Raw genomic sequence first — 71,926 nt, 5'->3', positions numbered from 1 at the left:
AATATCGACCCATTCATTCTCAACCTGCTTGTTCGTGAAATTATACAGGATTATAACTTTGCCGTCGCCGGACAATTGAAGCAAATCAAGATGAATTGCTGCTCGGCCCTCCCATCGGTTTACACCCCGGGAGGGCAAGGAGGGGCTGGCGGAGGAGGGGGAGGGAGGGCAGGACCCGGCGGGAATATCGATATACGAAGAAATTCCGCAGGCGCGTAAACCGGCGAGGTGCGCAGGGGACTCCAGGGAGGAAACTCACCGCGGTGGGGGGCGAGCTTGGCCCTTGCGCGGCCTTTGCGCGCTCCTTGCGCGCTTTTAGGAGGCCGGGAAGAGCCGCCGGGGGAGCCCTCGCCCACCCCCGGGCTCCCCCGGCGGGCGGGCGGACACCGCGGAGGGGGGGTCCCCGTCCCCCCCCCCCAGCAGTTAGACGGGGAGAGGGGCAGAGAAAAGGGGGGAGAGGTCAGCGCCCTGAGCTTTCCCACGGGGAAAACGCTTCCCCCACCCAAAAGAGGAGTCTCCCCCGTGTTCCCATTTGCGGAGTGAGCAGACCCCAGCCCCCATTTCCCCCCTCCCCTTAATTTTTAACCCCCCCCTTTTTTTTCCTCATCTAATTTTGAATTTCTTCTTTTTTTCTATTTTTTTTTAACCCGTTTTTCTCTTTTCTTTTCCTCTGTGTGTTTTTGCCAGGGGGTCGGCGGAGAGAGCGAGCCTCCATGCTTGGGGAGGGGGGGGGGGGGAGAAAAGGCGGCCGGCCCCCTCCCCCTCGGCGTGCCCGGCCTCGCCGCCGCCCCGACCCAACGCCTCTCCCCTCGCTTTTTTTCCGTACCGTCTCAACACCTCACCCGGGTGAGTGCCGGGGGCTTCCCCAAAATGTCCCCTTCCTCCTCCTCCTCCTTCTTCTCCTCTTCCTCGCTGGTCTGCGGGCGGAAGGTCTGGGGGCGACGCCGGCGAGGGTCTGGCAGCCCGGGACCCCCGCCTCGGGGGTCGGGGAAGCCGGAGAAAGGCGGGTGCTTTTCTGCCCAAACCCTCTCGGCGGGACGGGCTTGAAAATCAGCGAGCGGATCGCTGCGGGTATCGGCACGGTATTTTACACGCTCTTTTCGGCTCTCGTTTGTTCTCGGTGGCACTGGTTATTTATAGTCTTCTCGTGTATATATATATATGTATAAAAATGTCGGTGTATATACTTAGAATATGTGTGTGCGTGGAGGAAGAGTATATATTTAATATAGAGTATAGGCATATACGTTTAGAAGAAAAATATATCCCGTTTCCGGACCAAAAAAATACTGGATCAGAGTTTTCCACTCTACTGTGTAATGGCTCAAACGATGAAAAATCAACGTGACCGCTCAGAGAGGACATAAATCACTCCGAGTGTAATCTGAATTTCTCTTTCTCCCCCTAGCTGAAGCCTTGAGGGTCATCATTTTTCTGCGCCACTTGACCAAAGATATAATGTTTTGATTAGGTCGTAAATCAAAATCTTGGGTCGTGTTTTTTCTTTTTCTGCCCTTTTTTTTTTCCGGGGGTTTTCCTTCCCCTTATCGGCGGTGGCAGCGTGAACCTGGAACAATGGAGGCCGTAGAGAGGCGGGGGGGGGGGGGAAAGCCACAACGAAATAGGGAATTTGCAAAATACCTATTTGGAGAAGCGGGGGGGGAGAGGGGTTAAACAACGGGCTCGCACCCCCCCGGCCCCCTCCCGGCCCTCGGGAAGGCCGCTCCGGGCCGCCTGCTGCGCGGTCCCCCGCGCCGGGCGTGCGAGCGGGCAGCGCCGTCTGCCTCCCAAATCCACATCCCAATCCACATCCCAATCCACAGCCCCGCCGGCCCCGGGCCCGCGCAGACCCCGCCGCCCCCCCCCCCACCTCCCCCGGGCTGCGGCCGCGGGCGCGGAGCGGCGCCGGGAGCGCGCCCCTTCCAGCCGGGGGGTCCCTCCGTCAGCGGCCCGTGGAGCCCCGGGGCCGTGTCCCGGCTCGGCTCCGCTCTTTTGTTTTCGGACGGTGCCTTCCCGTACTTTGAACCCCGGCGGCGTGCGCAGGGCCCGGGCAGCCGGATCGGCGCGCCTGGCAAAGGTCAAAATTGAACGTAGGTACCGATATGTATCTCGTCTGGGTTGTTTTCTGTGCACTTCCCGCTGTCCTCTCCCTGCGTTGTTTGTATGTACGTGTGCGCTCGTCCGTGTGTGCCTTCCCGAAACGGCTAGATACAGATCCTTACATACCTGTACATTTGCTTATACCTATTAAATAAAAGAACTTTTTTTTTTTTTTTCCTTACGAGTTGCATTAGGATTTTTGGAGGGAAATAACTTCCTTGGGAAAACAGTTGACATCTGAGCCCGGGGAAGGTTGGTGTGTGGTGGGGTTTTTTTGTTTTGGTTTGGTTTGGGTTGTTTTGGTTTTTTCTTTCCAAAAAAAAAGCCGTTCTGCCGCGTTGCGGGGCGGGCGCGGCGGCGGCAGCCGGCGGGGCAGGTTTGCAGCCCGCTGTCCCCCGCGGGCACCGCCGGCCGGGCGGGCAGCGCTCCGCGGGCGCGGAGGGGGTTGCGGGGGGTGTGCGAGTGGGGCTGGGGGGGTCGCACGCCCCCGTTCAAGCCAAGGAGAGGGGGCAGGGGACCGGCTCACGGCACACCGGAGCTAATACCGAGGCGTTCTCAGGGCATGTAATTTACCTTGCTAAATGCCTGCTTTGGTACGCGTGTTATACATGTGTAGGTCTGAATATTATGCACCCGATAGACCGTAACAGTCAATAATCCAGGAACTCGGAAGGATTTACACCTTCGGAGCTCCATACGCTGCCGGACTAATTGATTGCTAAATCTGAACTTTTGTAAATGCGAACCCCTTTTGGAATTAATTCCTCCGGTCGCCTGCACCTTCTTCTCAGAGAAGAAAAGAGAGGAAATAAAAGAAACCCTCACTTGTAAATTTTTAGTGGCAAGGCCTTTTTTCTCTTTTTAACCAAAAAGGCGTTTGAGGCCGCTTTTCGCGGCCTCGGCCCCCGCTTGTGCCGGGCAGAGCCGAGCCGGTGCTCCGCGGCCCTGCGCAGGGGCGCAGGGAGCTCCGCGCTGCCCGCCCGCCGAGCCGGGGCTCTGCCGGCGCTTGGACGAATTTCCCCCAGGTGGACGCGTGGTTTCGGGGGCGACGGCAGCTTGTTTGCTGGCTTTTTTCCCGCCGGCTGCGACCACCCCCCGCCTGCCCCGAAGGGCGGAGGGCTCCGACGGGGACGCGGGGGGACGGAGGCGGGGGGGCAGCGCGGGTGGCTCCCGCCGCCGCGGAGCCAGGCGGGGGAAGGCAAATGCTGCCGCCGCCGAAGCGGGAACCGGGCCGGCCCTGCCTTCTCGGAGGGCGGGCTTGTGCCTGCCCGGGGGGGGGGCCACCGGCCCGACCCCGACCCCGCACGGCCGCCGCCAGCCCGTGCCCGGCACCTCCTGCGGCGCAGCCCGGCCACGGCAGCGTGCGAGCGGGGGCCTCACGGACGTCGGCCCCACGGGAGGAAGGTAGCGTCACCGAGGTAGGGACCCGTCGTGGCCCGCGGCACCGCCTCGGGAAGAGCCTGGGCCTGACCCCACGCGGGTACAGTTCTGCGCGGCTGCGGCTCCGTAAAGCGAAGCCCCGAGGAGGCACTGGCCTGGAGCCTGCCGCCGGGAGCGGAGGATGGACGCGACTGACCGTCAGCCCGAAACCGGGAGAAAAAAAGAGAAAAGAAAGAAAGAAAGAAAGAAAGAAAGAAAGAAAAGAAAGCAGCCACAAAGCCCCCAGCAGCCCACCCGGGAGCAGGAGCCCGCGGGTGCCTCGCTGCGGCAGTGAGGAAGAGCCGGGAGCCCGTCGGCCTCGGCCCCTGCCCGGGCAGCGGGGCGCGGCGCTGGAGAAGGAGCCGTGCGAGCCCTGAGTGTGTCTGTGTTTGTGTCTGTGTGTGCGAGTGTGAGTGTGGGAGAGACCCGTCTCCGGCCCAGCGGGGCTCCCCGAGCCGGGTGCAGCGGGGAAGCGTCTCAGATTTACGCCCGCATATCTATATTCACACATACCTATATATATATACACACACAAACACATACATATTACACACACGTACACAGAGTGCTTGTGCGGGCTGTGCTCCGTAGCCGCTACCCGCAGACGAGAGGGATGCTCCGGCGGCTGCAGCCCCACACGGCCACGCAGGGGCTGGCCACGCACAGCCCGCGTCGGCGAAACCCACGCCTGATCGGAGCGGGGGGGGGCGGGATCGCTTTCCACTCTCTCCTTCCCTTTGACCTTTTCATAAGGTTTTTCCCCCACCTCCTCCGCTGCCCCCCCCCCCCCCCCCCCGTGGGCTGTGGGGGCGCTGGGGGCTGCGGGGCCGGGCGCCGAGCGGGGCCGACGGCCGCAGCCCCTTCCCCGGCCGCGGGCTTGCGCCCACCGCCAAGCCCGGCCCGCGTTGAACATTAACCGGCTGGAGCGGCCCCGCGGTGTAACACGCTACGTATAAAAATGAATCATCTCCCAGGTTGTAGTAAAGCGTCCTGTAAAGTCCACCTATAAATCCTGGTATGCACTTAGCGCTCCCGGCTTCACGTCTTACCGTTGCCACGGAGTATTTGCCATCCCCTCCTCTCTCCCCTTTTCCCTCCCCCGAAATCCCGCCGGCCGTCTGCCGTCCTAACCCCCGTCCCACATGCCCCGGGGCGGGATGCGGCCTCTCCCCCCGGGGAGAGAGCGGGGCTCCCCGGGGGGACCCCCGAGGTGTCGGCGGCCGCAGCCGTCGGGGGCTCTGGGGCCGCCCCGCTCCCTCCAGACTGCGGGGAGGGAGAAAAACCAGCGGGACAGACACGGCCCTTAACCCTCCAGGGCGGCAGGACCCCCTCCCCCCGGGGCCAGCTAAGGTGGGGCGGCTCGCAGATGTCCCTGCTGCTCCCGCCCTCCGAGGGGGACTGCGCCTCTGTGGGTGCGATAAGAGGAGATATTCGTACATGGCAGCAAGGTCCTATAAAACTCAGCAAGGCTCCCCCCTGCAAATCGGTTACGTATTTTTCTCCGGATTAAAGGGAAAAAAGGAAGAACGTTTAAGCCGAAGGGAGCGCAGCGCTGCGCAGCCTCGGTGGGTAGGCACAGGCAAGGATCGATGAGCGCGCAGCAATCAATGCAGCCCACAGTTCAAATCCACCACCGAGATATATGCAATTGGAAAGAAACCTGAGGAACAAGCCCCTGGCCTGCTGGGTGTGTATGTGGAGAAATGGCAGTGCTGGGGAAAACACGAGGGTGGAGCCGGGCTCATCACTTGATGTGTATATTTAGTGTGGTGGTAGTTCCGCTGGCTCACGGGGGACTACTTCCATGCTTATAGTTATTCACGTGCTTGAGTGATTTGCTGGATTGTGGCCATATGTAAAGCAATAAATATAAGTGGCTACTTCTGTGCAAATAAGAGCTCCAGAGGTCTCACAAGTAATTTTCCAGCAGATCCAGACCTCGTACTGTTAAGGTAAAAGTGAAGAGAATTCTCTTCTCTCATTCAATTAAAAAAACCAAAACCACCACCAATTAAGGTCACTGGGACAATACAAGCATAAAGCAGCATAAAGCCTTTCCTTTATGAAAATCCTTGCCGGGCACTTTCAAGGCTGCATTATCTGCAGAGGAGCAGGAATCTACAAGCCCTGTACCGGTGCAGTTGTTTTCAGCCTTCCGAGCCGCAAATTCTTGCACCCGCTTTGGTGGATGCAGAGCTAAGGAATGAAGCAATTCCTTGCCAGGTTGGAGGACGGCGTGTCGGTGTGAGAGTGGGTCCCAGCCCGTTTGGTGCTCCTTTGAAGTCAGCAGAGCCTGAGCTGGCAGCGGTGAGTGCGAGGGGAGTTCCCAAGCAAGCAGAAACTCTCCCTATGAGGTTCGGGGTGGTTGAATTCCCATGATTTCTCCAGGGAAGGTCATGCGTGCTTCCCACTCCTCAGCTGGGATGGGAAGAGCAGTGGAGACGGAGGTGGCTCCTCTGCCCTTTCTCCTCTATCTGCGGAGCCAAAGTCTCTGGCAATTCTCATTTTTTTCGTGCAAAGTAAAACAGAGTTTGATTAAAATAATAATATCCAGCTTTTGGCAATGCTTCCTATAAATTCATGGCTTTAGCCTGGACTGTCTCATGGCCAGACTGTAAATTTTCGCGTCTAACTCCCTGTGACAAATCTCTAGCCCCAGTCATTGTTATTTCCTTCAGCTTTCACATCCTGCTGGCAAAAACCTCCAACTCTGGTATTCTTCCCCCAAAACAGAAATTCCTACCACAAGGGCCATTACCCTGAGAACATTTTTTAATAAACATGTTTGGAAAATGAAAACAAGACACATAAAATATATGAATATGAGTAACATCAAACGAAGTCTTGGAAACGGTTTCAAGTAGTATTACAAATAGGAAATAGCTTGCCAGAGATAAAAATACTCCATGTGTTTTGTTAACACCAACATGCAGTCGGGCTTTATTCTCATGGTTTATTTGGATGTTAAGGGACACCTTTGTCCTACTTGATGTACTTGTAACTGCTGGCTGAGCCAGGAGGTCAGAGACTTTAGCTTGTAATCAGTGGGTGACCGGCAACATCCCTGACAAATAATGTCGGTGTGACACGATCAGGGCGACAGCCATTCTCGCATGTCAACAGCTATGGCTCAGCGAGGCTGAGCAAAGGACGTGGGGAGGGACGTTTCATAGCACAGGCCATTTTTTTAAATCCTGGTCCACGCACCTGAGGTGCCGTTCAAAACTTCAGCCTCTGATACAGAGCAGGGAAAATGGCTCCCACTGACAGGGGTGGTTTGGGTTTTTTTTCCCCGCAATAAAAAGGGATATTAAGTACCCCGAGAAGCAGCCTCATTGCTGACTTAGTGACAGTTGTAGGCTCTCAGCATCTTATAGGGTGTTTCCTTCTAATTGTCTAGGGTGCAGGGATTGTTGCATTTTTCTGTCTTCTTAACAAAAAAGGCTTCTGAAACTGGAGCGCAGCTCTAACAATTCTCTCCGTGACAATGGAGTACTTAATTCTGGCGATGGCCAGGCACTGCCATTTGAGACCACTCAAATTCCCTCCGGTAGGGCTGGCAATTCTGGGGACATAAATAACACAGCTTGGGGACCCGTGAGCATTGTTTACATGGAAATATTATGGGCCTACACTGGTCAGTGTAATGTTTTCCTCGTGCTGGAAGGAGCAGAAGCTGTGATGCGCTCGTCAATCCAACGGGGCATGTATGCATATCCTTAAATCCCATCGGCTTCCAAGGTAAAAGTAGCACATGCTCATCTTGTCCTGGAAGACAGCAGGAACGGACCATGTGCCTGCAGGCCATGCTGAATCAGGACCAGGCTCCACGGCTGAAGAGAGGACTGGGAACAGCTTCCCTTCTTACGGCCTTAGACAGGCTCATTTCATCTTGCATGGCTGGGCAAGGAGAATAAGCAGGCAGGTTCTGCTGTGCCTGGAAAAAAAGAATTCCCAACCAGAAAATACTTAATCTCCTGCCACAGAAATTGATTAGCTGTTTGGGACCAAGGTATGTCTGTTGTTTAGGGAAATGGATGAATTAAAATTGGAGGAAATCCTCCAAAGGAACTCTGTGTAGGCTTTTCTTGGGGTAGGAAAGAGAACCTGCAGCCCAGGCTACGAAGACCATGCTGACCCTGTGTGGAGGCTGTGGGCATGAGCAGACACCAATGCAGCCTCGTGTTAGAAACGCCTTGTATTAGAGGTTATTATGTATTAGAGTGGTTCCCTTACTTTTCTCTTCTGGCTGGAGAAATGAAGCCAAAGGAGGAGTAAGAAGAAAAGATGAAGCAGCTCGAGAAGAAGAAAAGAGATCTTATTTCTAGCTCCTGTGATATGTCTTGTGCAGAGACTGTCACAAGAAGAAACCTTCGTCGAATACAATGCCACTGAAGCCAATATGCGGTCATATTAAGAAAAGTGTGTGTGCTCTCCAGATCAGCTCAGGGGTGATATGTTATGGGAGTGATAATTCTGAATCTCATTCTTTGGTGATACCCAAGCAATTATGTTTTACTGATTTATTTCAATAGCACACTTTCACTTACTTAAAATAAATCTAGTTGAAATAAGCTTGCAGAGGGAAAATGGGACAGCTAAATTGGTAATCTTAATGTTTCTATAAAGGTAATGACAATTCTTATCATTTATTCTTTGTTATTCTTCATGGCATCTGATTAATTTCACTGCAAAATTTAGTTTACACATATATGCAAGCAGAGCACGTGGAGCGTTGTGGGCAGAATGCCCACCCTGACTATTCCAGAGGATTATGAATGCCAGGCTGTTACGAAGAGAATAGCAGAGCCTAGCACAGGCCTTAAGAAGAAATCCACTGGTCCTGTCCTGCCACCATGTCCACTGGACAGAACAGTGGGGTGCTTCCCTTTGAGAAGGTACCTGCTCGAGGAGTTGTCCTCAGCACAATGAGGTCTCCCAGCGCGGCAAAGAAAAGCCTCGCTCAGTCCCGTAGGAGACGCCTGATTTGAGGCTGCAAACATGGACTGTAGCCAAATAAGTGAAAAGTATAAAATCACAAAAAGCGGTTATTGGTATCCTGGCAAGAAATTCAAGACTACATCTGACACTCATCTACACATGATGCTATAGTCCAACACTACTTAACTCTTAGGGCATGACATTAGATATGTAATCCTGGCTCTGTGGCCTCTGTGATTGAAACGCTGTTATGCAATCTAGCTTAGTAACTGGTGCTGGATGTGCTTACAGTACCCCAAGGGGCTCTCGATGTTTTAGACTGTAGCCAAAAGACTCCTGCGAGAATTGCTGTGGACTGGAGACACTGTAGTAACCCATCTTTCAGCTGCTTCCCGCTCTCCCATTTGCCTTGTGAAGTGTTTATGGATGGGACCTCTCTTTCCTCTGAAAGTGAAGTCTTCTCTCCCAACTCCCTCTGTGAGCAAACAGTAAAACTCCAGGGGAGCTGGGGGCTGAGTTGGGTTTGGGCCCTCAGCACCAAGAGGGTGAGACGGTTGCTGGATACTATGCATGTGAGTGCAGAGCAACCCGATGCCTTTAGCACAGAGGGTCAGGCAGACGCACCGTGTCTCCTGGACCATTCTACATGTACGGCCCTTGGCCATGGTGTTACTGGCCCATCCAGCAAAATGGCAGCTCCTAAAGCTGAGCTTAGCTAACTAGGTGTCAAATTGGCTGTGCATCTGCTGAACTCGGCAAAATGCAGGACGCCAGCGCTAGTTCACATTTCAGGCACATAGACAACATCAAGCCACTAAAACTGTGTTTAAACTGATGGATATGGGATGCTCCCAGACCTTCAGATCCAAGTGCATATCCTGGCCATCTAGTTTGGTATAATGCTTTAAGCCATCAAAACCATGTTGAATAGTTATATGTATTCAACCACAGGAAGAAAACCAGGCATGCAAGCAAGCTAAGAGGGAACCACAATGTGTTCTCATCAGGTCCTTGGTGTGTGCCAGAGGAGACAGGCACCTGGAAAGCCCTGTGTAGTTCATATGCCATGCAGGCTTGGTTCAGATGTACTTTGTCAGGTGCCACTTTCAGCTGCTCTTACCTGAACATGAGCAACAATTGTTTCCCGTGTGGTGTGAAGACAAAAGCGCATTGGTGGTTGTGAAATGGTCAGCTAACTTGGTGAGGAAGATTAGTTCAGTATATGGACAGCAAACTAAATCCCTAATTTCTACCTAGCAATGGGCACTTCCTGGGCATGCATGCATTCATTTTTGTTAATTTTTTTTTTCATGAATAAAATTAGGAGTTCCAACTCCAGGCCTTTTATTCAGGTGAAGAGCATAACCTTCATAAAAGTCTCTGGAGACAAAGTGGCTTGTTGACCTATAAACTGGAAATAGTCTACCTCCACTATGCGCCACAAAAGGTTTCGATCAAAAAGGCAAGCGTAGCTACAGGAGAAACTGGCTCAGAATGAAGCAGCTACCTCGCTGCAACATCATTAAAGAAAGACTTTAATGGGCTGGGACAGATTTATAATAATTAATACAACTTGCTCATTATCTGAGACAAGGCATCGACAGCATATAGCACGTCTCTGTGTGAAATTGTAGACTTATTTGCACAAGTGTGGGCTGATTACGTTACATGTAAGTAGCGGGGTGAAGCAGGACATTTGGTCCAAATACATGTAAATAGAGTATCTAATAGTTTAGAGAAAGTCATGTCATGGGTGATTTATACCTCCCTACTTTGTCAAATCATGCTGACCAGGTTAGACCTTTTCATTTCATTTCTCCAGGGAAAAGAGCACAGCATTTTAGGGACTCATCTCCAGAAAATGTGCTAGGGTGGTAGAGATGCCAACTCTTCATTTTCCCAGTGGGTGGTCTGCTGCGAAATCCCCAAAAGGCGAAGGATCTAGAGCTAGCCAGGGCCTCCCTTAAGCTGAAGCGTTTAAGAGATTTTTATGTGTAATTTAAGATGTTTGCTGAGAAATAGAGACTCTGATTTAACTATTTGCAGCTTATGATTTTTCCATTAGAAAATCTTAAGGAACCATCAGCACATTCCATATTTGACTGACCACAAAATCACAATTTTTTCCCTCAAATCTATTGCCCCACGGCAGTGTCCTTTGTTCTTCTCCTCTCTCATTTGGCTTGTGCTTATTTGGAAATTGTCAGAAAAGACACTCGACCACTGTTACTCATACTAAGCAATACGAGCCTCTAAAAAGATTGCCACTAGCTTCTTTGGGGTAATTTGCAAAGCAAGGGTTTCATCTGGAAGGCTGGGTGGACTGACATCCCTGCTTAATGTTTAATACAATTCCCCCAAGCACCCAAAGGTTTCGCTCAGCCCTTTCTGTGCAGACGCCCCTCTTTAACACCCTGGGAGCTCAAACTGAAGAGAAGGTGAGCGGCACGCAGCATTCTTGCACGTAAACCTCCCAGTCATCCCAAATGTGTTGGAGCTGCATTGCAATAGGCAAATGCAACTACATCTAATTGTCTCCCTTATTTAAGTGTTATATTTGTTGTAGGAAATACATAACTTTTGTTTGACAGTGCAACAGGGTGGTCCTCTTTAAGTAGCCAAAAGAACCTGGAGCCAGTTTCCCCTCCCTCCCCCCCCCCCCCCCAGTAAGCTCTTTTTAAGGAAGTAGATGTGTGAAGGAGCAGCAGACAAGATAGAGACCGGAGCCAGATGTTCCTCCGAGAGCTGCCTCCTGACTGGGATAGAATCCCAGCTGTTCGCTGACTCAGGGGGATTCCAGGCAGAAAGCTCTGGGATTTGCCGTGTGTGCGCGAGAGAAAGGCACAGCCTGCACTCCCCTACGCTGACTCTCCCTAGCTTGCAGTTGGAGGGGGAAGGCGTGTGCTTGGCTGGGAAAAGGATGCTGTGAGGACGGTGAGCGTGTGCCGAACAACCCTTTTGGGAGAAAACCTCAGCTCCCCAAATCGTGCTGATGAGGTAGGTAGGCGCATTTCTCCTGGGACCTGTATTAAGAAATCCTGCTCGGTGAAGTAAACCGCTGCCTTAAATAGTCTGGGCATTTGTCTAATTTATAGGAAGAAAGCCGAGGAAATGGCTTTGCTATGGATGCGCTGCAGGCTGACAGCTTGCGCCTGGCTTGTAAAATATATTAGATATTTCTGGGCGTATTTACAAACATCTCCTAGTTAGGATAATAAGCTGCTTGGCCAAAGTCAACATAAGCTGCAGCACACATTATATCCCCAACCAAAACCTACCTTCCATCCAAAAATCATGGTTCAGCCTCAGAAAACCTCTCCACTCCAACCTGTGTTTAACGCCATTGATTCTGGGGGAAGAGAGAGTTTCCCTGCACCATTGGTCCGTAGGTCACAGTCCCTACCCGAGGGTCTGGTGGGATACGGCTCCACAGGCTGTACAGATTGCTTGCTCAGAGATGTCTACAGGTAGCGTGCCATGAAGAAGGAAGAAAAGCCTGTCCTTAGGGTGGTTTTTATTTTATACTTCTTCCAACGTTCAGGAACAGGTGCCACACATGCAAATGCCCTGCTAAATGGGTATGTGAGGCTCTTGCGTATAAATTCTGGAGAGGTGCACCGTTACCCTGGACTCTGAAGGCGTGCGTGGCAAGCCTCTGTACCTGTTTTTATTCACGGTGCGTTTCGCTATGAGCCATGGCCAGTGACAATTATCCATGCTGGAAAAACTAGGGCAGGCTGTGGCTCTTCGCTGCTGAGCAGGCATGTCCTTCAGCTGCGTCTCAATTACCTCCTCAGGTGCAGGGGTCTTGGCAGGTTGCGAGCCACCTGTGTTAGCTGTCCCCTGCCACTTCAGGCCGGGTGGGCAGGTTAAAGGGCGAGAGCTTTGCACGCAGTAATGCCTGTGGCTTTGCTCTGGGTGGCTCAGCAGGGCTGTGTTGCCTGTGAGCCTGACCCTCCTTGGAGCTGGACACCGCTGCCGGTCCCGAACCCCTGGGACGACGCATACTGCCAAACCCGGGGCTGCGAGTACGGGTGGCTGAGGTCCGGTGCTGCGGGCAGAGGAAAACCTTGGCAGCTCCGCAGGCTCACTTTCGCTCACAGCCAGGATTAGGAGCACCTCTCGTCCTCCTTGATAAAGCCCAGCATGGGAGCGGATTTGACCTGCTCCTAAGCCAAGTGCAGCTTAGCAGCCACAGCCTGGCCAGCTCTGCTTCGCGCTGCTGCACCCCACATCCTCATGGTTTTGAGGCTTGCCTCCAAAAACCTGACCGTAAAGTGGCAGTGTTGGTGATGCTACGTCAACAGCTTCAGCTCCTGGATAGGAAGAGCAGCAGAAGTGAAGTACTGGTGAAGGGCGCATTACTGCTCTTCTGACTGCACTAAGATCCCCTCCGGAAAAATAGCTTATTAGTATTTTATACTAGTGCTTTTAACTGGTAGTGTTACTTGCTGGCTTTGCAATACAATAATCCCAAGGAAGACGGGTTCGCATTGAGCTAAGCACTGCTAGCTAGCACAAGGTGAGAAATTCCCTGCTCAGAAAGGCTGCCATTTAAATAGATAAGGCAAATTGTAGGAGGAGAAACAGAGCTAGAGAAAAGTGAAAAGACTTGCTCAAGGTCACATGGCAGATCAGTGACAGATCAACAAAACAGTCTGGTTGTCTGAACTGCCAGTCTACTGTCCTGCAAAATCTTTGGAAAAAAGCCTCTAATAGCTGCAGCTATCCTCATGCCCACAGTAAGCCTCTGCAAATAATATATCATAACTCAAATTCTGGCATCCCAGAAATAAGAATTCCATATTTTATGCACTTGGAGTATGATCCCCTAAGGTGGCTAATTCGAAAGTGAAACGGTTTGTTGGATCAGTCATTTATTTTTAAAAATTGATGTTTGGAAAGCATAGTTGAACTGAAGTCTTTTTTTTTTCTGTGGTGAGAGGAACATGCTGGTGACCATAATCTTGGCTAAAATATAGGATAAGGAACTCTTCGTCCTTCCCCCCCCATGTGCTATTTTGAGTTGGCATGTGTTTACAGAGATAACATTTGATGTCATAGTTGCCACATTTGACAGAGAAAAGCCTGAGAGAACCATTAACTATAGGACTAGTCAGCAATCTAAGGCATCTTTGTCCTTTGCTAAATGATTAGCTCAAAGCAATGCTTCTTCTGAAGTTTCCAGCCCAAGAAAATCCTACAAACAAACATTCTAATAGCTATTATAAAATAAAGAATCCTTTATATGTAACAGAATTTTACAACTGTGCAAAATCAACTCATCTTTATTGCCCACAAGAAAAAATATTTATTTGTATTCATTTCTAAATGCATTATAGCAACGTTAACTACAGATTTGAAGGCATGAGTGAATGAGAGAATAGAAACTAGAGACAAATAGGAGTCAGGATGCCAGATTGTTTTTTCTGCTCTACCACTTCGTTGCTTTGTAACCCTGGGTATGTCACTTAACCTCCCCACCTCAATGCATCTATATGCAAAAGGCAACAATGATTTCTAATTCACAGAAAGGTGCTTCTCCTTCTGCTGTTGACTCAGGTCCTTGATCCTCCCAGGGATCTGCTTGTGAAGATTTTGGGAGAAGTTTTTTTCTTAATGAATCCAGGTAATCCCCAATGAGCTGTGAATCCTGCGGGACCATACTATTCAGTAGGTTAGACATTGCTGTCAGAAAGAAGAATTGCGTGGAAACTACATTCTTAGGACGCTGCTGGTCACAGCTGCTTTGAAGACCCTTGTGGGGGAGGATGCTGCTGGTCCATGATGAACACCCAGGCCACACTTTATTCTCTTAGATGCCTCCAAGCAAGCAGCGATGCCACTGATATTTTTGCCTGCAGCTCAGTTGGTTTCTGGACTGTAAAACTCCCTTGCCATAGCTGCGAGAAGGGGAAGATGGGAATGGGATAGGGACAGCTTAATTTGTCTCTGTAGGGGAGGGGAAGACAGCACACAGGAGGTCCTTTGGGTAATGGGATCTGAGCAGTTGGGGGAAGATCCTACGCTGAAGCATATTTAACTTCACTGCTAATGGGTTAAGAAGAGCAAGATTATTTTTAACACACTACTTGTGAAACATTTTTCCTGTTCCTTGAAGAAGTACTTTGGCAAAAGGTGTGGCACAGATGCCTGTAATAGTAAATGCTGTTACTGGGAAACATGGCACTACATTGCATCCATAAAAATGTAAAGTTGCCTTTTGTAAAAGACTGTTTTAGGCACTTAAAATTTTTCCATACTTTCCTTCATCCTAAAAACATTCATGAAGGATGTCTATCTTTGGTTGATGATTTATTTCTCTTTTGGTTAAAGATTCAGCAGAAATGGCTCAGCCAGTATTTCCAGGGATAATGAAATTAATCTGTCATTTGGCTCATTTTCTAAAGGGAGAAAACCACCTCCATCCTGCTGCAAAGCACTGGTCTGTATGCGCTTAGGAGCAGGGATGTGAATTTGCTGACAGGGTTACTCTGATGTCAGGAACGTGCCCTTTGCTTTCCTAAATAGTATCAGCCAAATCTGTGAAATTCTAGTTTGGACATACTCTGGAGAGACTTGTTAAGAGTTGGGCAGCTAAATTCTCTGAAGCTTACACGTGCTGTAGCCCCCGCCAGCTCTCATCAGACTACGGCTGCTGTAGGAAACACGCATCAACGTGTTACAAAGCCAAACCACTGCAGTATGTCCCAGCCGGTTCCCTGCAATGATGGCGAGGTGGGGGCTGCTGCTTGCTTCACTTTCTGGAACCACCCAGTCATTTGTCAAACAGACCCGCAGGCTGCACTTTTGAACCCCAGCTATCCAGCCCAGGCTCCACCAGGCTGGGCAGGCTTGTCCTTGGCCAGCTTGAAAGATCTTAAGGAGAGTTTGTGGCCAAGTGGTGGCTGGAATCACCACTTTTTGTAAAGCAGAGCTTGCCAAAAGAATTAAGTCATCCAGGCCAGACTGAAATTTAGGGAGGGCTGAGCGCTTTCTCTGTAGAGATGATGGAGAGCTAAACCTTGCTTGAGACAGAAGGGCATGCCCAGCTGGAGACCACGAGAGACAGCACAGACAAGGGCACTGTGGCATTAGGAAGAACTGCAATGGGTTATATCCCCTCTGGAGTTTGTAAGTGTGAGCAGTGGGCAACCTGCGTGGATAAGGAAGGTGACAACAGTGGTTGTGGTTAGAGGAGTTCTTCATCGGCACCGTGAAAAGCACGCCAGGGAAAGCAGCTCAGCCTGAGTGGCTGGGCCCTGGGGCCTCCATCACCTCTGCCACGGCCGTGCAAAGCCGGGTGGCTGCCGCTTCCACCCAGGAAGGGCTCAGGGCTGAGGTGGCAGCAGCTGTGGCTGGCAAGGAAGCGGAGTTGTCACCGTCAGCAAGACTGGAGGTGACATGCCTCCATCCCCAGGATTTTGCACACGGGAACCCAGTTCTGGCCTGTCCCATTTTCTCTTCCCTCCATCTGGCAGAGTGGGCTGTCTCTGCCTTTGTCTTCTTATCCTGGGAGAGGAAAACGGTGTTGGCTACACAGCTGAGAAGCCTCAAGCTGAAACTCATGGGTGGGGACAGGGGGCCAAAGAGCAGTACTGGTGTGCAGCCTTCAGCTCCCAGGACAGTGCCTACGTGCTTGGGACTGGCAGCACTTTAGACTTCCACAGCATACGCACGTGTCCCGGCGATGTCCCCAGCCCACGTCGGGTCAGGACCTTGCTGTGCAGTATTCCTTACATCTGGCATGGAGCTGCAATAGGCCCCGGGACGGAGACCTGAGGGCACACAGTGGCTCTGCTGCAAGTCAATGTTGGCAGTTAGTAGCTTATACTTATCTATACATGAGCAGTTTTGTACCTATGCATGGAGATTATTACTTGTTGTTATGATGGCTAGAGAAGGGAGATGAGGGGAGCTGGAGTTTGAGGAGGTTTGTGATCAATGCCACCCAGATCCTCCTCTGACAGAGCAGGAGGCTGTCAGAAGTGTTGGCTCTAAGGGAACACCGAACAACACAGTTTTCTGCAAAATCCTTTCTTCAAACCCTATTTTGTCCAACGGAGATAATTGCTAGACATGCTGCAGGTAAATAATGCCAGTGGGATTTGTACCATGTAATGGTGAGTACCCAAAGAACAGAGTGTCACCTCTGAGGTATCCCAGTTTTGTGGAAATTTCTTGACTTTAGCCTCTCTGTGCTCATTTCACCATGTTAAAAACAAAGACAATACTTTTCCTTTTTGTCTTCCTCAGTAAAATTTTATTTGCCCTCTACCCTCAGGAAAATAGAGACAGGAACAAAAGAAAAAAAGGAAAAACAAAATAAGCAAACAGAATTAGATTTTTTTTCCTTAAAAACTTCGAACATTTAAAAAACCAAACATTTTTTCACAAAAAAGCTCACATCTGTTATTTATAAAATTCCATTTGTATGTGATTTTTTTTTTTTACTGCCTCCCATTCAGATACCAACAAAACAAATCAGACACAAGTATCACATCTTGTACCAGTAAGTGCTAGAGTCCCTGAAAGAATATAGAAGCAATTTTTTTTTTTCTAAAGATTTGGCAAGGGAGGTGTGTTTGGGGGAGGGATAGAAGGAAGAGAAGTAGCCTGAGAACAAAGAGAAGGGTGATTAATAGAGTACAACCCTCTTTATCTTCTTTGTCTCCAGATACGAAAAATATTCAGGTGAGTAAGGAAAATGGCAAGTAAGCGTTACATCCCTGACGAGTACCTCAGTCAAATGAAACAGACTTTCAGATAAATCCATTTTCTTCTTCAGATGGATATATTCAAAAAGGCACAAGCTTGTCAGCTTGGGCACTAGACTTATTTTTAAACATTTATCTAGTCAGCATGCCAAGCTCCTAGATATGCTCACAAGCAAAATTCTTAAGCCCAGTGCTTTCTAACTGCAGAATGGCACTGTTGTCTTTCTTGGGAAACACATTATTTTGGCCGGGTCTGCACACAGAAGTTGTCTGGCTTCGACCACTCGGGCATAGGAGCACCAGCACAACCTTTCCTCTCTCCCCCATGTCGTGACTGCCATTATACCAATATAAAGACCCCATACTGATATTATTATTCCTTGCCAGGAAAAGGAATGAATTGCAAGCACCTTCCTGCCACTGTAAGTGAATTGATACGAGGAGCTGTAGATGCAGTTTAAAGACCCCCCTGGTGCTTCCCCCCCAGGTCTCCCACACAACCGACACAGTTACACTTGTACAAAATCTAGCTATAGAACAGGCTTTCATGGACCAGGAGTCTTTACCCTTTTTTAATCCACTTAGATTAACAGCAGTGCACTGCTAATTCACATGGCAAAGGGCAAAGGGCTTTTTGCAAAGCACAACTTTTTCGTGTAGCAAAAATAGATGAACCCCCTTTCCTCCAAAGAATTGATTACTGGATGCCTTTGTGGGTTTTGTACAGCGCTCTGTTCGTGTGAATTAGGCATAGTTTGGTGAATGCGAAAGCTTAACCCCTCTTCCTCCAACCATATGTGGAAAAGGAAGGAATTTGTGTTTAAGTTAAGGATTGTAAAAAATACAGCAGCTGTATTTTTTTTTTTTTTTTTTTTACACATAACTGTTTTGGTTTTACATGTAATACCAAGCATTTTAAAATGACACAAATACAGAGCCGTCTGAAGTTTTGCTAAAATGTCTGTCATGCTAAGAATCTCAATCTCCATTAAACTGGCAACACATTTTAATGGGAAACAAATAAAATCATAAATTTATTATGCTAAGGGCTAACTTTGTCCTGTTAACGTCACTGCTAGTCCAAAGGAGCCTTGGTCCATAAAGCAGTTTCTTATGAGATGGACAACTAAATATTATGGATTTATTAAATATTAAAGGATTACGTGTGCTTTACATACATAACTTCTTTAGACTGGTTTTTAGGCCACTCAGGATTTTTACTAATAGAAAACAAGCGATTCAGAATCCAGGCTATTGCTGCTGCCTCAGTTGAGCTAAGCTGCTAAAGCAATTTTTAGATACAACATGGTCTTCTATGTACTACCTACCGTTTGGTTACATCAGTACTATTTGACCAAATGTGATAAAGATAGGAGCTGCAATAATTCTAAAAGAACAGAAATATATATACACACAGTGGCAGGTGTCACCAGAAATGATCATAAGCTGGAGGAGAGCCACATGAAGGCAATTTGTACCCATGTTTGTTTAATTTTTTAAAATCTCCTTTGGTATTCAGAATTTTCTTTCTGGAAATTTTCTCAAAGCAGTGGGAGATCCCTCAGCAATTAAATGAAGATGCAAATATTTTAAAATTTCTAACACTGGGTATACATATATGAACTCAGTCAGTGACACTATTCACATAGTTAAAGTTAGGCTTGTGCTTCAGTACTTTGCTGAAAGAACCAAAGAGATTTTTCCCTGCTCACTCAGCAAAGGAGTTACGTCGGTGTTAACAAAAAGACTTTCTGTATGAACTGGTTATTAGTCACATTCTGTCGGTCTGTCAGATTTAGCTTCCTCCTTGCCACCACATCTACTAAATCTCCATTCACCTGTAGAGTAAGGCAAGTAGAATAAACCAGGACCTGATTTTTTTGTATAAAGTACTGAGAAAAAATCTCAGTCTGGAACCAAAAATAAAAAACCTGACGGATTAGTAGAGATTAAAACTACAGAAAGTTATTTTCTCCCACTATTCAATCACATTTGAGGGTAGCCTTAAATCTGTACTCGCTTGCGCTTGCCATTCTTTTAAAATCTTCCAGTGACAATTGAGATTTGATTTTCTTGACAGTAAAATGTCAGCGGCAGTAAAAGAGAGGCTGTTCTTCCAGGCGGTGATAGAGATGAAGATTGCACCGCCCTTCTTTTCCTCTCCCCTTTCTCGGGCTCTGTTTCAGTTTCTTACCCTGTGATAAATGGCACTTAGATCCAGGCAGATCCTGCTGTATCGCAAGCACAGCTTCCTTAAGCATAACATCGTGCTCTCTGTACCAGCACGCGGCCAGAGCCTGGGGTAGTGCAGAGCGCATACTTCCATCCAGCTTCCTGAAATGCAGCGAGGATATGGGCATAAGCTGTCCTCTGTGTCCATCAGATCTGGAAAGTAAAAACTGATTTTTATTTGTATAAACCATAGAGCCAACATCATCACCAAACATAACTGTGATGCTGATAATTTCTGCTAATAATGATAACTTCGGTCTAATACATATTGTGCGGGGTAGTGATGTTATCTTGCTTACTAACATGTAGACCTTTTCAGCTCCTGTCCTGCAAATTGTATCACGCAGTTGGTGCTCCATAGAGCGAAGGCTTCTCTGTAGCTGACAAGATGGCAGGTTTAGGGCTTTTAAAGTCTGTATCCAAAACCCACTGGAGCAAAGAGACTCAGTCATTTTGCATCCATCGACTCTTTGCTGAGCACATGAAACAAAGAGCTATCTTCTGCACTCATGTAGGTGCACAAAGCTTTGTGAGGAGGGATTAATTCCTGGTGGCTGTGTCTCGCCTGTGGGACAAAGGTGCTCCATATTACCGCACCTTGTGGAGGTCACTCTGATTCCCTCCTAGCCCACAGACCCCCTTTCCTCCCTCCAGACCGGGCAGGGGGCAAAGCAGAGGGATTGCATTCCCACATTTCATCCCAACACAGAGTCAAGATGTAGCTGAGGCAGACGGCAGGACCCAGGAGCTAAGCGGTACTCAGGGTCAGACTGCATAAACACAGTCAGTATTAAATCTGTATTATTTGCTTTCGCTGCAGTGCCTTGGGTCTCTGAGAACCTTACTGTGCCAGGCACTGTGCAAGTCCAGAACAAACTTACCCCGATATAGACTTTGAATAAGGACAGCATTGAACCATGACAGATTTAGAACACAGCCTTTAAAGTTATCATTAAAAATATTTTAAAACCCTGTTTTTTTGGAGCAACACCACCCCCACCCCTTTAGAGGGGAGACCTTGTCAGGCACTAAATAAATGTTTACAGAAAGGTGTTTATGACTCAACATTAAATAATGATTTAAGATGGAAATGTTGACAGAGGCTGAGTGCTAGCAATACTTCTAAGAATCTCGATGCATCTGGGAATTTATTTCCTTTTACAGCCTATGATAAAAAAGAGAATACCTCTATCCATGTTTTAAAATAAAAGCAAGATTTCACATCAAGGGCCAACCAAAATGATCTGTAATCCCTGAAAACAGGAATCTCTACTGGAAACAGGGACAAAACCTCTACTGTAGATGTTTCAGCAGGAAAAACAACATAAAAAATCATCTCCATATGTCGCATAGATTCCTCTTTCTGTTTACAACTCATTGTTTCAGAAGTTAGGATTTTTAACTAGCGCTGTCTTTTCATTTCTCTATTCCCCTTGTTTGTCTTTTTATCTTAAAATGTGTATTTGCTTCAGAAAAGTCTTCTTAATTTTGACCCACTGGTGGCCTGGCTAAGCGCTGAGCTAATATTGACTAATATTTCAAAATAAATTGCTCCCTCTAGTGAGATCGCAGCAGTACTGATGTCTAGCAGATGTGACTGAAAACTGCTTGAATGTATTTTTCAGTACCACTCGATTAAGCAGTTGGCTCATTATGGATTTGATTCTGCGCTCCTTGCTCAGACAAAACTCCAGATGATCTCAAGAGGAGATTTGCTTGAGCAAGGAGTGCATGATAAGGCCTTCTGCATTTAAGATAATATTATTTACAAAGGCTTATGCCTCCTACACCATTAAAACCTTCCCTTAAACAACGCGCCAATTAACTAGCAGACCTTTGGAGAAGCACGCTAGCTTGCAGAATGCTAAAGCCTTTGCTATGAATAGGTTTCGTACAAACAATACTGTTATCACCGTCTCCTTCATTTCTTTCAGCTCCAAGTTGTTCAGGAAAAAAAAAATCTCATTAAAGGCAGACCTCACTCCAAACATGAGCTGGATGCTTCAGGATGCTCCCCTACATCCAGCAGCTTTTCAAGTAAAAAAAAAAAAAAAAAAAAAAAAAAAAAGGCCTATTTTGTGGTGTCTTCAAAAGGCTCCTGAGCAAAAAGACATTAAAAAGGAACAGCATTAGCATTCTTTTGAGCACCTTCCACCATGTCGGCATGATGTTTCATAAGGAAATGGGTACCTTTTCTCTTTTTGATTAACTGACCCACTCTGGGAACACCGGGGAATAACTCCCAGAGAGGCAAGGACCAGGGTGCTGGGATGCTTCTCTGCTCGTTCGCACGACCTGCTCATTAGCAGCATTATCCTGAAGCTGGCTCTGCAGTCACTGCGAGTGCTGCGGACGCCACCTCCCTCCCCGAGCATCTGCGCCGCGCGGCCCGCGGAGGCCATCGCCCGAGAAGGCCCCGGCCTGGCTGGCCTCCCCTCCCAGCACGGGCGGGCGGCAGCCCCCCGAACGAAACCGTGCCGGTGGAGAAGTGGGAAACCAGTAACCAGTGTCTTTTTATCAGCCATCCCGCTCTCTGCTGCCCGCTGGGCAGGGCAGGACGGGCAGGGGCTGGGGCCGGCGGAGGGCTTGGGCCCGTGCTGCCGGAGTGGCTGGCAGTGGAGCCGCTGCCTGTCCCCACCAGCGGGAGCGGGCGTGGGGGGCTCTGGGCAGAGGTTACCCGCCAGCGGGGCCGACCCGATGCTGACAGCAGCAGCGCCGCGAAGCGATGCTGGCTGCCGCAGGGTGATTTCATTAGCGGCGCAGCCTGATTTCATTAGCGGGATGATTGGATTAGCGTCCGATGAGTGGCTGTAACGAGAGCGGCCCCGGCCACCCGCCCCCGCCCCGCACGCCAGCGGTGTGGGGGACTCGACCTGCCGAAGGTTTGGGTGCTGCCCAACCTCACGCGGGGGGGGTGCTGCAGACCACACAGTATGGCGGCAGGGCCTTTCTTTCTCCCCGTGGTGGCCCTGCCTGCTACGTGGAGACACAAACACTTGCCAGGCTCATGATGGTGGCTTCGGGATGTGTTGTGCCGGGGAGGGCTATCCGTTTCCTCGGGCTGAGCTCATCCCCGAACACTGCCGCCATCTCCCACCGCGGTGAGAAGGCAGAGCGGGCTGTGGGTGATCCTGCTGGGGAGAGCCCGTGAGGGGACCGGAGGCAGTGACATCTTCGGAGGTTGTGGAGGGACCTCACTGCCCAACGGCCGGCGTGAGGTGAAGCCAGAGCCGCCCCGGGGTGCTCGCAGGGTTGCAGCTGCAGGAGGCCGCCATGCTGCAGGGGCCCAACTCAGCTGTCGTCCAGAGCCCAGCGGCAGGGCCGAGCCCGCACCCCTGCTCTCAGGGAGAGGCTTTTTACTTTACAAGAGAAAAACGGTGGCTCGACTGGTGTGAGATGAATGTCTGGAAGAGGCCTTGGCCCCCTCAGGCTGCGTAAGAGCAAGGCCACCCCTCTGGAGGAGGTAGGTGTGAGGGGAGGCAGGAGACATGCCTGAATACAGGCAGGTCCTGCTCCAAACCCTGGTTTCGGTCAGGGTGAACCCTCCCCACCGCTGGGCGCAAGGCTTTGTTCACCGTAGCCTGTGGAAAGTCAGCTGCTCAAGGGAGGCTCTTCCCTCCGGTGGCTTCTCCTCCCGGCCTGCCTGCCCGGCTGCCTGAGGGAGAGGGACTGCATGCTCCCTTTCCAGTGCTGAGGGGACAGGAGCCCAACGCCTGGCTGCTGTCCTGCCTGGGACACCATTTCCCAGCCTCGCTCTTGCTCTCCAGCCTCCCTTTTTAGTGCCATGAATGTGTCACTGAGTCACTGAGGCTGCAGACACAGTCATGACCGTGAGTCTGGGTCCATTTTCCATAAGCAAAGCTTGACTGGCCAGAGCAGTTCTCCAGAGGTCTGAGCACACCCGTGTCTGCAGGAGGAGCAGCTGCCACAGGCAGCAGTGGATGATTCGTTCTTCTCTAAATGAAGTAATGACTTAAAGGCAGGTGGTAAGATTTCTTAAACAAATATTTCCTGACTTCTTTTCAGTGAGGAATAAAAGAATATATGACTCCCAAAAGCAATGGATTAAAAAAACCAAACACAAGCCCATTTTGGAAATGTTGAGGGCTTTGTTGCGGGCTACTGGCAGGCCTGAGGGGGAGACCGCCTCTGCAGGGAAGCGGCTCTACAGCACCGGTCCTGCCGTTCCCTGCCACACCTCCGGCAGCGAGAGCTTGTTCCCCGACTGCAGCATGGGTCCTGCCATGGCCCCTCAGCATTTTGCTGAGCACAGCGAGTTCTCTGGCATGATCACGGGCAGACGCTTGTTTCCACAACCCCATGAAGCACAAGCGTGTGTGTGTTTGTAAAGAAAGTTGAGTTTGCAAGGAGAGGTAATATCTTTTTAATGCCTCAGTTGCTATAGGTGAAAAAAGCGAACAAATACCTGGCTCAGGATGGTGTAAGGGAGTTTACAGGCATTTATGATTGCTGCAAATTACACATGCCAGTTTTTGCTAGGAAGCTTTTTTTTTAAGTTGCAGACAACTGCTTGAGTAAAATAGCCATCATGCCAGAGTCCAGTGCCCCTGCTGCTTACAGGCGCGTATGCAAACTCATCGCGGCTGTCTCGAGTTCTGAGTGTTTGGCTTCTTGGTCCTTCGTAGCAGTGTCCACTGCTTTTTGAAACATAACTTGCATTTTCAGCAATTTCTGATTACTCAAATGGTTAAATGCAATCTTCAAAAGTAACATAGAAGCTTATTTTATGGATTTTTTTTTTTCCAGCCTACAAATTTTAACCTTAGTGATTGCCATTTATTCTAGGTTAAGTTGTCTTATGCGATGTTACTTAGAAGCACCTGTGTGCTTAATGACTGGTTTTAAGGCAACTTTTGTTTTTTTTAAAGATGTATTACAAATAGTCAAAGAAGTGTTTCCGTAAGCATGCACGCTGTGTTAAAGCCGATATAATTAAATGTAATGGCTACCAACTGTCACTAGAGGCTGCTCTTAATACACTGTGGAGAAATAAAAACGGGGGAAAAACTTCACTGCACGTCTTCCATCTCCCATAAAGGAGATTTTTTTCCCTTTCTTTTACGAGATGAAAAAAAGTTCATCGCCATGATGTATCTGCATGGTTATCCTATTTATTTCCATTGCTAAGCCATTCGTTTAACCATAAAATCGTTCTAGCTATTACAGCTATTACCTGTGAGATTAGGCAACACATGGACAAACCACATTTCCCAGACCACCAATATTTATTTTTTTCTAGTGCACACAGAAAATAGATCAAAATTTTTGAGTTGCACTTTAAGAAGTATTTGAACAATAGCTCCTAATTATAGTAGGAAATTTATGTTTTACTTTAACATATGTTTTTGGAGTAATACATTTCCCATAGTAAAAACTTAATGATACTTCACTAATAAGTTTTCTGATGCTTGCTGTTTTCTGTCCTTAATTTTCCCTATATGATTTGTCTTTGACAGGTTGCATTCATCTCCTATGTAAGGAGTCCTAGCTAAAATAATAAAAATCCCTTAAATATTTTGCAAGGAACTCTTAAACATTTTGTGCAGATCTGTTAACATCTAAACCAGGTGCGTTTAAATAAACAAAACATAGGCCGTTTGTGTACTAGGACATGCACGTCAACCTGCTTTGGCACCTTAACTGCCTCCCTGTTGCCCTGTTCTGCACATTGTTCATTTGCACAGCCCAGATGGTACACCAAAAATATCTTTTTCCTGGGTAAACCCACTCATCCATTAGATCAGAATGAGCAGGTTTTTTTGGCCAAATGAGATGTTCTCTGTTCTTTCAAAATGCAAAGATGACCAAATATTTCTTGCCCCGCTCTTTTCTCTTCTAGCCGTGCATCTGCAGACATGAGTAGGGGACACGGGGAGCGGTCTGGCTGGGGTGCAGAGCAGAGCAGAAGGCGCCTTATCAGCGTGTTAGCATAGCATCATGCTTGCATGAATAACGACCTTCGTCTTAGCCCTGAATTTTCTGACTGGGCCACTCTAGTGCCAACTAAGATACGCGGTTTGGCATTGTACCTGATTGTCCCCTCCTGCAATCCCATCTTAGCCATAGCTGACCTTCCCCTCAGTTGTGTTGTTTCAATGCTAATTACGCGTTGTTGGCTCTGCTGGCTGTTCCGTTTTTGTAATACATGGTGACTGACTCAATGTTCATTAAAACCAGTCCCTGCTTGCATCAGCCTTTCTCAAATTGCACAAGTGTGTGCTTCTGTTCTGTGGCTAGGGCGATACCTGAGGGTGTAGTTTGCTCTGGTTCACCTCCTAGTTTGCGCTGGTTCACTCTCATGCCTGGAGCTTGTCTTTCCTCTGTTGCAGTCTGGCCAGGGAGCTCAGCAGCCCTTACGTGAAGCCAACAGTCGTGTTATTTCAGGGCATTCTCTGGGGGAGCACATTTTTGTTTGTTTGTTTTTCTCCTGAACTAGGGGGGAGGTGAGTGAGTCTGTGCAGCTTGAATGAAGCTTTGTTTTCTGCTGAGGAAATGAAAAGCTGAAATCTTGTCTCGCCTGATACAGAAATGTTCCCTTTCACAGGACGGAGACTTTTGGTTTGGAATTCTTGGGGTGGTAAAAGAAGGGCTGCATTTACAAGAGCACTGGAAGAGAGAAACACCCCTTACATGCAGTGGTTGGAGACCTTGTGCAGGATGTGGAAGACTTGGTGAATTATTGTTTCTGCTGGACAGAATTTTAAACCATGTCTGCCCTTTCAGGCTATTGCTCGAACCACTGTACTATGGAACGATGGTCCTCTACATTTCTAATTACTTAGGGCCTATTAATGCAGAACTGAGCTTATTAGCAGCCTCTGCTGAAGAAATCCGTCTTTACTTAAAGTGATAATAAAATATAAGGGTCTGTCTATCCTGTGTTCTCAGGTGCTCATGCGAAGCACCAGACTAGAAAGTTACTAATTTGCTTTTGATCCTGGCTATTATTTAAGTATCACGGGAGAATTTGGAAGACCAGGCCCAGTATAGTCAAGTGGAAGAGTTCACGTGCATTTCTGTGGAGGAGGCAGAACTGAGCCTTGATCTGCTTGCTTTCTTTGCAAGTGCTCCTGCCCAAGAAAAAGGGGGGGATGATGACTTTCCATCAGTGATTTTATAACTTCAGGTCCATAGTGTTTTCTCCAGCTGAAGTTGCTTAACGAACCTGGGTGGGCCATAATTTCAGTTTGCTGAAAGTGACTATTTGCTAAAATAAATGAATCAAATCATTTATTGGCTGTCCACCAGACACCTGGAAAAATCTGCTTCTTAGACTGCCACAGCAACTCTTTTGGCTCATAAGAACCTGACCTACAGCTTAACACCTTTTTTGCCATAACTTTTTGCAACTTTTGCTCTGGCTAATAGCTACGTTAACTACCCTCCAGAGAGCATCCTGCAGTTGTTTGGTTTCAGGCTCCCTCTTTGCAAAAGACGTAAAAAATACCCGAGTTGCAGAGCTGCTACAGGTAGGAGCTCTGTAGCTCTGTGGTATGCAGTTCCTGGTTGGAAAGGCTTCTTCACTGACCTGTGGTGTGTGAATGCATTTGACAGCAGGCAATACAGAATGAGAACTCTGGAATGGCAGAACCTCATGGTCTGTGCTTGGCCTTGCACTTCTTGGAAGAAACCATCTCAGTGACCAGTCTCCTGTTCACTGCAAAGAATTTAAAAAATTCAAAAGTGCTGGAAAGGATATTTAGCAGTCACCTGGCCATTTCATCCATCTCTGAAGGAAAACTAACATTGATGGTTTAAGCTAGGGTGAAGTTTGTATGGCGGATATCACGTATAAAACTGCAACACCTATTTCAAATTAACTTTTGATTCTTACTAAGAATAATGACCCTGTATCCCCAGCCTGCCTTTTGAAGAGTTAGGCTCCAGTCCTCTCTCATGCTTTGATCTCTTCCTTTCCCTGACTGCCTGGTTCTTGAGACCATCCATACACACTGTTTCAGCATCATTAAACTACCAGCAAGCAGATGTCAGCTTGATAGCAGTCTCTGGACATCAGTTTGTGAAGAAGAGAGGGTTGATATGGAAAGGTTTTCTGTGGGTGAGGGATTACTGAAACAACTAGTGAGTGCTACTTGAGAATGGTGTCTCTCAGATACTATGTCACGGTCATATTTTTCAGGTTTTGCTCTTCCCTCACAACTCTTTAGAATACACACTGGGAGGTCAGAAACTCTCAGACTTATCTGAACCAAATACATTTCAGATGCTTTTATAAATACATTTGTAATTTTTTCAGAAGTGCATCTTGGAAAAGTTCAGATATCTGGGCAGCCATATGAACCACTGTAGTACCTGTCAGCCAGAGAACACTTCCTTAATCTCATATAGCTGTATCTTTCTGTACCAGTTTTCCACATACAGACATACATTCAGCTGCCATAGGTGTGGATGTGAAGTTGGAATGCCTCCAGGTCAACTGCCTTCTGCCTAAACAATTGGGAAAGCAAACACAATCTTGTTTGACTAACTTTCATAATTGGATACATATAACACAAGATGAAGTTTTAATCTGGCCATATGGTATTGCTGCTGCTAGCAACCGGATAAGGTCCTATCCTTCTGACCCTGTTTAGCTAGTCTCTCCTGTGCCCATTATAAGCTAGGTTTTTGCCTCTCACCTTGAGTCCCAAAAGTTGCTGGAAGACGCCATCACCCCAAATGATGGTAACCAAGAAATGGCACTGGTCATTGTGGGGAGACTGGAGGGATACTTCCTAGTCATGTCCTATTTCAACAGTGAGACAAACCATATGTATATAGTATTTTTTTAATGTCTGCATACTTTGTAGTGATCTTAACTGCTGTTTTAGAAACTGACTCAGTTGGGGAGTTGTAGATGCCTTGATATTTGCATTGGTGCTATTCAATTTTTCTGTGCAGTAACACAATATTTTCAGTTGTTTCTTTACCTGAATCATCAAGATAAAGCATTTTCATGTGCCTATCAGGCTTACAGCCTCCTGGGGCCCACGGGCTCATGCTCCATAGGACACACAGCTGTGGCTGATATGAGAAGGATTTGCACAGCGAGCGTAAGGCAACACTGCAACAATCACAAGTGGCCCCTCTTTAACTCCACCACATCGCACTTTTACTCAAAGTGTTTCTCTACCTCACTGCATGCGATAGCTTTTGCTGTGGTACAACTGGAACAGCAGAGCCACAAAAAGCTGTGTGGATCTAAGGGGCCAGCCGGTTCTGCACTCCCTCACTTGGCTTTATCAGTGGAAATTCCTTCCTCGCTGATCGAATGACGGGGGGAAAATTATCTCTTTTTAAAACAGTTCACATTTCTTGGGATTCAGTTTCAAATTGGCATTCTTAAGCTTATCACAGACCATTTGTAAATGACTAGTTCCTGACCGAAAGATTTAGCATGTACCAGATTTGTTATCCATTTAGGACAAACAGTCTGAAAGAGGCACATGCCATACAGTACATTCTCCATGAGCCATTTAAAGGTAGCAAGATCACTGCATAATCTAGAGAACATTATTTAAAATTGACAGAACCTTTACCCTACCATAAAAGCAGCCTTCTTCTAGGGCATTTGGATTTACTTCCATCTTCCTCTACCCACCTAAGATCAGTGTAGAAATCCAGCCAACCTTTCTGTAACATCAAAAGTATCCAAACACTAGTTAAACATCTCTCTGATCCAGTGTGGTTCAGGCACAAAAGCTGCACATGGTCTCATCTTCCTGAACAGAGCGAGAATCAAATGACAGGCGGCAATTGCTTGGCTCACTATTTAAATCCCCTTCTCTCCTCCATTCAGTCAGGGTCATGAGCCCAGTAGTTGTTCAGGCTTGTCCTTGGTTTCTTGCTCTCTGCCTCAGTGGTATTTGTCTGTTGTCTCTCTCTGATTGGCCTTTTAAAATTTTTTCTACTACAGCAATACACAACCCTACCAATATGTGCCTTGTCTTGAATAATGATATGTCTGTGTGATTTGGATGTAGGCTGCTTATGCTATAGCTTTCCAGCACCATAGAAAATCTTCATTACTTGTCGTGTTTTCCTTGATGAAAGCCTACTACTGTAGCTGACAATGTTGGCCAGCCTGATCCCACTCAGTGGTAGTAGGGGCTACATAAAACAAAGGATAGAAATCTCTTAAAGTAACTACTTAATCTTCTATCATCCCCATAGTACTCATGCCTTTCTTTCTACAGCAAATTGTGGCAGAAGCATATGAATAGTTAGAGAATTGGTTCTTTCTGCCAAATTTCATTCAATCTTCTCTGAAAGGGAAAACAACTGAGCTATGTGCTTGAACATCTTCATACCTGTTTTGCATTGTCGCACATCATAGCCAGCTGGAGTTAAAATCTTTCAGTTAAAATATACAGCACTGGCAGTGCACAGAAAATTTTTCTGAGCTGATCATACTGTTGTATAGTCACAGTGATACAACATACTGATAGTATTACAGTGTAGTGCTACCGAACCAGTTTGTGACCTTGAAACCAAGAGAGTCGTTGTTTGGCTTCTGCTCCTTCAATGCACTCATCGAAACTGTAAAATTGTGAAGGCAAGTTGGCATGTGTCCTACTAAGCAGGCAGCTGCCCAAGGACAACCTGCTGCCCGTGTGCTGAGCTGCTGGTAGTTTGGGTGTGGGCAGCTGTTTCACTTTCACTGTCCTCTGTGTGTGAATCTGAGCAAGAAGAAAAACTGGAAAAAATTGCCTCGCCTTTTGCCACCTTACCTTAAAGAGCAGCTGGTATCTGTAGCAAGTTGTAACCACTGTTAGTCAAAATCCTGTCATGTTTTGTTTGCAGGAGGCAAATGACTGACATTTTACTTTGACAGAACAACTGACTTGGTCACCAGATTTGTCTGGGCTTGTCGCAGCTATTTGGGTATCTAGGGAGAGGTCCAAAACCATACCAGTCCTGAATCTCCTGGGGGAGCAGGGTAAAGTGTTTCCATCCAGGACTGTATAAGCTTCTCTGGAGCTCTCTGTGCCATACCAAGGCCTAGAGGCAGGCAGAGCCTGTACCCCAGGATTTCTGTGCATTAGAGCCACCTCCTCAACATCTCTAGCTTTCCCTTTCAATAGCATTGCAGGATGAATGGAGAAGTGTTTTTCCATGTTTCTGTCCTCCCATCCAATTGCTGAGTTTCTCGACAGCTGTGCCTAATCTCTCCCAGGGCTACCTACTGTGAGATGCTCTGCGGTCCTGTTCCCAGGGCATCCAGACAGGGACTGGCTCTAGCTGGTTCCCTTCTACTGTGCCTTTCCACTCAGGAGACGAGGGAGGAGGCAAGGAGGATGGGGCTGATGCCCATGTCTGCTGCCCGTACGGTGTCAAGACACAGCACATGGAAACCTGGGAGCTCCAAGTCACCCAGCTCCCAGCTTGGGAGGGGCAGGCAGAGTGGCCCCAGTCCTTTCTCCAGCAGCATAGTGGCAGAGGGACTTGGGACCAAGACTTGTTTCTGTGCTGCCTGTACTCCTGCAGTAGACTGAATTGCAGCAGTGGGACTCATCTGCCCCCTCTGCCTGAATTTGCCTTTTTTTTTTTATCTTCTCAGAGGACATAATAGATTTTTCCCCCTCAAAAGTCACTGAAGCTATATATATGGCATAGCTGGGCTACGTAACAGCTGTCTTTCTACATGCCAGGCAGTTTTGCCACTTTATTAGAAAGAGACTGAGATTTCCAGGTAGGTTTTTTAAATTTTATTTTTTCCTAAGAAAAGAGACAGTAAGTACTGTATGTCTTGTTTGCAGTAACGGCTGCCACATATTCTTCTTTTGAGAAGATTTAGAAATAAGACAAAAATAACCAAGACAACCCCTAACCCAAGCTACAGAACCCAACTAATAACATTGAAAAAGAAGCTGGTAATATTGATCCCTTGTGTACTGGTAGTTAAACTTCAAAAATCAATGGAGAGGGAAGCTTAACTGGCCTTTCTGTAGTATCAGAATGCAAAGCTAAATCCCAAATGTAGAATTTTTACAGCTGTAAATATAGGGGACAATTTTCAGACAATGTTAAAATTACTGCTTAATTCTCTTTCCTGCAGGAGAAAGCTCCTGTGAGGTGCACTTGGAAAGGAATCCCTGACTGTACTAGATACACTTCTGTGCGAACCAAGAAGTAGCTTTTCAGAGTGGTATGTGGAAGAAGTGAGACCACCTTGATCAGCAAGGACCCCAGTTCTGCCATCACTTATGCCTTGAGTAACTTTAAACATTTGTCCTGTTTGTTCAGGCAAATTCATCCCTCAAAATATAAAGCTATTCCTGCACATAAGTGCTGGCAGGATCTGGGATCAGCAACTACACAAACATTGCTCTGGCAGTGGTCTCCTGACTGTAGAAAAAATATTAGGCCTTGGTCCTCTAAGGTACCTAGATAAGAAATCCACATTGCTAAATATCTCTGAGGATCTGAGTGCCTAGAATGAGTGCCTGGTATTTTTAACAAAGTAAGACTTCAAGGGCCTAGCTGTGCTTCTAGCCATGTTCGTATTTCCTCCTTGTTTACTTTTAGCCATTCAATGTTGTTCTTCACCTGCTCAATTGACTGACTCCTGGGCAATTCTCCTGCCCCAGCATTAGGATATTTCTCAAAGAAATTTTCCATCTGGAAAAGAGAGAGAAAAAGAATTGACATGAAGCAAATAATACTGCTATTGGGCAAGTGGCTTTTTACAGGGACCTGGTCAAGGGCAGTTTTGGCTGGGAGTGATATTTAAGCTCAGGCTGGTAGCACTGGGATAGTTCTACAGTCACTCATACTGCTTTACACATTTAGAGCATAAAAAGTCAAGTTTCCTGGCCAGTAGATTGTTAAATATATTGACTTAAAACCAAGAGAAGTGCTGTCACCATACCTGCCAAAGCTGGAGCTCAGTGTTGAATGTTCGGGTGATAGTTACTAATCGACCAAGGTTTCTGTCATTGATAGTGAATCTAGAAAAACAATTTAATAAATGATGTTTGATGCAATACTGTTAAAAAAAGAAAAGGCACAAGTAACTATCTGAAGCTTAAACTTCTAACTGTGCTACAATAAAACAGATGCACTCGGATTTCAGCATTTTTAGAAATACTTGAAAAATAATACGCCTATACAATATCTGTGCTGTTCTTAAATATGTTTACTAATGGAGTGATCTCTTGTGGGCGAGGTTTGGTTTTTTTTTAATTAGTGACTTATTGTCTCATGCTGGAAATTGGGTGTATTGCTGCTCAGCAATACAAATGCTGTCCAGTTCACAGCTCAAGGCTTGCAGGTATGCTTTGCTTCTGTGCCCTCACCAAGCACTTAGAAAGGAGAAGGAAGGAGAGAGAAGTCACTCAAATAGGCTTCCACTGCTCGTCTGTACATCTGCTGCTTGCTGTTACCACTAGAAGGAATGAAAAAAATTCTATACGCTGTCTTCTTGTTATGAAATCAATAGAAAGAGTGGATACACGACTGACTAATTTCCATGCAATAACCAAATTTCTATAGCCTCGGTAGAACTTTCTATACTTTTTAATTACCGTTTATTGGTAGTGGTCATTTAGGGAAAGAATGATTTTCAAGTCAGCAGCAAAGTACTTTTTCACAGTAGATGGATATAATTGCGTTGAATACATTTTCAGTTTTCATTATGCAAAGTCCAGTGATTATAGCTGTATAGTGAAACTACAGAAAAGCATGGCATATAACAAGATATACAAATAGATGTAGACCTAAAGTTTTCAATGAGTTCATTAGCGTACCTGTCAACTAAGTACTGCCAGTTAAGTCGTATCCAGTCCCAGGCCATTGTTTTCCCATAGGTGTTATATGAGATATATTTAAGGACTGTGAACACGTCTTGGCTTTTGATGAGGCTGGTGTTGTAAATATATTTCAGATACCTAAGGGAAATGCCATAAGAACCAGTGAGAGACTTTCATGAAAGACCATGAAAAGCAAATAATAAGTTAACGCTTTCAGTGTAGACTTAACTGATGATGATGAGAAATAATGCAATGCTAATGTCTATATTTCTCAAGTATTTACCACCACAGTCTACAGCCCATTTCCAAGCGGAATATTATTTTTCTCTACAGCATTTTAAAGGTGGAGCACACTGATCTAAAACAAAAGTATCTCTTGATAACTGTGTCAAGAGATAATTGTATTGAAAGAAATCTAAACAGTTAGACATCTCTTTAGAAAGTAAGTAGGGTTTATGTCTCTGAGTTACTTGAAAATGGCCAAAACCCATTATTATTCCAATATTTTAATCAAGTAGTGAAAAAAAGACTGGGTCAGTAGTCCAGCCTGTTCGAGTAGCCAAGTGCCAAAAAAGTATTAGTCCAGGCTATAAAGATCTTATAGGAACCATGACTACACGCGCAGGTGGCTTTCTCACACTGAAAACTGTGCTGTTTGTTCTGGAACTCTTACCCATACAAAATTAAAATTCATTTGGGCATAGCATGCCTGTAAGTGCTGCAGTTATAATTCCAGTTACAGCACAAATGGTTTTGACTGACGGAGTGGAGGATCCCTCAGCATGCATGTTCGCAGGGAGATCAGTAGTGTGGTCATGGCTTCACAGCAGCAGCTGCAGAAGAACACCCTTAAGCTGTTGTGTGCTGCGATTAAGGATTGTCTTCTTTTTTCCTATATGTAGGGGACGATTTTCTCAATCTGTTTGCTCTTTTCCTCTTCCTTGTCATTTTAATAGTAAATTAAAAGGGAAGTTCTCCCTGCTTTAGGGGGAATTTTTTATTTTCTGCAAATATAGGCTGATCTAGCTAATTAATTCATGTCTTAATCATGTCAGCAATTAGTCATTGAATGGCTTTAGATTATGGCTGTTGTGGTCACAAGAATTTAGGAATACAGCTGCCTCCTGCCACTAATTTAATTACTCTAACTCTTATGTTTACTCTTCCTGAACCTCCTATACTTCCTTGTTTCATCTTGTTTCAACTTGGAACTCTTCCAGGCAGAGACTGCTCCATCTTATGATATTTAGATAGGGTTCCGACAAAGTGGTGAACGGCCCTGGTGAAGGTATTTGCCTGCACCTCCTCTACATGATATAATTGCATGCAAAGTTATCAGATAAGCTTAAAGGAACTGGTGTATCTATGCAGAGCGGCAGCCTGGAAAGATGCTCGCCCAGTCTGACAGCTGGACCAGCCTGGGGCAGTATCCAGACTCCCCATCACTGCCATGGTGGCATGAATACAAAATTTCTGGTTCTTGCCCAAGTACCTCTGCACAGCACTTCAGGGAGCATTGCGTCTTCACACGGATGCCTTCATAGGACTCTTAGTAATAATTGCTCAAGGTCGTTTGCCTAATTTTGGGTACTTAGAAGGCAGACATCTAGTGTAGGCAAACTCCCTCTGTAGCCAACGGAGGGTGACTGGCAACACCCAAAAGCAATTCTTCCCATTGATTTTAAGTTCCTTTCCTGGTCTGGGATAAACAGTGCTCTGGAGGTCCTGCCTCCCTTCACTGATTATAGAGGAAACATAGATGACTAATTTTCTCCTGATGCTTAAGTATTAGGCAGCTAAAATTACACAGGGTGAAGCACTGTTGGAAGACCTGAAGGCTGTTGATTGTGTGCAGAAGCTACCATGTGTTCAATATCTTTCCACTAAAGGAGCAAGGCTTTTTTTCTACTATAGTACAATCTCAGAGGGGGGTGTTAGATAACTGGTCTTGAAAATGCATTGCATTCCTCATGCTGTAATCTGACAAAAATGGCAGCACAGGAGAAAGAAGAGGGGAATGAGCAAATGGTGACCGGTTGCTTCTGTAGCGAAAGAAAAATCTTTGAGTGTTTAAATCACCTGTCCAAAAGGGTGATGTTCTTCACTGATGCCAGGCCATACAGCAGCTTTTCTTTTTCTTGTGCTAATGAAGTTTCTTGGTATTTCTTGAACATGTAATTCCACGATGACTCATTGCCTGAGTTCTGCATCCCATAGCGATATACTAGGAGTCGGAGATTTGCAGGAATGCTAAAATAAAGAAACAGTACTTGAATATTCTTTCCCCTTTCCTACTTGAGATCTATGGCCAAGTCACATGCCATGTTCTTCACCAGCCTCAAAGCCATGAACACTCACGTTTTTCCTTGTAGCCATTGCTTGAATAGTTGAGAAGCGTTGTTCAGGGATTCTGTGTCTTCCATACTGCAGGCAAAGTCTAGAACAGATGCACGAAGAAGCCTTTAAAAGAGAAAGAGAGATGGAGAGAGGGATATTTTCCTACTGTTTAGTGTTCTTTGAATCTATCAATAAAATGAGAAAGAAAAAAAAACATTGTTCAACCTCTCCAGATGGCTTCCAAAATCATTCCAGTGCAGTTGATCCACAATGGGTTTTACCAGGTAGCGGAAATATTGCTGAGGTAGAAAAAGAGGGTTGGTTACTTTGGTAGATTTCTTTAAATAACAAAATATTTGTGTTCATAGTTTATTCTTCTTCATTTTTCCCAGAACTAGCATCTCTTAAACCACAAGGAACACCAACACGCACATGCACAATCTTTCCAGATCACCACAGCATGCTAAGTCTGAATGCTTGCAATACTGATGCGCAGATAGGACAAAGGCAATCTGCTTCTCTCCAGCCTTGTCTGTGCTCCTGAATGAAGGTTGGGGTACAGCAAGGACACACTGCCACAACTGTTTTCCAGAGATAATGCTGAGTTCAGGACATACTTATTTCAGTGACCATTAAATCATGTTCAGCATGGTAGGTCAACTAACACACCTGCTCCCTGCCACATTGAGATATAGCCATCCTTCGTGCTGAGGACAGGTGTCAGAGATTTTGCTGCCCTATACATGCTTTACTGGATGCAGGACAGCCTTGACTAACAAATGTCTGTACTGTGAATTATGGTGATGGATTATAAGAATAATTAGGCATAATTTCTTTCCTCCAAGTGCATAGTCCTGAATTGAGAATCCAGGTAATTCTGAGATCAGTACTAAGCAGTTTTCAGCACTTTTTTTGAAGAGTACTGTAACAAAAAGTAAATACTGATAGCTCAGCAACATTGAAAATCACTTGAACTTCAATACTGTTGCTGTTACAGGTCCTGAGCTTTCAGATCCAGTGGTCCCGTGCAGGAATGGTTTTTTTGCTTCATCACCTGAAACCGAGGATAGAGATTTGTGTCATCTTCAAGCATGTTTGCGAGGTAAGTTACAGATGATATAACTCGATGCCAAGGTAAATAGTCTGTTTCATTTGTTAGGTATTTTGTGAGCTCCAGGGGAACAGCGTAATTCACGAGTCCAGGTCTGTGGAAGGAGAAAACATAACTTCTGTTATTTTAATGAATTTGAAGAACTTACTTCTTTAAAGAGATTAGAACACTATTTACTTTAGAAGGTCTGAAATAATAAATTTTGAAAGGGTGAAAATAGTCTGGAATGTAACCTGGGAGGTGTTTTCAAAGAGACCACTGAAGATCACTGTTGATCAATGCCTAACCACAGGAGCTCTCACTGCTGTGAGGAGGCTACTCACATTGTGCAGCAGCCCAGCATGCCCAGAAGTGGGTAGCCCTCAACTGACTGCATTAATTCCCGGAGACATCCTGAAAGTCTGGGGTGATTCAGACTTACAGGCTGTCACAGGAGGTCGCCTAAAGTTTATCTGTGTCAGCATGGCTGGGTTTAAGAGCTAGAAGTTTCCAAGTAAGTTTCTAAACAAGATAGCTGAGGTGGTAACTTCTTAATGCCATGCTATGCATTGTGGGCAAGTCTCTGATTTTCTGGACACCTAACTTCTTCTGGAGTGCTTCTATTAATGTTACTTAGATGTTACTTAGTTACTTACCCCTTTCTAAGACCTGTGCAATTAAAGCCCTCTTTTTTTCTGCCACTGAACTGAAGGGGAGCATCTCTCTTGACTGCATTGGTACTGCAAGTTGCCAATGCATACTTGAATTTGACCCTTTTGGAGGACAATATAAGCCAATAAACAATTAAGACTTGTAACAAATTCAGAAATTTTCTTTCAACCACCTGAGCTGAGTTAATTCTAATTAACAGGCAATGGAAAGTGAAAAACTGGTGTTGAAACCTCTGCAGGGAATTAGTTTACCTTGCTAAAGAAAAGGCATCATCCAAAATCCCTGCACGGTCAGCAGCTGAAAATTCCTGTGCGAAAAGAGGAAAAGAATGATCAAGAATATATAGATTATTTGCAGAAAAAACAGCCTCTACAAACCTCTATAAGAGACCCATCAGATAGGTTAATGTTATGACACTCACTTTGTGGTTGCTGACCAGAAGAGTGCTTAACCTGGCCCAGCTTTGACTATCATAATTCACCCGATAGAATCCAATGTGGTCTGGATTAATGTTCGCAAAAGTATTAGGAGGTGATGCTATCATAATTCCTGCAAAACAAACAAACAGTGATCAGTTTGTGCATTTTATATGACACAGAACTCACTGGAGATTCCTTGACTCCAAAAGTAATATGTGGTTTTAATGAATTTCAAAATAAGATCCAAACCTTAATTTTATTTATTTATTTTTTAAAGGGCCATGAGTAAAGACGAGTTATTATAGACTTTAATGAGTGCCAGCACTTGTCTTACAATAGTGAATTGTGGTAATTACTTAGGCCGGCTAGTTAAATTTAAAATGGAGGTCGTTGTGATTAGGGTTAGGATGGTGAAAATTAGTGTCATTGTAAAAAGTAAAAAATTGCAAAGAAACGGTACTTGCAAATATCTCTTTTAAAAGGTTTTTCACCCTCATGGTTACTATTAGTTTAAAAGTTCTCATATTTTTTCCTCCATTCGTTTCATTTTTCAGTTTATTTCAACTAACTTTTTAAGGGTTTTCTTCCCTGTACTCCTCCCTGATTCAAGTTTTGTAGCTATAAATAAAGGAATCACAAAATCAGCTGAGACTTTACTCAAGCATTCATGTTTAAGGAATTTCCCATTTAAAATGAATCCTTGAAAAATGTTCCTTTCTCAGAAGCTTGGCCTGGTCCAGTTGGTACTGCTAGTTATGAAAGTTTTTCTATTGCCCATTGAAAGCAGTGGTCTTCAATCTGCAGTTTGAGGGTGGCTGGAGTTAAAAGCAATTTTCTCTTTGCATTATCCATACAAAGTATTTCAAAAGGCATTTTTTCCCTACAGTTGCTGTTCACCCTACTAGCCAAGATTTTTATGGATGTAGAAGTAAGCACCTAATCACGCCTTTGGAGACTTTGTCAAGTTAATAGCCCCTTGCAGCCCACCATAATGTTATATGGAAGTTAGAGAAGGAAAATTTCTTTGTCTTAATCTTTGACTTGTAGCATGACATAAAACTTTTTTGTTTGCTTTTGCATGTATACTAGAAGCGACCAGGTAAAAAAAAAAAGCAGAACAAAAGACAAATTACTTTTAAAATAGGTAACATTCAAACAAGTACAAGAAGAGAAGACCTGATTGTGACAGTTCTGAAATTCCAACATGATGAAATTTTAAAACTCCAGAAGTCAGTACTTTTTTTCTTTTTCCCCCCATTTTTTCCCCATTTTTGGCCACTAGAGTTATAGAATGAGAAATCCAGATTTGACCGCCTAATAGAACAATCATAAAAAATACCTGTGTGGGTTTTTCCTCATTCCTGAAATCAGCATCAGAAAACATGTGTAATCATTCATAGCTCTTTTTCTTTGATTGAACTTAGATTGCCAGTTTACCATGCCACAGATGCGTTCATCAGCCTCTCACTTCACCTCTTTTCTTAGACTCGACAAAGGGCATATCTAAGTCCCATTGATTTTAGTGCATCATAATTAAGAGTATGCTTAGATGCTTCCTTGAATAGGACTGGATTTAAACACATGCTTAAGCACTTTACTGAATTGAGCCTAAGCTGACATAATGTGTGTATAGGGGAAATAATCATCTTATTGCAGAAATGACTACTAACTTCACCACAACCAAGCTGTGTGCTGGTTCCTGGATCTGAAAACTGAAAAGCATGAAAGTTAATTCTGTATTTTATTTCTTGTTAAGTACATTGAAAAGTTTTATCTGTTCATTACTCTTAAAAGAGAAGGGGAAGTTTACCTGCAGGATCTGATGTGTTATAGAAAGTATAATTTGTTGAACTCCCAAGTCTCCATTTCACTGGTATATTCCATTTGTAACTGAAATTATTTAAAGGGAAAGAGAATCAAATGACATTTGAAACCAAATGTTAAAAATAAAACTCCAATGTATCTTTTTTGTTTTAATGCTTACATATTGTTTTATGAAGCCAATTGTGTGCTTATGTACATATACGTTTACCAAATATCCCTTGTAACAAAACACAGCGTTTTACCAATAGCTGTTGTTTATGTAGTAAAGATGTTTCTGTGCTATGATACTCTATTCAGGCAACAAAATGTAAGATATGGATGTGGTGTGATTGGGGCAGTTATATTCCCTGAAAAACAAAATAAAAAGCATGAAATATCTGAGCATGTTCATGCTCTAGAGATGGGGAATAGCAGTAGCTTGTCTTAATACTTTGTATTTATCAATAGTTCTCAAAATGCATCTGGTGGACTGAGCAAGGGAGCGAAGTAAGATTTTGTCCAGCTTCCAATGTTGATGTATTAGTCAAGTTAATAGTTAATATGATACTCTGTTAATGATATGCCCAAAGTTAACTCTGAAAGCTGCACAATTTATCTGGTTTTGGTTTGGTTTTTTTTTGTTTGTTTGTTTGTTTTTTTTAAATCAGTGATTTTCTGAATGCAGTCTTCACTTCTTGGTCACTTTGTATGCTGGAAAGGGTAAAAATCACCCATAATCATACAGAGATCACATAAATGAATTTCCATTGTGCTATCCTGTGTAGCTTATTACCACAGCTCTGGAACATGCAGCCCTGCTAAGCAGTATCTTCATGTCATGTCAGATAATAACCTAGCAGGGTACAAAACAATTAATTTAGTAAAAAATGATTATATGTGGATGGTTGATATAAATGGTAATATTGATGTGTCTAGGTCTTTGTGCAGACACCACATAATCTTTGCAAAGCTGACTTGAAATAAGTGGTTAAGTATTATGAAATCTTTTTTACAGATGTGAAAACTGAAAGAGCTTAAGCAACCATTGCGATACAGTCAGTAGGACCTTTTGCCTTTTCCAGCCTATTTTCCTTCTCCAAGACAGCCCTAATTCCTCAATTATAAAGCACTGGGAGCCAAATGTGACCTTTCCTCTTGCTTTTCAATTCCTTGAATACCTTCATTGGGTAGGTGCAGGGTCCTCAGTCTGGGGCATGCCCAGGATGAAGCTGAGACATTTGGGCTGGGAGGGAGCCATGGCACAGCCTCATCAAGACTATGACCAGGCAGTCAGGGAAGTAGGATGGCAGAGCATGCCATGAGCATACCACACAGCCACCTGCATAGGGCTGCTAAAATTATTAAGCCCTTTTGAGCAGTCAACTGCTGTTCCATGTTAGCATATTACAGTCCATCCCAGGGAGATTTTTCTTCTGTCTTAAATGCCCTGGTGACAAGCGCCACAGGAAAACCTGAGCCATCTTTACAACCCTGGATTAAGTGGATGGTCATTAACTTCCAGAAAATACCAAAATGAAGGCTATGGTATCTCCTGCTGCTTCCAGGAAGAAAGACCAGTTACTGTTTTGTATCATCTAAACAAAAATATCTTAACAGATTTATATACTTCTAGATTTTACTAGTTCTCTTATGGAGCTTACTGCCATGGGAATTTAGAGAGGTTATTGTTTGGCTAGAAGCCCCAGTATTCTGGTTCCCCAAGAGAAAGCCCATAAAAAATTATTTTAAAAAAAAAACCCTCTGGTTTTGTAAATGCATTTAATGAGGGGGATTTTATTTAGTTTTCTTTATATGTTCTTGAGCTTACATACATAAATACTTTTCCTGAGCATAAGGTACAAGAGCTGTGTCCTGTTAACTGTGCATATTGAGGACATGTTCCTGACATGCTATGCTGTAGCTACATATTTGCCCAGCAGCACTATTTTAAGAGCACAAGTTTTTGAACTTCCATTTCTTTTGAGTGTCAGCATGCAGGATAGGACTCTTTCAAGCCAAACAAGCTTGAAACAAGCAGGCAGCTGAGGAGACTATTCCTGCAGGGTTCAGAGAATAAAGCATACACAAGGCCTGGAGTTTTCACTGCTTAAATCAAAATCCCACACCTGGACATGAAATAGGCCAGTCCCATCTGGGGTAGGATCTCTTCAGGAGCTTCCTCAACCCCATCTGTGAGGGTGGAAGGAGGAGGTATTGATTTTCAGTGGACTGACTTCTAGGTAAGAGCGTAGAGTAAATCTGTCCCAGGATAGATAATGTCAGCATTATATTACTGCATTTTATTTTATTTATAAAAACTACATATTCAGACACAAATTCCCCTCTCACTTTGGGAATAGCAGGGGCAGTGCACAGCTCAGCTTCTTGACAGGTTAGAGTAGGAGCAGTGCTGGGATTTCTGCTCAAGAAATGACAAATGGCAATGTACTATAAGTCTTGAAGTCAAGCAAAAGTAGGACTCCTGATTCTGCTACCTCATAGCATAGTGCAGTAAGTCAAAATTTTTAACACAAAGAAGTATTTTTGCCTGAATAGTCTGTAATACCAGCCTTCAGATGGCACAGTGCTGCTGTTTGCAGCTAGCGTTACTTCAAAAGCCTGCAAACTTTTCTGCTTATGTTGGGAGAAATACAATGTTTCAAAGACACAGGTAATTATCTAAACTCTTTTGATAACTGTCCTAAACTGCCAATACCATGGGTCTTCTCATTGGTCAAGTTTTTTCTTTTTAATCAGAATGAAATAAAGTGGCCACAACTGTTTCTTCATTTTCTCCTTGTTCTTGCTTTTTGTATTAAAATAACTAGTAGAAGCTAATGGAAAATTGTATTTGGGTAGATTTAGTTCTGGTTCGTACAGGCAAGTTTTACTGGTTTAATTGATTGGGCTAGTTCAAGGAATGAAAGCTTCGTAATATGGGTTGATTTGAATCTCTTTCACTGAAATGGTAGCAAAGTTGTATTGCCTCAGAATTGGGGCTGGCTAAGAATATACACAGTGCCAGCTCTGAACAGTTATTCAGCTGGTTAATGCCATGGCAGAGCTGAGACATTTTTCTCTGCAGGTTCACCAACCCACATGTAGGGTTCATCTTCTCCCAGGTCAGTCATCTGTTAATTAACAAATATTCTCCTATAGATTATACCCCCCCATCTTGAATAGGGTAGATGAATGCAGCTGTCTGTCTGGCCACGTAAGAGCCCAAAATGGCTAACTTTGAATAGATAACTACCTTTTAGATAGGTAAAATTAAGCAATACCAACCATCCTGAGTTAAATAGAGAAAAAATAGCTCTTGATGAGGATTAATAACATTTATACATGACTAGTTATTTCACAGTAACTCATGTTTTTAAGACATGTAGAGAAGACCCTGTATTGTATGTGAAGACCCTGTGTTGTATTATAGATCCTATACCATATGGGAAAAGGAATAAAATATTGTGGTATAAAATACCTAGATCATGGTATCTGATTTCTGGACAGAGACAATTTTGTGTCAGTTTTCCTTAGTCTGGCAGACTATAATTTGCAGTAGTTCAACAGGTGACTTGCAAGCATTTGAGCTGTCTGTGTGTGGACATAAGATTTTCTGAGAGACCCTGTCAAATTCTACTCTGTGGTGTTGGAGAAAGAAACTCTGAGACAAAGGGCTGATGCTGTCCTAAATTTGAAATATTTGTATCCAACTTCCTGCTGGTTTCTTTTTAAAAACAAATCCTGAGATTAAGTTTAGCAAGAATGGGTATAACACTGTGTACTGTATGTCAGTTGAAGAGAGTACCTGTACAGTATTTCTTCCTATTTTGGATAGACATTCACAGCAGGAACTTACCCAAGATCAGAAGGAGGATGAGAAGCATTTGCATTGGGATCCAAGAGAAAACGTTTCTGTGTGAATACTGAATTATTTCCCATCTCCAAAACAGGGTAGCCCATCTGCCTAGTCCATGTGTCCATGACTTCCTTCACAGGTTTATTACTTGCCTATGGATGATGGGAGAAGGTTGCAGTGAAAAAGCAAATTCAGTCCAAAGAGTTAAAAAAAAAAGGTATCTCTGATATTGAGAGAAAGAAGAGCAGAAAGTGGCAGAGGAAAGAGCAGGTTCAGTACAAAAAGTACTCCGTTAAATCCTTTTATGGTGCCTGTCATTGAAAGAAAGAATGAGCTGGAAACTTGAGCACGGACAGAGGAAATGAGAAGTATATGGGCAGGAGACTGACCAGTAGCATGGACAAGAAATACTGAGGAACCTTTGAGGCCCCTTGCATGCTCTAAGATCTCTCCGTTTTTTCTGAGGAAATAACTGAACAGGACAGAAGGGACATAAAGAGACTTTTCAAAGCCAGAAGTCTCTTTGCAGTATGCCCTGTTTTGAGAGTGAAGGAGGAGCCAGTATTAACCACCAGCAGCTGCACTAATGTAAAATTTGATCCATTCTGTGGACTGTGAAATTCTGTCCTAGAGAGTGGAGCTGGAGAAAGCTGCCACTGCCTCCCCAGGATGCCACCTGTGAGGGAAGGGAGCTGGGGTCATTGTTTCCTTCTTCAGACGAGGTAAATGATGTGAAGATGCAGGGCACCAGGGAGACAAAGCAGGAAGAAGTCCTGTTGAGCAGGAAGAAGTCTGGGACCAAGGAGAAGATAGGAACTTTGAAGGAGACACAAAAGTGCAACTTGGGCTGTGTGGGTGTCTACAGTGGTGGAAGGAAAGGAAATATCTTGAGGGGAAGAACCTGGTAGTATGCGGGTGGGCTTTTGGGGAGTAATGAGGTAGGTGGAGAGAAACAACCCAGTCTCAAGCAAAAGGAAAGATCAGAAAACAGTGGCACAGACAATGACTCAACTGGGACTCAGAAGACAGAGACAAACACCAAAATTACTTGGGAATGGATACTGTTGAGAACTTTCAACCAGCTAAATCTGGTTAGAGATAAGGGAGAGTATGGGGTGTATGTGTGTGGTGGATGAGGGGTGTTTTCACCCATGAAATGAGTTTGAGTTGCAGGGGGAATGTTTCAGTAGCAGGCTGTTTGTTAGCAAGGCCTCCTTTCTTGTTTCTTATTCCACTCCCACAGTCTTATGCCAAAAAATGAGGAAATAATATATATTTGCTAGAAATAAGATGTGTTGGAATATAATGGGAGGCTGCTTAGCTTGTGATCTCTGATTGACAGAAGAGCTACAGAATATAAAAAGTTTGGGAAACTGAAATCAGTGGGTGAGATATGGAACATTTATTAGCAAGGGTTTGGGTTGCTGCAAAACATACCGCTTCCAGAGCTTCCCAAAATTGTTGTGTCTTGGCATTCTGGAAATGGTGTTTCTTCAAATATGCCTAGAGAGAGGTAAAAGACTGTGAAAATACTACCAGGTCTTTCTTCTTTGCCTATGAAAACAATACACATATTCAGTTGTACAGAGAGTACAGATCGGTTGTACAAAGTATCTATGCGTGGATGGTAGTATTGTGAGTAGGAGGTTAAATGGATCAATATTCAGCTGATGAAGTTCCTTTGCTTTCCAATGCATCCTGTAAAACTAAAAGTCAGCATTTTCCACTGTGACTTGTTAGTACGAAATAAATTTGTACTTGAAGAGTTCTTTGTGTTTTGTTTGAATGGACACCGGCATACCCTGTTGCAAATTTATGTTTAATGTAAGAGCTTGCTTAGAAGGAGGAAGCTGTTTCAGGAGATTTCACTAGCTGTGGACTCGGAGTGGAAGTAGGGAAGTCTAGTCACCTCTAAGTTGTGATCAAAATGACTATTACAAGGAATAATGGTATTCAGCTAAGTGTTTGCACCCCCTAAACACTATTCCTATCCTTTATCTTACCTATCTCACCTGGCTGCTTAGCGAGTGCTTTCCTACCCTGCTATCCGGATCCTGGTGATGTTTAGTCAGTAGATGGTGCTGTTTGTTTCACTGTTAGCCACCACTACCTACTTTAATGTTCTTGAAGGCTTTGAGTAGAGGGGAAGTATTAGTCTCTTGTGGACAAGGTGGCTGTATTTTCCCATCTCGTGGAACTGTCCTGATTGAATATATGAAAGGAAAAATAAAGGAAAACACAACTGTCTTGTAGCAGCCCATAAATGTGCTCTCCAGGAGGGAGGGAGGTGAGAATAAATGTGGTAAACCTGGGCTGTAACTCTTCAGAGACGACAGATGTTGGTTCAGAGGAAAGGGCAGATAACCTTCCTCTTTCTGGGAGGGGTCCTTTCTTCCATTTTTTCTTCCATAATTTTGTAGCATCACATTTTTTCTCCATGAGAAAAGACTATGAAGTGTGCAATATCTCCCTTTTCTGCTCCCTATTACCTCAGCTCTCTAGGGCTGGGTGCCGCTGCATCAGGGTACGGATGAGCTTATGCCTGTAAGAGTATCCCTGCATAGCAGGCTTGGGTGGATTGGAGGATCGTGGCTGTATGAAGCTGCAGACATACTTTACAGCTGAATGAGGGGAACCTAGCTGACAACAGGAAAACAGTGGGGTAGAGGAGGTTTCTCAGCTAAAAGCTGTCATGAATTTAGGTCCTCACTGGCAGGCTATCAAATCTTAGTGCAGTTCACATTCCTGCTTCTGTGGGAGCGTGGAACTTCTTCCCCTTGATGTTGTCCACTCAGTACTGAAATGCACTAAATACTTTTGGTACTAGTACCAGGATCTCTGATATTCACTTTTTGAACAATGGCTTTGCTACTGTAACACAAGGATGGGCTGCATTTCTCGCCTGTTTGGTGCCACCCTTACCTGACAGCCTTTCTGGAAGAGGTCTGGCGTAATCCAGTCTCGAAGCATTCTGAGGATCGATGCACCCTGAGGACAAAGGGAAAGGGGAGAAGGTCATTCTACACTGCTCTAACACTGGATTTCCATTCATCTAAAAAGCAACATGAGAATGAATATTTTATTAGGCAAAAATAGAAACCATCCATCTAAGGAAGTGTTTCTTCTAATTCCTTCATGTCACAGCATGCCTGCCTGCCAGAGCTTAATTCTAGATGTGAGAGTTGGTCTTTAGCTGTGACCAGATGCCCGTTTCCAAGTTCAGCTGTGCCAGTGGAAGGGCGCCCGAGCCCTGCTGCTGGGGGTTACTGTCCTGCTGCTCTACCAATTTGCATGAGCGGGCGTCCCTGTTTCACTTTGAACAGCACAGGGGTGAGGGCAGCTGGGGAACTAGCCCTGTCCAGCAGCACAGCCTGATAGAGGAAGTGACTTTGGCTGAACACCCAACAGGTAGGGAACTCTAAAAATGCTGCAAGTCTGGGGCTTTACATGTTGGGGATGCCATCTCAAGGTTCAGAATGAGCTTTGCTGAGGACTGGTGTGAGATCTTTGGCCTCTGAAGCAGGGTAGAATTGGGATCAGAGAAGTTACTTACTTGGGTGTCACAGAAAAAAACAATTAGGATCTTGAAAGAAGAAAGAAACAAAGGGAAGACAGGAGAGAGAAGTAGAAGAGTCATGTGGAACAAAGAACAGAGTGGGCACAAAATGATGAAAAACAAAAGCAGTGCAAACCCAATCTAAAATGCAAAATACAGTTTTAGGATTAGTATGTTTTCATTTTCTGAACTAAATCAAAGGGCAGCTGAGAGCCTAATGCTATGAATGCTTTAAAAATCCAGTTGTCCCATGAAAACAAGAATGTTATCTGAATTCTCAGTAAATCCTGTCTCCCCTATTTACGTGTCTGAGATTAACAACTTGACTGCACGAGTCACAGCAGAGGGACTGTTTGAACAGATATGCCTCAAACTGCTTTCCAGACTATTGTTGCAGAGTCGAGATAGTCAGCAGATGACTCTTTTCTGATACAGTAATTTAATGTGTTTACCATGAAATATGTTCAAAAGCAATTCAGTAAAATTTAGAACAGATATCCATTAGTGGCAATCATAAGGCTGCTTATGATTAATGGTAATTGTAAGGCCACGTGTATGTACTAGGGTACCTCAGCTCCTCAACTTTGTCTATCAGCCACTTCTTATCTGATATCACCTCTCATAGACCATCCCCTCCCATTTATATTAAAAGCCAGAGTAGAAATATGCACTTGTGCATGCATTTGGGAACAGCAGAGATTTCTTTTGCTTTAAATTGCAATGTACAGTTAGCCCCTTGCATCTTCTACTACTGCTTTTCAGTCTCTTCCCCCTACTCTTGTCATTCCTCTATAGTCTGTGATGTATGTGTTTGAGAAAAACTCATCCTAACAACTGGTTATAACTCGTTATAGGAACTCCAGTGTTTTAATAACTTTCCTTTCTTTCAACTGTTGGGGAGGTTCAGGAAAGTGACCTTGATTTGAATAGCTGACCTTGTCTGATGGGGATGTGAGGGGGAGCCTTTTAACAACACCCACATAACTTCTCCTAGAGAGGTGTAGTAATTGCCAAGTATATGACAAGATTGTATGTGCCAGAAATATGGAATGTTTAATCCCAAACTTCTTTAGCTGGGAGGTTCCAAAAATGTGGGGGTCCAAAAGCAAACTTCTAGCAGAAATTATTTAAGTATCTGTTTTCTGAAAAGGTAATCAATGTTTGAACTCCAAAGACAAAAAAATCTCATTGTTACTTTAATAGAATCTTTCAAACTAAGAGAGAGGATTAAACTGGAAAAGAGGTGAGATGCAATTACTTTTTAAGAGCAGATTAAAAAAATTATATACATTAATTGTGCAGTCATCAGCTCTACTCTAATACAGCTTTCCTAGGCACATAATGCCGTGCCGATCATACAGCAGTTAGAGTTTCCCTTACAGAATACACTGCGATGACTCCACAGACCCTTAGGCTTTAGACCTAACCATTAGAGTTTTAGGATTGCAGAAACCCTGTAATTGCTCTGGTAAAACTAACAAATTATGCTTTATTTGTTTAGTGATGAATATTATCATGAGGAGATTGTTTTTATAAGAAAAATGCAAAAGAGAAGCCAAAATAAAGCCAAGAAGAAACAAATTAATTTTGTCACGCATTTATATATAAATATCAACAGTAATTTGAGCTAAATCTACGTGAAGACTTTCTCATTCAATCCAAATTATATCCCAAGCCAAATTACATCCCGAGCAGACTGTTCCCAAACAATGCATGAGTCCTCAAGTGTTTTCACTTAAAAAAAGTAAGTCCATGTAGCAATTATGTAGGCACAAAGAGATGACTAAAAGCTAGGATTTTTTTTCTCCATTGTTTTTTCAGACCATGCAAAAGTATGTCTCTTGCTTAGCTCACCACTAAAATGCATTTTGGTGCAGAGTATTTCATTTAGCTCTGTATGTTTCTTGACTTTTGTTAGTTTGATTTAAGAACGGTGTTACACAATGCAGGTTTTCACATGGTTTATGATTTGACTGTGAGGCATTTATGATGCAATAAATACTGGTTGTATTGTTGGATAGAGGATTTAACAATTGAAAACAGAAAACCGATGGAAATGGCTGGATCAAGTCTAGCTAATAAAAGTAATATCTACAGCTACAGACTCTTGCACAGCTAAAGCTAAAGTCAATGCAATACATACTTTATGTTTAGCTGATAATGGGAGCTTGGAGGGAAAGCAACAAGCAGGATTTAATAATGGTGGATTTTGTGTGCTCAGTGGAAACTTGTTATGGCATCAGATAGGAAACACTGACAGTCATACAAGAAGCTGTCAACACAGGGTCATGGGAGATGGCTGGTTGAGGAGAGAGTGAGCAGAGTCCCAGCTCCTTCCTCACCTTGGTGGCATATGTGGTGGTGAGAGGGAAGAGGGACAGGGGTGTTTCCTCCTGTGCTTCTTCAGATTTGTCTGTTAATGCACTGAAAAAAATAACTAGAAGCAACAGTGTTGTCAGGGCAGCGCTTGAGTCAAGGGACTCCCTGGTTAGATACCAGGGAGTCTGGGGGAGACCTGCTTTGTTCCGTGTCTAAGGGTTCTCTAAGGACAAAATGGCTTTGGCTATATCTGATATGGAGGGAGACGAGCCAGCTTCAGCTTCCTAGCCTGGATCCTGCTGACCACATCAAAGTGGTGACCCTCAGCATGGCTGCTGGCCTCTCCAGTGCTCTGGACCTCAAAGCACTTTTCCACAAGTGCTGAGCTCCTGGCTGCTGCCCCACACAGCTACCAGAGGCTGTGGGCTTAGGGAGGCCTCTGTGCACCCTGGTCACAACAGCAGTTGGACGGCACCAGCATCCTGGTGTCTTGCTGCTCAGAAAGACCCAGGGTATTCTTCCAGTCAGTTCCAGCTGGCTTCTGAGAGAGCCTTTATAGGCACAGGTCCCCACCACCAGTGACAGGGACAGTCCCAGGATGGGCAAAAACTTGTCAAATACCTAATGGTGTGTCCTCTGCCACTTCCTGGGCTACAGACTACTGTACTCCAAGTCAGTCCTGAGCTCCACAACTCTCAGTGAAATGTGAAGCTAACTTATCTCCCAGTTTAAGGCCAATGCCCGTAGAGACTGGTGTAGACCATCTTTGCTATGGCTTCTTGGGTGGCTGGGATACTGTGAGCAACTTGAGACAGAAAGTTACTTTCCTGTTTTCACTGATTGGTTCCCTGCCTTGCTGTCTCAAAATAGAAGTTGTACTGCCCCGAAGGTGTGATGGGGAAGTGAGAGAGGACACCTGGACATCTGCCCTTGCATCATCTGGCCTTGATTTAGATTATGAGGCTTGACATAACTGGGCTGCATCAGCACATGAGGTGATGGGAGAGACATGTGCTTAGTATTTGGTTTAGGATAATTTTAAAACCAACAACTTTAGTGGCAGAAGCTGCTGACACTGATTTCCCTGCACCTCTGCATGCTATGACCAGGTTTGTGTGGTGCACAGTGGCTGACTGAGACTACCTGGCTGCACTGGTCCTCTCACAGTTTCTTTTGACTGAATCATAACAGACAACAGTCGGGAATGTCCCAGAAAAAAGGTCTGCACAGACACAGCCCAAGTGGGTTAGGAGTTATGATTACGAGCTCCCCTGACTTTTATCTCCTCTCCCAAGCCTCCACTTTCTTTGCATCCAAAGTCACAACAGGAGGATATCCTACCTTACTGTAGGATATCCCGTCAAACACAGAGGTGATTTCAGCTGGAGATGACACATTGACCACAATTGGGTGGGAAGAGAGCAAAGAGTCATCCTTCATGACAGGAAGCACATCATCAATTAAAACCTGTTCGAGCTGCGAAAGAGAAGATGTTAGAATAGAAACAAAGGCAGGACTATATGCCTAATTTCACAAAATAAGTAGCTTGAACTGCAGCTTCTCTAGGGGGAGGCAGTTGGAAATGGAATGAAATTTCACCTCCTCTAAAGAAGGACTTTCAAACTCTTACTTTATGTTTGAGAGGGGAGGGACACATTTTTTCCTTAACTAAGATAAATTGCCTTTTGCAAATCCTGTTTTCCTGTGTGTATGAAAACACCCCCCCCCCCCCCCAGTAGGCAAAAAAAGAGGCCTGTATTACCAATTTCAACAGTGTGACAATATCTGCAAAGCATTATGGGCTCCTCTTGCAAAAAGAGGAGCTGGGGAGGAAGGGAAGGAGGGAGGAAGGAGGCAAGTTCACCATCCCAAGGTTTATAATTTTTTAAAAGTAATTATAATTTTTGTAAAAGATTAAGTGGTCTGCAGTCAAAATCCCATTACTTCCTAATCAATATTGATCAAAAAAGACTAAATTTCAATTTAGTTTTCCTCTTCTAATACTCACTAGAATGACAACATGGAAATGGCTCTAGATCTTAAATGAACATGGTGTCTAGATACCAAAAGGTCTTTTAAATTTTAGGCTCAGTAATTAAAATTTTTCTTACATAGCTAACACAACAGATCCTCTACTTCAAAGTGTAAAACAAGTGACCCAGGAATGATTTTGTTCTCAGCCTCACATTACACGGATGAGAAGAGATATTTATGGGGAGCAGGGAGGGAGGCAGGGGAAGCACCAAGTAGGCACTGCCTGCTTCTAAAGTCACTAGGCTCAGGGGCTAGTAGATTTTGACAATGGGCTCAACCTATGCAAAACCTACCCTGCTTCCTTCCACTGGCATATGTTATATATTTTCTAGTAGCCAGAATCTCATTATACCTGGACAGCTGGGGGAAATATGCATACTATACACCATCACATCTGTTTGGGAGGAGAGGAAGAAGAGAGCAAGAAACCCCCCTTTATTCACACACTGTTATCATTCCTTAGAGTATAATGCATATTTAAGGCTACTCTCTTTGTCTGCAACTCCCTTAAAGTGACTGTGAGTTGGTTTTGCTGCACAGTTAGTGCTGTGGGCCATCCACTACCACTACTTATTTTTGTGCTGTGCAGAGTAGAAGTTGTCTGAGTTGGAGCATTTGAAATGACACTTAAAATGCTGGCAGCAGCTGAATAGGGGATCTGATATTTTCCTTGACGAATAGCCCAAACTGTGGAGAAGACAGGCCCAGGTTCCCAACCCTCACCAGGTCAGATAATGATCCTGACAAGTCGTTGATAAGACACTACAGCCCTTGATAAGATACTACAGCCCAACTAAATAAATAAAGGGGAATCTTCATCTTCCAGGGTTAGACCTTTAAACAACCTTGCAAAATTGCTAAGACTCTTTCCAGAATCCACCTAGGTATTATTTGCCATAATAATAACCAAACACTTGACTGACTTGTTAAAAAAGAATGACTCTTCCCTGCAGACTAAAACTTCACAAAGTTTACTTTGACTAGTTTCAGACCATAACATAGGTAGGTGGAAAAGCTTAAACCACCTTTTTCTTTATGTTGCACTGCACTATGTTATTTTTCTATAAACATACTTTAAGTCTTCATTGTCCTTGTCCCATTTTTACTGCCTTTCAAAATGCTACCCCCAGCTCCACCAACCCTCCCCAAGACAGAAATAATTACCATTTGCCAATCTGGTTCTGCAGCATTTACTCCCAGGAACTCAAAATAACTGGCAAATCCTTCATTTAACCACAAGTCATCCCACCAGTCCATGGTCACAATATTTCCAAACCACTACAATTATAAACATTGAAAGATACAGTATTAGCTAAATGGTAAATGTACGTTTCAGTATCTCACATCTCCACATAGAACATTCATTTGTTCACTTTTCTTCCTGTTGCCAGATGAAAATTATCATAATTCTGGGGTTTAAATAGGAATTTAGGCCTCGCCTTGTGTTAAAACATCAGTTTTATTATAAAATTACATATTACTGGGGAGATTGCTAATGATTCATGTGCCACTGAAAATATTTTTAGTTTCTTCCTCTTGATTTGATGATTTGTGCTTGTAAGGATATGTTTTCAGACAGCCTCCACGGTATATAGTTGTCCTTATTTGCTTGCCCAAAAGAGACATCTGCACATGCAAATTAGTTCCTTTAAGACATTTCAGACAGATCTTCATAAGCTGGCTCACAGTCTGGACCCAAGCATCTAGCTTCCTGAGAAAAATTCAAAGGCAGTAGTTATGGTACTTTAAAGCTCTAATGGGGAATTGGTTTAGCACGGTATTTTGCAATCAAATTGTGAGCACATGGAGAAGATCCTGAGACGGAGTAAATGACAGTATTTTCAAGATTAAAATGTTGTGACTACACATTTGAAGCACTGTAAAAATTAATCATTTCCTAAAACATACCTGATGAACGAGCTCATGGGCTATCACAGCAGCTACTCTCTGTTTGTTGGAAGTGGCTGACTCATTGGGATCATACAGTAGGTTTGTTTCTCTGTATGTGATCAGCCCCCAGTTCTCCATAGCACCTGTCCCGAAATCTGGAATAGCTATTTTGTCTACATTGAAAGAAAGAGAATATAATTACCACTGTATCCATTAAGCCACTTAGCTTGTCCTCATTCTGTGTATTCACAGCCTGTTTTCTTGCCATTTGTGGTTGTGGACCACAATTGCTGTGGACTGCAGTCTATAACCTGTCTTTAAGAAGCAGGGAACTGGCCTGCAGCAGCTGATAGCAAGCACGCTGGCTCTGCTGAGATTAATAGAGCTAGGATCACTTGCACTAGCTGAGGATCTGTCCTGCGAGGTGATGCTATGCCACCTCCTGGGAGCGTGCATATCACACATTACTTAATTTTGGCTCCAGAAATTAATAGTATTGTCTGGGGATGTGCTGTAGGCAGTAAACCTCCTGAAACTATCTGTAGCATAATGAGGCATGTCATTGTTTGTCATACTGTTGTATTAAAAATATTTATTGACATGTTAACTGAAGTAAATCCTCCAAGCAGTGAACAACATCTGCTTCTAGTCCTGGCAATTTGTGGGGGTCACTCATTTATGGTCAGTAATCAATAAAGGTTTAAATGAGAATTGTGGACTCAATTGGACTGGCATTTTCCTCTGCAAATAATGACCACAGCGGTTCTATGTGGGTTAGTGAAAAAGTACAGATGGATTTAAAACTGAGTAGAACAAACAACCTTCACTCCACCCTAACAGAAGATAGGAATTACTTAGTTTAATTTAAACAACTTGATTACAGAATCAAAGCTGATAGTCTGGCAAGGCCTTCACTGACAGTCAAAAGGAGGATCACAAGGAGAATGGCAATGCCAGAAGCTGTAAATCAATGTGAAATACAATATTTAAATAAAACATTATGCAGAGACGTATTTGATTCATCAGGTTTGATCTAGACGACTTCTAATACTGAAGAAACAACATAGTAAGTCAAGATTTGTGATCCAACAAATCGACATTCTGAGAAAAACAGTGTAAAATCTACAAAAGCATCTATCCTCTGATACTGCTGACCTGGCATTACCAGTCCACCCTGTAGCGCAGACAGGCCCCTATCCATACACCAACATGGCAAAGTCATCAGGCTTTTATGGAAATTAAAGTTTGAATATGAAGCATAGCTGAGATATAGTCCTAGTTATTACTGGGGACCAGTGTGCAAAAGAACAACATATTGTACCGGTTTCCCTAATTCAGTTGTCATTGAATGCGAACAGATATTTACAGTAAACTCAGATGATGTTTTGAAAGGAGGAGATAAAAATCTGTAATATAGGTTAGCCTAATAGGTACATGTATGAATAGCCAATAAAAGGTCTGCATAGCATTGTTAATTGTCTTCAAAGTTTTGGTTTTTTTTTTTTCCCCATTACATTGCCTTAACTTGTTTGTAGTTAATATTTTTCCATCCTTTTAAGTTCATGAACCTAACTGAATTACCTCTTTGGAGGTCATAGGAGTGGGCATTTCCAAAACTCTGTTTACATTCCCAACTTTGTTAGTTCAAACTGCACAAATCAGATCCAGAGTCCAGATAGCCCAAGTTAAAGGATGCCCAACTGCATTACTTTTTCTTTGCTTGTTTTGTAACCATGGGTAAAATTTGATAGTGTGCCCACTCTTGTTTAGCTCTGGGTCTTTATTTAGCCCAGCAGTAGAAACTACAAATTATATGCTGGACCACATTCATCTTTCTAAGAAGTGGATGCACACCCACTTTGCACTAAGGTTAATAAATAGTATGACATACTCTTTGGCAGTTTACATCTTCACTTATCTCACTGCTGACTTTTGTCCAGAAGTTCCCATGGAAGTGGTACATATTTTTCTCAAACTTCTTCTGGCTCTATTTTAGCTCATGATGTTCCTTTGCTGATGACACGAATGCTTCCCCTGATTTTCCACAGGACACTTTAAAATAACCATGCCAGGACCAGTGCTTCAGTTCAGCAAGCTGAACTGTGACAACTAGTAACTAAACTGTTACTGAGACCAACCCTGCCATCATGACATTTAAGAACATCTTGAACTACATGGGTACAGTTTTAAAACATCCTGACATCATATCAGCAGTTAGCAACCAAATGCTTTCATGCTGTTTTCCACCAAAGCACAGAGATCTGTAGGAGAAACATGACCATGACAGTGAATTAACAAAATGAAAAATAAAAGTATTAATAATCACCTAGTTTTGGAAGAGAATAGCTCAAATTAAAGTACTCTTCAAAGAAGTCGAATACAATTTTTGTTACATTTGCTGCATATTCTGCTGTATGTATTTGCAGTGGCTGGGCGTAAACTCTCAGCTGTAAAATACAGAGAGACAATTAGAGCAGTCTTCAGTTAAAATAAATTAGAAGGTGGCAAGCACTGAAAAGTCGTTTAACATACACAGCTGTAACACTGCAGGTTTTCTCTAAGAGACTGGCCTGAACACTGAATTCTGTTCCCTGACACATTTATTCAATAAAGTTTTTCAAATGTTGTACATAAAAGAAACCAGGTCAACATAACCTGTGCATGCTTTCCACAGTATGCCTAAATTGTAAAACTGGCAATAGCCATGTCCAGAAGCTCACAGTGACCAAACTTGGAGCAGGGCCTGGGTGCATACCAGTCTCTCCTTCCCCAAGGCCTGGTTTTCTCAAGAAGGAAGCGTGGACAAGCACAATCAAAGGGAACCCACTTGTTCTGAGCAGTTCATTGATCTGGACTGATCCCATCAGACCAATCTTTAGGAGCACGTCTGTCCTGAAATGTGTCTGAAGCCCATAACACCTTTTCTTCAATTTCTTGCTACCTACTATCATAATAATTTCCTCTTGTCCTTGTATGTTTGAAGATCTCAGACCCTTTGAAGATAGTGTGTTTGCCAGATCTGTAACTATTCCAGGACATGCTGGCCCATGGAGGTCCAAATGGCTGTTTGCCCAGGACTTCAGGCCATACAGCCACCCAGTCACAGCTATGGTGCCTGCTGGGGTGTTGCGCCTCTGGAAATCCCAGACAAAAATCAGCTCTCTCTTCCCACCAGGTAGGTCCAGGAAAACTGGCATGTTTGGTAGCCCTGTGTGTGATGAGTGACCATTTCTCTGCTCCTCTGGCATATCTGTGCATGCTTTTTTTCCTGGACACAATTAATGGTGTGTTGAGTGCTGATCTTTCCATTCCTGAGGCTTGGTGCCTGGGACTGCTTTGGCTATTACTGTCAAGCAGTAGGAAACCTCAAGCCCTGGACGACTAGAGTCTTTATGGCACCCATAACCACGATGAGGAGGCCTACAGCTTGAAAAAGCTTTTTGGGATGTTATCTCCACATCATGAAGACAAAGTTTGACTTCAGAATTTTTGGAGTCTTTTGGGGGTCTTTCCCTTAATCTCTTTGTCCAAAAGCTCATACAGATCTTTGCCCTAGAGCAGAGCCATAGCACTGGAGTGTCCACTGGCAGGAGCTGTAGGCTGTTCTCTTCACTGTCGCCCAACATCTCCAGTGTGGAAAGTAAGAGATCTTTATATGGAGTGAAGTTTCTGACTTTAGGAAAACCGATCCATCTCATTTTGCAGGCTCTGCGTCTCTTATGAATGGGCCACATTCTTCTGGCTGAGTTGGTGTGGCTTGTTTACTCCTCAATGCTGTCTTACAGCCAGGAGTTTAGGGTCCAAACTGAGCAATGAAGCTGGCCTACTCTAGTAGCCCTCTTGGAGCCTGACAACACATTGATTTCAATACCATAAAATTACACTTCCTCCAACAAGAGGGGAGGATGGGAAAGTGGTCAGAAATAAAGCTGGAATGAAAAAACAAAACCAAAAAAAGCTTATGAAATTCAATCAGGAATCCATTCCAGCCAGGGGATTTCCCTCAGGATCAGTTTGCAATTACTATCTGCAATTTCCACTTCAGTAAGCTCTTTACCCAATTTAGCAGTCTTCGGTCCCCTAGCTGATCCATATTAATGGTTTCCAAAACCTTCAGCATGCACTAGAACTGACTTTGGGTTTCATTTGTATAATCTCCTCTGTGATTTTCCAAACCAGGCATTTGGTACCTGACAGGTAATCAGCTCAGGAGCATCGTTTCCAGCTGTAGGCACATTTCCCACCATTGATTCCATTAATGTCTTTGTTAGGGCAGCAGCTTGCAGAGCGAACAACAGAGTTTTTAAATAATTTACTGTGTCATGTGAGCTGTACACTGTTGCTGTTTATGAAAGCAATATATGGATCACATGTATACTTTGTGTTGGATGAGGGATTTATTGCTAGCAATTTATACAGCAAACTATGGAATGTTCTTTTCAGCAGTCAGTGAATCTAAATACCTCATTGCTCAGCTGGGCTTCAAAGTTTTTGGAAATGAACTGTTTGGTTAGGAGAAGGGCTTTCTAAATATCTGACTGAAAACTCTAAAGATAGCCTGGTTTTCCTGGGGAAAATGTAATTTTTAGTGATGGAGTTTATGTGGCTCCCTTAATTAAAAACAATCTTACACATATACTTTACATACATATCCATGCTAAGAGAAAGGAAACAGTTATGATTTTAACTTCACTTAAAAACCAAGTTTTCTAGTGCAGGCAAGTCCTCAGACATTGTTTAGTGAATAGCATTAATAAAATATGTAGTAACCAAGGCCTGAATTAGAAGATGTTTCTTCAGGCAACCTCTGTACTGACATGAATACCCCTGCTTCTACACATACACACACTTTAATTACCATGTTTCAGTGAACACTCCTATTTAGAAAAACTACAACCAGTCAGGAACATTGTGGGCTTTACTGTTTTGCTTGCAGAAAAACCCCAAATATTGACCTCAGAGCCATATTCTGGAGCATGGCATGGATAAGCAGAGAATGTTAACTTTTGCATCTAGAAAATAAAGAGTTTTACATATGTCTTCAGCACTTTTTTTTCCTACCGCACAATGTTCTACAAAAGCTGCACAAATTCTGATTCTTAAAATAACTAAACTCTAGAGAATATCTATCGAGGCCAAATAACCAAAGTCCTGTCCCTGGTAGTGAATGGAACAGCTGCGCTGAAGAGCATCTGGTTAACAAAATTGTGTGGCTGGCTGGCTTAAAACATTCTCCTGTTTTGCAAATTACTTAGCCAAACAATAGGGATCTAAGAATATTGCATCACTATCTCAAACCAGGCTCCAATTGCTTGGGTAAGTGTAATTTAGCCTTAGTTATCTGTCAAGAAATAATATATGCATACAGCATGATGCTAGAGAGGGTGTAGAGGAGGGATGCCTCAGCACAGCACTGTGCCAGGAAGTCTTTGCTAAGAACTGGATCAGCACTTTGGATATTTACACGAGGCAGATTTTCACATCAGTGGACAGCCTTAAGTAGGGAAGGATTTGCTGAGCTTTTTCGGATAGAGAAACTCAGGAAGAGCTTACTTGCTAGGGGAACAGTGGTCTGGCTGGGGCTTTGCTCTAGATTCCCTGTCCATTGGTGTCACTGCCTCCAGAAGAGGAGAAAAGGGCTGCCAGCTCGGCTGAACCTCAAGACCATGTGTTACACCCCTAAGAGGAAAGGAAGGGGAAGCAGCAAGAGCATACAGCCCTGGAATCACCCTCTGTCTCGGATGAAATAAATAATTAACAGTGGGTTGAGCATCCCAGACTAGGTTTAGGCTAAATGAGGAGCATATGTTGAGGGGCAAATTGTATTTAAGCTTTCAGGTTGTGATTCAACATAATGTCTTGTGATGTCTTTATGCCTGATCAGCTGCACCTTCAGGAGATTTGAATCTAAGTGAGAACTGGATTGGACTGCCTGTTGCATCTAAATAAAGGAGCTATTTTAATTTTATGGATTCAGATTCAAACATATGTACTTCGTTAGGGCATCTACCAAATATTCAGCTGTTTAGGCAGGCACTATCACTTCTATACTTATTTGTAAAGAACTTACACTGGGCAGTTGCCTTTAGCCACTGTTGTAAAATAAATAATATTAGGGACAGTACATAATGGCACATAGCATTGTAGTCCTATGTCTCCACGACTGTAAATAGGAAGACATCAAGTGCATAGATTCACACCTTTTAACCCACAGAAAACTGTAAAGTAGTTGTATCCATGGCCTGTGAATCTCTTGTACCCCTGGATTTGTACATTCCCTCAGACTCTGGGCTTCAACTCAGGGATGAGGTTGGAGAAATAGTCCTCCTTCCTCACCCATGTGCCTGTACGGGGGGTACTGACTGGGATCTCACCAAGATGGGAGGCAGGGAAGGACTGCAAAACACTGTATATAGTCAAGGTCAGAGGGACCACTGTGAACACCCAATCTGATAAAATAAGCTGCATAAAATAGGCTATAGGAAAGGGAAAAGTATGTTCCTGTTTGTATTATAAAAAGAGATGTTTCTTTTTTTTTTTTTAAATGCAAATCACAGTACATCTGTCATCTGAACCATGTTCAGGCTGCAACAGAACTTACAGGTTTTCCACTAGCAGATGTTCTCTCTGTCCACCGGAACTGGTGCACTGCAAAGCATACCAAGTAAGTGCTCATGGGAACTGACTTCTCAAAAGTTGTCTGAGTCCAGCCACTGCCCAGCTGTACAGTTTTCTGCAGAAATGGAAAAATAATTAATTTGATTTTTGGAATTGCAAACATATGCAGAAGAGGGTACAATATTTCTATGAAGGCTGCAACTACATAGGAATGATAAATCACCTCTTCTGGCAACCCATTGCCAATGGCATGAGAACAGACAACACGTTTTTTCTGCAATACACAAAATGGGACTTTGGTTTTCTGCACTAAATAAATTTACCTGGTTCCAATTTTAATCAAGGATTTGAAATCATTCACATGCACAGGAATTTTGCCAACAGGAGTTTTCCAGTGTATGCTAGTGTGTTTTGTTCTTGAAATAGTTGCACTAAATAACATCACTTTGGACAGATCAGAGAAAAGACTGGATTCTCTCCTCTCTTAAGTACATGTGTCATGTAGGAGCCAGAGATTGCTGGGATGCTACTTAGAATAAAGACCAGTCTAATGAACCTGTCCTGAACTCATTCAGATACAAATTAGCACTGCTAATTGGTGGATTGTTTAATCCTACATAAGGTTTAGTACTGCCTATAGTTTTTATTTTGTAAATCAGTTAAAAAACATTCCTGATTTTCCCAAATGTCCTTAACTCTCAGCTGAACTATATGACCAAACCTGCAACCTGTTGTATGTGATTCATCCTCTAAATACTTATTTCTGCTATTCATTATCTGCTATTGCCTGTCTGATAATTATTTTGTGCTTCTGACTGGATGACTAACTTAAATAGGACAAAAGCAAACAGCATATAAAAGACATTAACCTTCTTCTAGAGATATAATACTTCATGAGATTTGTTTGTTATAAATACAATATAAACAAAGCACAGATAATGAATCTTACGGGTAATATGATTCCATGAGCAAAAAAAACCCTTTCAAGGATATTCACAAACCCTTTTTCATAGAGATAATTGCAATCTACTTTTCCATTATTTGAGTCATTTTAACTTTATTTTGATATCTTTTTCTTTCAACAAAGTCAGGACTTCAGTGGAAAAAAAGTTTAAAAAAATTCACTCCAGTGAAAAATGCAAATGAAATGTACAGGTTTCTGATTTTGCTATGTAGATTATAAAACTCCACACCACCAAAACTACTACAGGACATGTAAATGTAACACACAACGTGCTTTGCATTTACAAACTATTACATTTCCATCTGTTGAAAAGATTTCCCAAAGATCTTTCACTACTAAGAACAGAGCTACTGACCTTGTGAGTGCACCAGATGAAAAAGTGCCCTGCTATCAACCATTAGTCAAACCTTAGTATGAACCCAGTATAACCTACATTTCCCTGCCTGTACTTGGATTTTAGCAAATTAATTAACAACCAGTAGCTAGCTCTTTGAAAGCTTATTTTTGTCTGTTCATATTAGAGGCAAGGTCCACATGTAAAGGTGTAAAGTAATTCCCAAACCCACTAAATCTTGGTAACATCTAGTCTCATCCCTTCATCTTTCTTGCCAGTACCCTTGCTTATTTGAGGTCTGTGAAGAAAGGCACAGCAAACACTCTTCTTTCACGTGTTTTTCATCAAACTGCCTGGTGCTCTTTTAGGTATCATAGAAGTATTTTTAATAACAATAGGTTAGAGCTTTAAATTTGCAAAGGGTCTGGGAGGCAGCTGTATTGGATTGGTAATAGTTCTCTCAGCTGCACTGCTAGGGGATAGTTAAGGTTTGGGGGACTCTTTAAATAAAACAGTACACAGTAAAGCAGACCTTTGTTTTCTGGGAGGGGGAGTGATTGGGAAGAGGCAAATGTCAACAGCCTGGAGGCTGGAAGCTCTTTTTTTCTTTTTTATCTTTTTTTTAAACTTGGCACTTTATCTCCCACTTCAGAACATATTCATTAGAAATTATACATTGGACTACATATTCAGTTAAACTATTCATTAGAAACTCTCTCAGCTGAAAGCCATTCAATCTTCTTCCAGAGGGCCCAGAGGTAGATAATTGATGCCATTGAATTTTGTACAAAACTTGGAATTTGACCCACCAGATCCAGAAATAGATTATTTGGGAAATTACGCTCATGGTGAACTGACAAGTGTCCACACCCATGAGCTGACAGATGGGATTTCAGATCCTGTATTATTAAAAATAATAATCCTAGGCTTTCTTGCTAGCAGGATCCTTTGCCATTAGATTGTGATCAGCAGACCCTTGCTTTGGACTATTATGTAGTTTCAGTGATTATTTTAGACTTCCCATCTGTCTAAGCATGTCTGGGAAGCAGCTGTCTTCCAGAGAATTTCTTCTCAGAGTCCACCTGGTTTGACTGAAGAACCTGCATATACCTATTTATAGTTAGTAGGGGATGCTCATCTAGAATATCTGAATAGGGGACCAGCTACCTAAAGACAGAAGAGATGTTTCATTTCTGCTTTGGATTTAGTTCTATATTGCCATGTTTTGTGCTGGTGGACCACTGGGAGTCCTAACCAGCCAACCAGTCCTGTTTTATGGAATACTTATTAACCATTAGCTTTACAGTGTCTGTGTGGTAGAGTCTGTGAATGCACAGGGAACTTGTGATCTATGCTACCTTTCCAGTGGCTTTACAGAGCCATTCCACTTAGCCAGCAGAGTTGGGAAGTACATACCTGTACCGGCATGTTTGAAAGTGCTTGGTACGCATCTTGATGTACAATAGATATGTTGTAAGTCGCCTTTTTGTTGGGCTCGTCAAAGCAAGGAAATGATTTCCGTGCATCTGTTGGCTCATGATCAGTAGCTGCAATGCTCCTTAAACAAACAACACATTGGCAAGCCTTCATTATATGCCTTTTAAACCTTATCTGCAATTTCTAAGCATAATTTTTTAGCAGTTTCACAAACTAAAGTCAACTACAAATATTTATGTGTACTTGTCCATTTACAAAAGTAGGTGACATCAGAAATGCACAAGCTGACATCATACAGGTATTTGTAACACATATACCTCAAAGTTTGCCATCAGCATCCTCTAGGTTTCAGAGCAAAAGCTAAAGCAAATTGCTTATCATCAAACATTTTTAGGAGCCAGCCAATATGATAGGAATGACCCCTTATGGATGGCAAAAATTTTGCTCACCTTCCTGATGAGCTTTCCCATTGATTTATGTGCCTAAAATAAACTACTGATGATATCATCTGAAAGGAAATTAAGATCCTGATGTGGGGACGCTTACTTAAGTCACTCCATGTGTTGTTTACCCACTAAAGCATATCTTGGGATTGGAGTCTTCAACATCTCCTGAGAAGGCACCTCAAAATTGCGTAAGTGCCCGTAAAATCTCATCCTGCTTGTGTGTTTCTTTTTCTGCAGTTACTATGTACAGTTTTCTGCTGGTGCTGTTATGCTCTCCTGACTCCATTAATGAAACTGGTGGAGAAAGCATGGGAAGTTCAGGTGAATATCCTCGTACATAACTGATGCTATGGTAGCTGTGTTGGAGGGTTTAGAAAGTCATCTGAGTTATGCAAAAACAGCTGGAGGAGCTAGACAATAGGGGTCACGTAAAAAAATAAGGTGAAGGTTGTGAACGTTCATATCGTGCTTGCTTCTGCTCCAACTATATTAAGCTAGTTTTTCTTTCCAAAAAGTAATTAAAAGTGTACATCATAAATTACAGATCTGCAGCAATCCTACAAGCTCACTTGACAACCAATTTTTCAATGTTTCTCTTGCCCTTGGCATTTCCCTGTGACGGTTAAATACTAAACTGATCATTAGGAACTTGTAGCAGCAAGGGTCATTTACAAGCCTGATGGAGGTAATATGTCTGGGTTCTTACCATTCATGTTCATTGGAATAGTAACTCAAAAGTTCATGGGTAGACAGCATAATGAACACTCACCTTAACATAACTTCAGGCTCAACAGAGTTCCTTTTCTTTGGTAAATTGTTTGATGTCACTCTCTACTTTTTGTAGGATTTGAAAGCTATTTCACAATTAAGTTAACTTCAAGTCCCCAGGGCAATGCTTCACAGCTATTGCTTAAAAAATTGGCTATATATTTTGACACATTTTTATCTTGTTCCTACAGACTGATAACACTGTGATATTTCTGTTGTTTTATAAGGTGATAATCCATCTATCCTCATATATTTGTGGATGCATACAGACATCAGCAGTGCAAAACCTTAGCACTACCATTCCTATGGGGTAGATGATGAGAGCTCCAGGCTATGGCATGCATAGAAGTGGCACTAGAAACATGAAATGTAATTTCCTTTCAAACTGTATAATGTAGTTTTTTAGATAAGATTTTCTTCACTGCGTGGTGGCTTCTGCCCTTCTCTTTGCTGTTGATGTCCAGATCTTTAAATATGAACTAGAGGTGACAATTGTAAATATCATCGAAGTGAAGATCTGGCTGGAGCTGCATCCAGCTGTTGTTCCCAAAATAAAACAGCACTGCATTTAGAACCATGATGAATTTCCCGCCCTCCCTTTTATTTTTTTCCCAAAGCACAGGGGGTTAGTGGAAAAAACCCTCCCCTTGAGCTAATTAAAGCATTTTTCTCCTGGTCTTTCCCTAAATTCAGATTCATTGCTTCTTCTGAGAAAATTTTCTCCTTGAGGAAGAAATCCAGCAGTGCTACTTCTGTACACTAAAGAATATTTTGCCTTTCCCAAATCAGTAAAATCCTAAATGCCAGTCTCCCTGTTAGAGATGTGCCCAGCCAAGTATCTTTTATAAGCCTCTTGTTCTCCTCTTACAGAGGACAGAGAGAATTCCTATAAAAGGGAAGCTATACCTTGTCACTAACAGTAATGCAAAATCAAAAACAGCTGCTGTGACATGTTTGTATCATCTGTAATATTAAGGAGAAAATAAAAATGGGTTTTAGCACACTCCTTGAGAGGCACTAATGAGTTAAAAGAACCCATTACAGCACGCAAGGACTCTTGTTGTGCTCCTTTCCCTAATACCTGAAAATAACACAGTTGTAACATATTTATGCTCACTGCATCATGCAAAGTAGGGAAGGACTGCTATTCCCCTTTCATAAATGGGGAAATGAAATGCACAGCCAGAGGAATAGCTTTACCAAAGTACCTCAGTGCTTACAGCTGGATTCAGGCACCCACAGGAGGATCTAGGCAGGTCTATGTATAAAATCTGCATTCTCAAAGTTCCTGCTTTCCTGCTCCCCACCCTCACATGCACGTCAATTTAAATAGTTGTGCTCCCAAAGTATCTCAAGATCCGCTTCTGGGCATGTCCAAAAGCACCTTTGTCCTGATGGGGACTGTTTGATCTGTCTGAACAGGATTTCCAAATGAGGCGTTCTTCTCCCTAAGCCTCCCATGGATCCCAGACTTGCAGGCATGTTCAGCACGTGTCTACCTGTTTTCTACAAAATGTAGTGGGAGATTTCAATCTAAGCAACAGCAGAGCCTGGATATGTGCCCTGTTTGTAAACAAAAGGCGTTATAGCAATGCTTTGGCAAACCTTTGCCTTCACAGATAGACAGCTGGGGAGAAGCTCAGCCCTGGGAGCTGACTTTCCAGTGTTACTAATTTTCTCAAAAGGTCCCACTGCTTCTAACACTGCCCAGAAGGGATGGGGGAGTAGGTTAATTACATGTTGGCTCTCATTTTCACCTCAGCCCCCTTCTTCTGCTATTAATTGACTTGCTTGACTTTTGCTATTTTCTGATCCGATTTGTATTTACTTACAACATGACAAAAAAAGGAAGTATTTGGGTTGAAATTTTCCAAGGGTGATGTCTGCCTCAGGCAAAGGTGAAATAAAAAAGCTAATTCCGGTCAGCATTGTTTTTGAGTAGAAAGCCAGGGCAAAATGCAGTTTTAATAAGTAATAAAACCCTTCCCTTGCCATCCTTCCTCACCCCATCCTATTATCTACCCTCATGCCACATAGCAGCAACTTGGCTGGCGGTTGCAGCACCACTTGGCTGGTGGTGGTTTTCATGTCAAAGCTGTACTTATCACTATCATGTACATCGCCTCTTCCACCCCCACAAACAATCTGCCCAAACCTAACCACATGAAAAGCATTTCAGAAATCACCATTCACTCATTCTTATTAGAGCCCTTCTTAAGCCTAACAAACAAGTTCACACACTCAAGTTCTTCTCTGTATTGAGTGTTTTCAGACTGCTGGCTGGGACCATCCTTGCAACTATACCTTCCAGCATCCAAATCAAGAAGTAAGAACCTTCTTAAAGTGAGCTCACATTTTATGCTTTCTTTAGCTTATGAAGTTCTCCTTCCTTCCTGATGTCAGATGCTTGGTCCTTGTCTTCCTACACTGTCTAGATCTGAGGGATGGGCACTCACCTTTCCTGGTCTGTGACTCAGGAGACCTGCATTCTGGTCCTGCTGTTCTGGTGTTGCGACAGATCTGTAATTTAATATCTAGGTAGCCTTCACCAATAAAAAGGAAGTAACACACCTCAACTTAGAAAGATGTTAAGAGGTTACACTTTAAAACTGCTGTGGGGATGTCAGATGCTCAAAGTGTCAAACCAAAGCACCTTCCAAGTCAGAGCAATACTGAGATGGTAGATGGAGGAAAACAAGAGGGAAAGAGCTGGCTAGGGTTAAAGCTGTTCTCTACATGGCTTCTTCCCAGATCAGGTAACTATGTTTAAGTATGAAAAATCAATGCTTGCTTTTTCCTCTGCCTCTTGGATTTGCTGCTGCTGGTGCCTGTCACTGCTGCTACTCCTGGCATTGCCTGTCAGCAGCTGAATGGAGCTGATACGACTCTCACTCATGACACTATTGTCCCAGGAGGGCAAACAAGTGCCATGAAAACATACTAGTGTTTGTCTCCATGCTCCTGCTACAGGGCCTTGGAAAAGTCTAGCCAAGTTTATCTTCTAGCTGTAAAGGCTGGAATGAGTCACTTCAGAAATGTAAATATTGGAAAACAGATGAGTGTCCTCTCCATAGGTTAACTGCAAAGAAATGCTTCTGAGCAGTGGGCAATGGCTTTTTCAAACTTCCACCTTGAAGTAGTGCAAACCTGGGAAGTGGAATGGGTTAATTGAACTGGCAGAGGCTTTGTAATCTTTCAATAACTAGTGATACATTAAAAAGGAAGAGCTGTAGCACAAAAAAACCAAGTCAAAGATAACTTCATTGTTTGGACTTCCTACCCATAATTTAAACCAGCTGCAGGAGGGACAGGGAAGTGCTGGTTTGGATATTCCTCAGGCTTACAACATCAAGGAGGCATCATGTCAGGAAAACTATCATAAGAGCATTTTACACCGAAACTGTTACCTTGGGGAGTGACAGGAGAGAGTGGTGAGAGCTGTATGCTATTTATTGTACTACAGAGATAAAAACAGGCCTCGATCCCTCCAGCTCTCTGAGGGAGCCATTCATAAAGCTCAAAGATAACCTGGGATCAGTAGAGTTTGAAAAAGTTTTTCAGAATAATAATAACAAACCCCTCATGTCTCCTGCCCATATTCACTTGTCAACAGCCAAAGGGTTTTGAATACAGCATCTTCCTTAGGGGAATGAGAAAATTAAAGAACAGCCCAGAATGTCAGCAAGTTGGTGAGAGACAAGACTGAGAACCTGAAACAGAAATAAAGCAGGCCTGAGCAAGTAGAAATAGAGAAGAAGGTTTAATAAATAAAAGAAAAACTGCTTTACTTGATCTGTCCGTTCTCAGTGTAGGTGGTCCTATAAAACCCAACCAGGGAACCGTTCAGCCAGCCTTGAAACTTCAGAGTGAGTATATAGGGATCATTTTCATCAGTGACAGAGAGCTCTGCTTCTGCCTTCATCACTATGTACTCTTGTGGCTTGTAACCAAAGCAGTCGTTCAGAGCAATCTGCTGTCCTGAGGATTTCCGGAGTGTAGGCATTTCTGTAATCTTGGTCTCTCGCAGGTGGAGCCACAGGTAGCTGGTAGATTTTTCCAAAGCAATAGAAATACTGACTGTCCCAGTGTAAATGTCTGTCTCCATTTCAGGCTTCATTTCCAGATCATAGTGCACAGGCTTGACATAAGTGGGTAGCCTAAAATGTCTCCAGTCTCCAGTCTCATCATTTTTAGGAGGACAGGGACCCAGATCCACTGGTGGAGGAGGGTTTGTTGGCTGATCTGTTCCCCCTGAAGGTTGCTGAGATTTAGGTCTGCTCAATCCCACGCCAAGCCCCACTGCAAGACCTACAATGACCACGACACCACAGATGACAGCCACGTGCTTTGTCTTCATGCAGTACCTCTTGGACTTCTCATCCTCAAAATCCATGCCCTCCATCTCTGCTCCCGGGTCTGTTCTCAGAGCAAAACATTAACTGTAAAAAAGCTTGTTAGTCACTTCAGCACTTGCATTCAGTAAACTCAGCAGACGGTTTGTATTTTAATTGTGTAGCTATAGCTGTTCTCTGCCCGTCTCCCCCACCTCGCTTTCCACGAGACACTCAATTAATTAAAGACAACATGCATTTGGAGGAAATGTGAATGATCAAAAGGAGTGCAGCTGGGCTGGGAGACGGAGGGAACTGACACAGAAGAACATTGTTCCTGCCGTGCTCCCCTTATAAGCAGCGCAACCCCACCCCCAGCCCCTCCTGCTCTAGCCTGAGTTAAATATAAAACAGTGCTATGTTAATCAGCAGTTAGGAGATGATCAGATGCCAAAGCCCTGTCAGCAGTGGTCAGAAAGAGTTTGCAGATAGAGATGTAACTGCTCCAAACCCTCAACCTTTGCCACTACCTCTTCCTTTTCTTCCCCTGCTGTGTCTTGTTTGGGTTTTTGAGGTTTGGGGTTTTTTCACTTTTTCCTCTTACTAGCAAAGGTTTCCTTGAACTTCCACCCTATAGTTTGTGAAATGACATCTCCAAAGTCTCAAAAATCCAGCAAAAATCATACACATCTTTCAAGGCCTTTTCAACTGTTTCCCCTCTTTTCCAGGCTCATTTACCTTTGCTGAGTAATTTGAGGCAGTCACGGGCAGAAGAATGCACAATGGAGCAATAAATTTTGATGACTGACTTCGAACTTTAAACCATGTCCAATTCCTCTCCCCCCTCATAAGGCCAGTTTTCCAGGAGATTGCTCATAACCATGCATGCAAGCTGGTAGCCTGGGATAACATTGCCGTGTTGGTCAGCACAATTACAGCACTGCCTGTGAACCCTTGCTGCGAGGGACACTTCTAAATATGTAGTTATATGATTTATGTACTAAAGATCTAATTTAGCATTTACTGTATGTCATCACGATGTGGCACTTCATCAAAACAAATTAATTTAATAGAGTCTGATTCTGCTTGGGGGAACTTGGTGTAAGTAAGGCCTTGCTAGCCTGCAAGCGAGATGTTGCTAATGCAGTATGAAACTGAGTACAGCAGTAGTCTTGACCTTGTTTGATGCTGAACTAAAGGAACACTGTAGAATAGAAACCTCAGTCCCTGGATCTCTTAACCCTTTTTCTCTACTTATGGATCCCACTTGAGTGGATTTTTAATCAGGCACATCAGTTTGGCTTCATGCCTCCTGTTTTAGTTTATCAGGTGACAGATTAACATCACTCTTCACATCAGTTACAACTCTCTGATGACTTAGCCTCTTCTTTTTCTTTTTTTTTTCTTTTTTTTTTTTTTTTTTTGTGGTGGATGAAGTTTCACCTGGATGGGTTGACTTATGCCCTAGAATCAGTTAACACTTGTTCTGAGTGAGATGCACTGAATCAAGGAGGGAGCTTTCCCAGGACAGTCTCTTTAGAAATGGATCAGCTCACAAGGTTTGTAAGTCTCCCTTTGAAATATCGCCAGCCACCACGGGGAACTTTAGCCACCCAGTCTGCATCAGCACCCTTACAGCACACTACTATTTATATAGCATCTTGTTTTAAAGGCAAGGTTTTCCAACAGGAATTGAGAAAAGATCTTTTTTGCAGAGCATCAAGTTAACTCTTACTCAGATATTTTCAAAGTGAAAAACCAATGCAGAAAAAAAATTAAGCAGAAAGCTAAAAATCTGTTTCACATTATGTCTCTTTTTATTGTTTCCCATTTCTCTGCTGTGATCAAAACTAGATATGACATGGGAAACCAGTGCCTTTTAATGGATTGGATAAGAATTTAACTTCTAGCAACAGAGCCAGCATTGAAGATCATGGTCTTAACATTTAAAATAATTTCAGCTCTTTTGTTTTTATTGAACAGGACAAGGAAAAAGAGCTAGAGTAGATTTTAAATAAGACATCTGAAGCCAGAGCAGGCCATAAGTGATGAGATAGTAAATATGTCTTGATTTCAGGCATGCTTTTTACATCACTCCCATTTTCATTCTCCTTAGCGATGAGGTTTTCTGTTACATTTTTCATCTGAAGGTGAAAAATGGTCTTTGAGCTTATAGACTTCAGAGCAGATTATTTACTGTAATTATGAAGAGACTTGCAGATTTCTTCACTGGTAACAATTACCTCCTTCAGGAAGAGCTAGAAAACATATGTGGATGAGGTGGTCCTAAACAGCAAAAATATATATATTTCTTATCCTAAGCCTTAAAAACAACACTAGCAGTAAAAGCCATTACAAGCTAATGAGGAGCAACAAATGAATCAGCTCAACAAGTAGCAGAGATTATTGGTGTCTTCTGCTAGTCAAGAGCAGTAGTGCAGTTATATGCAAGCTCTAGCATGGATCTTCTCTTTATAAAAACTGAGTTTCAAGCCTAGTTGCTGCCAAAAATAGCTATAATATATTTCTGATAGTGGTAGTTATGAGCAGACTTATCCCTCCCGTATCAGAAATATGCGTTGTTCCTAGCTGACACCACTGGGGTCAGCTAGCGGCACTAAGAAGGTCCCTAGCTGCCAATGACCCAATATAGATGTCCAAGGATAAGACAGGGCTCAAATTGTTAATTCCTCTACACAGGAGCAATAAAGGAGGGCAGAGCTCCCAAAGGCAATGGCAGTACTCTCCCTGCTTGGCTGTATGCAGGTAGAAAGGGGCAGGGAACAGGATCTGCCTTCCCCAGAGAGGAAAGCACTATGGCTTTCATCAACAAGGTATATATGCTTTGTCTACCCTCTCCCCATGGGCATAAGATGATGAATCCCCATATGGAAAGTGGAAGAAAGCTCACCCCAACCTGCTCCAGCATAAACCACAAGCATGACTGCAGGCAAGTGCTGACCAAGCTTGGAGGGGTTTAAATTGCTTTAGTTTAGTTTCTAGAAAACTGAAAAGAGATTAAAACAATCTTATCAGTCACCTGGACAATGCTAACACCTGCTATCATTTGTTTGGTGTTGATTTTTAATTGAAGCAATTTCACCTTAAGTTAGGATTTAGTTCTGTCTGCACCAGAATTACCACACTAGCTTAACCCTGCCCCTTTGGCTGCCTAAAATGGAAGGGGGTATGAAGTCACCCTGTTCTGTCATGACGTTGCTGGTGGGGACATGTATGTGCCTGTAGGAGTAATATCCAGATACCTTTTCAGACAACTACCAGGAATATAATGAAACCTAATTTTTATCCCTGAATTGCCAGCCATTCTTTTCCCGTATAATTTCCAATTTTAAGTTCAGAAAATGGAATAAAATTTCTGCAAGTGACAGCCAGGATCAGTGCTAGCACAGGCCTGCTGTAGGCATTCGGGGGAGAAGTCACATAGTCCCAGGAAATCCTTAACTGAAGCTGACAATGGATAAAGAGCTGCACTGGAAAGCATCAAAGACATGAAAATAAACGAAGTCTATTAAAAAAAAAGAAAAAAACCCCCTCCATGCAACTCAACAAATGAAATTCCTCCGAGCCAAGTCCATCCTTGGAATAACATGAAACACTTACTGGGCCTATGCCAACGTGGTCTTTGGCTCCCTGTGTCCAGGGACATTAAGGCAACATGAGGGCAGCAGGGTCTAAGGACCTCCGATTTCCTTCTGTTCTCTGAGCTGCCCCTGCTATGAGATTTAGGGATAATAAATTGAGCCTCTCAGCCTCCATCAGGAGGAATTTGGCTCTTTTTATGCTAAACTAACACTCCTTGTTAGATTTGTTGTTGCAAAAAAAGAAGGCATGAAGCAATCTGCTGTAGTGA

At 43.7% G+C, this 71,926-nt stretch overlaps 1 protein-coding gene across 1 annotated transcript; it reads right to left on the bottom strand.

Annotated features, from left to right (window-relative positions):
- Window positions 1-31,123: 31,123 nt before the first annotated feature.
- LOC115346517 (glutamyl aminopeptidase) lies at window positions 31,124-68,365 on the bottom strand. The gene is made up of 20 exons (XM_030026618.1): window positions 67,513-68,365; window positions 62,490-62,631; window positions 59,759-59,890; window positions 55,484-55,604; window positions 53,176-53,330; window positions 52,432-52,545; window positions 50,575-50,709; window positions 46,281-46,346; window positions 44,796-44,861; window positions 43,359-43,510; window positions 39,510-39,589; window positions 37,702-37,829; window positions 37,532-37,587; window positions 36,573-36,723; window positions 35,744-35,817; window positions 35,540-35,641; window positions 35,261-35,431; window positions 33,179-33,319; window positions 32,302-32,380; window positions 31,124-32,051 (listed from the first exon to the last, which is right to left on the bottom strand). The coding sequence occupies exons 1-20, from the start codon at window positions 68,124-68,126 to the stop codon at window positions 31,902-31,904; spliced, it is 2,829 nt and encodes a 942-aa protein (XP_029882478.1). The 5' UTR covers window positions 68,127-68,365; the 3' UTR covers window positions 31,124-31,901.
- Window positions 68,366-71,926: the final 3,561 nt, after the last annotated feature.

This window comes from Aquila chrysaetos, chromosome 1, assembly GCF_900496995.4.
Source record: "Aquila chrysaetos chrysaetos chromosome 1, bAquChr1.4, whole genome shotgun sequence".
Lineage (NCBI taxonomy): Eukaryota > Metazoa > Chordata > Aves > Accipitriformes > Accipitridae > Aquila > Aquila chrysaetos.
This window is presented reverse-complemented; position numbering and strand designations above follow the sequence as displayed.

Excerpts from the sequence above, each read along its gene's own strand:
- LOC115346517 (XM_030026618.1), bottom strand. The coding sequence starts at position 68,126 with ATGGAGGGCATGGATTTTGAGGATGAGAAGTCCAAGAGGTACTGCATG. Across the intron at positions 43,511-44,795 it reads TTTGGGAAGCTCTGGAAGCG|GCAAGTAATAAACCTGTGAA; the intron begins GTATGTTTTGCA and ends CATCATCCATAG. Across the intron at positions 37,588-37,701 it reads TTCTGGTCAGCAACCACAAA|GAATTTTCAGCTGCTGACCG; the intron begins GTGAGTGTCATA and ends CTTTTCGCACAG.